The sequence below is a fragment of the Mauremys reevesii genome, linkage group 8 (assembly GCF_016161935.1).
Source record: "Mauremys reevesii isolate NIE-2019 linkage group 8, ASM1616193v1, whole genome shotgun sequence".
Lineage (NCBI taxonomy): Eukaryota > Metazoa > Chordata > Testudines > Geoemydidae > Mauremys > Mauremys reevesii.
The window spans coordinates 61106899-61178987 of record NC_052630.1 but is presented as its reverse complement, the minus strand read 5'-3'; the positions used below and the strand labels follow the sequence as shown (position 1 = coordinate 61178987).

The window sequence follows — 72089 nt, the reverse complement described above, 5'->3', positions numbered from 1 at the left end:
CTGCAGGGGCAGCTGGGTTTGCAAGGCTAGTGCCTACATACAATAAACTGCCACCCTGAATCTGCAGCCCAGTGTCATGATTTTTGTTAGTAGTTTGGCGCAATCTAGTGGTGACACTTAGAAGTGGAGAAAAATCTCCTTTCTATTCTTAAATGAGTCAGGGATTCTTACCACTGAGGTAAATAAACAAAGTGTTCTAGACAGATTTCTTTTCAGTAGTGGGAAATATGGGTACCTACCAACAGGGTTGGGAAAAACAAGGTATTCAAGTGTTATTCAAGGTTTTCAACTGACAGCCCTGGGTTGTCAGGGTACTCATTGAGCCAAGCTAACTTCTTTGGGAGTGGCAACAAGATAGTTTGAAGTAACAGCAATGGGACAATTGTCCAAAATCCAGGTAGTTCAGTGGGCTCCTAATTGTGTTAGATTCTACATGTTTTTGTGTTAAAATTATGTTAACCACTACATGTAATCCAATACAAGTTTGTTACTGCTTTTAAACATGAGTACCTAATATCTACCCACATACAGAGTAAATATTTTACTACTCGAAAAATCCTCTACAAGGGCCTGATGCAAAGCCTTCTGAAGTCAATGGGAGACTTTTCACTGACTTCAACAGAGTCTGGGCACCATCACAGGCACTGTAGTTTGTAGTACTTAACTGAGCTGACGTGAATAGAACTTCACATGCATCTTTTCCCTCCTGGGATTGGGTCAAGAATATCTGAAGGGTTTAGCTGTCTGTGGAGGTGTGTCTTATTTTCCCCCTCCAAACTAATTCCCCCATTTCTGAGTTAAAGGAAATGGGACAAATCCTCATCTGGTGTCAATGGATGCAGCTCCACTGATTTCAATTATACTACAGCCATTTATACCAACTGAAGATCTGTACTTCTGTATTGAAGTATGGGAGTAAGATCATTTGCTATCTATGTCCTTATTTACCAGTCCTAGGTACAACTTAATAAAATAACATTATGGAAAGCTCTCAATTAGCTGCACTTTTGGAGCTAGCTTTTTTTTTTTTGTCTTTGTCTATGGACTAACTTAATAAGTCAGAAAAGTAGAGTTTACTGTGAGAAACTGTGTTCCTCTCTGAGATGAGAGGATGAGTTCCCTCATAAATGATATGCACATTCTTCAGCTGCATAGTCAAAGAGTTCATATGGAATAGTCTTGTGCCTTTAAAAATAAGAGAAACTATGCATCATTATTTGTAATTCCACTCTTTCTATTTGATGTAGGAAACAGGAATGATAGGCATGAAAATAATTAGAGACTAAAGGCTGCAATGACATTCTGCATTCGTCGGAGCACTGCACACTTGAGAGTTTATAAAGAGCTAGACCAGAGGGGAAAACATTGTTAAGTTTAACATATTTTATTATAAGCTTATCTGAAAAAACAAAACAGACGTCCTAAGGTACTGGTGAATTCCTAAGCAGATAGTTGGAATGCATTAAGGAAGCTGATAAACATTACAAACAGAACTTTTAAGATCATATTATTGTAAACTGAGTGCTATAGCCTGAAGTAATAAAATAGGAAAGTTAGCTTCGAATCTTGTTTGCACCTAAGTGTCATTTTTCTTTTATAAACTAGGAATACAGACGTTTCCATACCAATATGTGAGCTTCAGTAAGCAATGGGAAGGGCAAAAATGGGTGTTTCTGTATTTAGGATGTAATAATAATACCTAGTGCTTATGTAGAACTTTTCATCAATAGATCTCTGAATAATTTACAAAGGAGGCATTTCACAGAGAAGTGCTAGAAATGATGTTGGGCATAAATGTAATCAAATACAAGTTCGTTACTGCTTTCAAATATGAGTATCTACTATCTACCCATATACAGGGGAAATATTTTATTATGTGAAAAATCCTCTACGAGGGCCTGATGCAAAGCCCGCTAAAGTCAATGGGAGACTAGTCCAGGGCCACCCAGGAAACCAGTAACAGAGTTGGGAATAGAGTCCAGAGCTTTTGAGTCCCAGTCCTTGTCCACTATAAGAGCTAAGTGTTGTTCTATCAGTTTTATGTGAAAAGTAATAAACTAGATCCTCCTGTCTGGTATCACTGTATACGTGTGCTATATAGTCGTGGAGCCTTGAAATGTGACCTATTGTTTATTTATTTATTTTTTTGCCTTCTAAAGTAAATTATACTAAACAACACTGAGCTACTGTAAAAATAAAAATAACAATAACAATAAAAAAAATCTTTCCCTGATGCACATTCCCTTCCTTCAGGACTGTTGGAATTTTGAAACACCACGAAGCAGTTTCGTAGCTGGTATATACTAGTGTAGCTCCATTGATTTTTATGGAGCCACATTTATTTCACTAGCTGAGGATCTGGCTTAAAAACTGTTTCCTTTTCTGACCCAGGATAGGGGGCAAAGTTATATTAGTGATGGGTGAACATCAAAAGTTCTGGAGGCTCAGTTTGGTTCAGACAACTATCAGAAGCTGACGTACTGACTGAAACCTCATTTGAATGATCCATATCTACTAACACAGCAAAACTGGGCTTAAAAACTTGTGAGAATAGGGTTTTCTGCAACATGTCTGAGTAATTCTTGTTTCCAGTTGAGCTAGAGAAACCACAAAAACGGCTTTTCTCATAGTGGGTTAGCATTTCCCCTATTAGTGCTGAATGAAAATAAATACCCACACATCCAGGTCATGGTTAGCTTCTGCTGAATATAGGGAAGGATGCAGCTTATTTCCTGTGTGTTTGTGGCTATGTGCATCTGCACAGTGCATTGAATCTGCTCACACTATCAGCTTCTCCATATTCCATCCTCTACAGTGAGCAACAGACACTTCCATGTGGCCTGAGACTGCAAAATTTCCTAGCATAGGCTCTCCGGTTCTCTTGTCTTCTGGCACAGCAGACTTGTGAGTTAAACTGCTTTTGGTCTTTATGCACCTCCTCAAGGGACCTTACCAATGAGTACAGAGGAAATAGTGTCATCCGGAAATAGCTTTGTATATTACCCCACAAAATTAGAGACATGATCTTTTGATAATGAGAGAAATAATCACCATGATCTCATAGCAGATATTGTGGATTTATTTCTCTCTCTCTAGATATAGGAGCTGAAATACCTCACTACTTTGCTGAGATTGAGAACTGAAAAGTATTGTATTTTCAGGATGGCTCTAGCACCAGAACATTTACTGTTTATAAAACGACAAGTAACCAAACAGCTATCATTATATAACAGGGAACGCAGCAGCAGGTCCAGGCCTTTAACAAAAGCCTCTGCTAAAGTGGGAATTGTGGATTTAGCACAAAGATTAACATATACATCAGAAATTAATTAGAATGCAGACTATGACTTCACAATAAAAACAGGTAATAGTAATGTGCACAAATAGATACAGATACCATAAAAATAAGTACTCTGTATAGAGGTAAAGAGCAACAGTTCATGACTTTATGAGTAAGAAAAATAATAACTCAAAGACACACATTGCTAGAGGGTTTTTTTCTTCTATTTGAACTGTTAGAAAATGTGTGGCTGTATGGGATGCAATTTTTACATATTTTTAAAGAAGTAGCATAAATTGAGGGTAAGCCACATTATTAGTGTGTAGACATGAGTGGAGAAAAGCATAGGTAAAAGGGACATGGAAACTAGACAAAGGAAAAATGAACAATAAAACTGCAAAACTACTATGCTGAATGGTTCTTTCTGGACAAAAGATAGACCTCTGCTCCTGCAGCCTTATATGCTAATGGAATTTCTACTTGACATCAATAGCATATTTGAATGTGGATTAAGATTGCAAAATCAAAACAATTTGAGAGGATTGGGCCTCACACCTCCCTACTAAAGGACAAATTCTGCTCTCAGATGCATATTTTGAGGCTCCTATTGACTTCAGTAAGATCTGTGTGGGATACAGTACACATAGCTGAGAGCAAATATAGGGTTTAAGTGGTGAATAGGCCTTGTTGCTGGCCTTTTGCACAGGGGTGAATTCCACCCAAGTACAGGGTTAGGATCTAAGTGGTTTCTTTTAAAAGAAGACTCATTCATGAGTCAAAATAGAGGGAAGGGGGGAAATGCTGATCTGGAGGGTCACTTTAAACATACAGCTGTGTGTGAAAATCAGCAATTTCAGTTAGCAGGAGGCACTGTTGACTATTTTTGGTTTCAATTCACATGAGCTCACACCCAGCAAATTTATTTCAACAGCCCAAAATTCCAAATGAAATGATGAAAAGTGGCTTTGGCTGGCATGGGTATGAAACGATGCAAAGTCAGCAAATCTGACCTGTTTTCTACCTGGAAGAGGAAATCCCTCCTAGCACCCAAAATTCTGCTCAGATTTACTTGAAACTCTAAGGGCCAGAATTTCAAAAGCATTCATCTCCCATTTAGGCACCCAGAATTAAGCAGAAAAGAATAGGAGATGCTGGTTTGAATAATCTGTAAACTTTTTAGTGAACCAGTTTCTGAAAGGTTCTGCAGTTTAGAATAAACTTAACCTAATTCAGGGATCTATTACAAAACGTTTTTTCCAGATCCCTTTAATAGGATTTTTATTAAGAAAACAAATGTGAGGCAGAAAGGGGAGGTGTGTGTTTGAGAGATGATGGGATGGGATAACAGAATAACATCACAAATCTAATTTAGGATGGGGAAAATTTATAAAAGCATCTATGTGGCTTAGCCTAAGCCCCATTTTCAAAACTGAGCTAAGCACTTAGGAGTTTAAGGATATGTTAACACTACAGCTGCTGTAGTGGCATAGTGTAGACGCTTCATACATTCATATGTCTATGGGTAACACACGTCTCTCGGAGATGGTAACTCGGCTGACAGAAGAATGCTTTCATCAACCTAGCTGCATCTACACGAAGGGTTAGGCTGACCTAACTACAGTGCTCAGGGCACAACATTTTTCACAACCCTGAGTGACTTAGCTAAGTTGATCTAGGTTTTAAGTGTAGACCAGGCCTACGTTTCATTTAAAGTCAATGACTAAAGATGCAGAATAGACACTTTGGTAAGTCAACTACCTATATCTTTAGGTGCCTAAATACCTTTGTAAATCTGGTTCTTTTTGAAAATGAGATTTTTGGGTTCATAGTGTAAACATAGCTTTTGTAAGCATAGTCACCAGTGTAGATGCAGGCAAAACATCTCCCAATACCTACGCCGACAGAAGCACTCTTCTGTTGGCATAGCTGTGTCTACAGTGGGGGTTTGGGCAGCATACCTATGTCAGTCCAGGGTGTGGTTTTTGCTGATATAGGTTTAAATTGTAGACCAAATTTTAGGTTCCTATATTGTATAGATGCTTTTGAAAATTATACTCAAACTGCTTTTTCCCCTCTCCATAGACCAAGGAAGAAAAGAGCAGGGAGCCCACTTCAATTTTCTAATTTTAAATTATTTGTTTGTGTTAAATAGAACATTTATTTTTTGTGCTGGACTCTGGGTCACAAAATAAGCAAGCGAAGGAGCAAAGCTAAAGGGGAGTTATGCTAAGGCTGAAAGAGAAAAGTTAGATTTATTTTTCATAGCTTAGAATTTGAGAATTCCTTACAAATAATAAAGATAGAGTTAAACAAACCTTTTGCCCTAGGCATGTTTCAGTAGGGTTCTATTAAAATAATTAATTTCAGTTGTTGAGTTTTAGGGTGACTAAAAGTCTGATCATGATTATCATTGTAATAATTAGGGCTGTCATGTGATTAAAAAATTAATAGCGCAATTAAAAAAAATTATTCATTACTAATTGCACTGTTAAACAACAATAGAATACCATTTATTTAAATATTTTTGAATGTTTTCTACATTTTCAAATATATTGATTTCAATTATAACACAGAATACAAAATGTACAGTGTTCACTTTATATTTTTTTTTAATTACAAATATTTGCACTGTAAAAAACTAAAGAAATAGTATTTTTCAATTCACCTAATAGAAGTACTGTAGTGCAATCTCTTTATCATGAAAGTTGAACTTACAAATATAGAATTATGTACAAGAAATAACTGCATTCAAAAACAATCGCTCAGACAAACAAGTTTGTTTACATTTGCAGAAGATAATGCTGCCTGCTTCTTGTTCACATCACCTGAAAGTGAGAACAGCTGTTGGCATGGCATTGCTGTAGCTGACCTTGCAAGATATTTGCATGCCAGATGTGCTAAAGATTCATATGTCTCTTCATGCTTCAACCACCAGTCCAGACATGCGTCAATGCTGATGATGGGTTCTGCTTGATAACAATCTAAAGCAGTGCAGATCGACCCGTCTTCATTTTCATCATCTTAGTCAAATGCCATCAGCAGAAGGTTGATTTTCTTTTTTGGTGCTTCATGTTCTGTAGTTTCCGCATCAGAGTGTTGCTCTTTTAAGATTTCTGAAAGCACGCTCCACACCTCATCCTTCTTAGATTTTGGAAGGCACTTTAGATTCTTAAACTTTGGGTTGAGTGCTGTAGCTATCTTTAGGTACATTGGTACCTTATTTGTGTTTTGTCAAATCTGTAGCGAAAGTTTTCTTAAAATGAACGTTTGCTGAGTCATCACCTGAGACTACTATAACATGAAATATATGGCAGAATGTGAGAAAAATGGAGCCGGAGACATACAATTCTCCCCCAAGTTGTTGAGTCACAAATTTAGTTATCGCATTTTTTTTTAACGTGCGTCATCAGCATGGAAGCATGTCCTCTGGAATGGTGGCTGAAGCATGAAGGGGTACACAGATGTTTAGCATATCTGTCACATAGATACCTTGCAATGCCAGCTACAAAGTCCCATGCGAATGCCTGTTCTCACTTTCTGGTGACATTGTAAATAAGAAGTGGGCAGCATTATCTCCCGTAAATGTAAACAAACTTGGTTGTCTTAGTGATTGTCTGAATGAGAAGTAAGACTGAGTGGACTGAGTTGACAAAGCCCTGGCTGGGATGATTTAGTTGGGGTTGGTCCTGCTTTGAGCAGGGAGTTGGACTAGATGACCTCCTGAGGTCCCTTCCAACCCTGATATTTTATGATTCTTTGACTTGTCAGCTCTAAAGTGTTGCATTGTTTTGTTTTTGAGTGTAGTTATGTAACAAAAAAAAATCTATGTTTGTAAATTGGACTTTCACGATAAAGAGATTGCACTACACTTGTATGAAGAGAATTAAAAAATACTGTTTCTTTTATCATTTTTACAGTGTAAATATTTGTAATAAAAATAACATAAAGTAAGCAGTATACACTTTGTATTCTGTGTTGTAATTGAAATCAATGTATTTGAAAATGTAGAAAAACATCCAAAAATATTTAATAAATTCCAATTGGTCTTCTATTGTTTAACAGTGCAATTAAAACTGTGATTAATCACAATTGATTTTTTTAATCACAATTAATTTTTTTCATTAATCACAAGTTAACTGCAATTAATCGACAGCCCTAGTAAAAATATATTTTGTTTTGGAGAAGTGGGAAGTAATGCTTCAATCTGAGTTAGAACAATATTTAACAATTTGTGATTAATGTTAATTGGCTTCAATTCCATATGGCTGGGAAAAGCTCAATCATGGTACTTTTACTATGCAAGAATTATGATTTGATATTTCAAAAACTGGTGATATGAAGGTGCAGAGGGAGGAGGGGAATATAGCACTTTACCAATAGTACTCTTGGAACAAAGCCTGCAGACTCTGGTCTATACTCCCTCTCTCTCAGTTTTCACACTCTTTCCATCCTAGAAACCTGGTCATATCTTTTAAAATAAGCCATATTCTTTTGGTAAATAAAGTAGGTAAGAGAATCTGAGATGGCTTGCTCTTACACTGGGTGAGGGGAGATTCTTAAAGGCACAAAGGGTAGTACAGACACTCAAATCTTATTGAAAGTCAATGGAAGTTGGCTGCCTAATTTCTATTTATACTATTGAAAATTTCTTCCTGAAGATCTAGTGTTTCCACTTATTCAACCTACTGATTAAGTTCTCAACTGGGGAAGTTGGGCTAAAATAAATTTCTCTATAACCATTCCAATAACATTTTGCTTAATACATTAGTTTTCTTATTTAAATTATATAAAGGAAAAATGCTTCCACCGAATATCTTCTCTGCGCCTTCTGAATATTTGTTTGAATTGGTTTGCTGTTGTGTGCTTTGCAACTCCAACTATGTAGGATATGTTTTTGGGAGCTTGCTAACGAACTAAACCCCATAGCCTAGCTTAGTTTAGCTTTGAAATCAATTTACTTTTTTGGACATGAAGTTATTCTATAAAAGCAGCAAAGAATCCTGTGGCACCTTATAGACTAACAGACGTTTTGCAGCATGAGCTTTCGTGGGTGAATGACCACTTCGTCGGATGCAAGATGCTCTTGCATCCGACGAAGTGGGCATTCACCCACGAAAGCTCATGCTGCAAAACGTCTGTTAGTCTATAAGGTGCCACAGGATTCTTTGCTGCTTTTACAGAACCAGACTAACACGGCTACCTCTCTGAAGTTATTCTAGATCAGCTCCATGGCATCTTTCTCAAGATGACTAATGATGTCAGAGGCATAGGCTACTTTGTAGATGGTATCATGCTTAAGACCCCTTATATGAAACACTATTCCCCTTCCACTAGAAGAATCACCCTTGATATAGGAATGGAACCTTGTATTTACAGGTAGCAAAGTAGCAAAAGCAGACAATTTCCATAAAGTCTTACAAGGAAACTTTTCTCTTCTAGGTGAAACAGAAGGGAAGTTATCTATCCTCAGCTTATGGTTATGTACATAGGTATGGTTATGCTTGTGAAGTTGGACAGAGAAGGCTCTGTTGCTCAGCAACTTTCTTCCACCTCTTAGAAACATATCAGCAAAATGGGAAAGAGGAGAATAGCAGCTTTAATATTTACTTGCCATTTTTGAGACGTTCATGATTGATGTCCTCAGCTTTCAAGAGAACAAATTCATTTTACTAGACAAAGGGTTAAAATTTGAACTGATACACTTAAGAGTCCCCAGGCAGGGACATGACATTTCCAGACATCTAGTCTTACTGAGGATCATGAAACCACCACGTACCCTCAGACTTTTTGATAATTCATAGGTAGAATGGTTATTATCTAAGTTTACATCACTTCCAGCTGATTAAAAAGTGGACGTTTAAGTCATATACCTAACTGTATTTCTGGCATCTTAGATTTTCGGTAAGAGTATTTGCATTCCATCAGTGTGTGACTTCTTACACATAGACAATTTGGATCAGTTCATGTCACTAACTCCAGGTTTAATGTGGCAATAGTCAGAATCTGAGCGAATATTAGAATTATATTTAAACCTCCTGGGAAGCAACCTGGATAGCTTGGATAAGCATAAATACATCTTGTGGTACAAAACTCAGTCAATCATGCATAGGTTGCTTGATATACATTTCCATTTTTATTTTATTAGCAAATAGTAGTACAGATATAGGCATGGACATCTCTAAAGCTTACTTTGTCCTGGGATGATGATGGAACCCAATTTAGAATGGAAAGTAAACTTCTAACTTGACTAGTAAATATCACACTTCTATGTCAATCATTAGACAATTCTCTCAGTTATCTGCATCTTAATTTCCACCTGATCCGTCAAAGACAAAATGGGCTTCCCCAGAACAGGTGATTTCATCCTATATTAGATAACTGACTTTTAATCAATAAGAGATAATATGCATCTAGGTCACTAGCTAAGTAATTTTCTTTTCCTATTCAAGATTCACACAAGAAATTCCTTAAATTCGACATTGGAACTGATGAGCATCAGTTCAATATAGATCTCTTTGCCTATGCTTGAGTCTTCATGAAATGTGTGTCTATTGTGGAAGTATTGCTTGCACTGGTATTTCAAAGAATAAATGGCTACCATCTGGATTACTGTGGGCAGGATAGTAGAAGAAATGGCAAATTCTCTCTCATGGCTCACCTTCCAGTGACCCTCTCAGTTTCGTTCTGTGCTGCAGGCAGGGTGGTGGAATCCAGTACGTGCTGCAAGAGAGAGGATTCTAAATAAATAACCCAACCCTGAAGAGGCGGTTTGTCTCCTGCCCAGAATTGCCGCTGTGCCTGCCCCACCCCCACTTTGCAAGATGGGTCAGGTGGTGCTGACATTGCTGCAGACCCTGGGCATCTGTCCCAGTCCTCCTAGCCAGAGGGTGCAGAAGGAGAGATTTGTGCCCTATGCACTCCAGCTGCCACTACTACTGGATTGGCCACCTCACTCTGACCCAGGAGCTGGTTCCCCAGCAGTTCTCCACCAATGGGCAATCTGACAGGCTGTGAATGTCTCCAAGAATGGCAGGAAAATGAAGAGAGTCCTTCAGCTGTGAGAGGTGGTTACATCAAGGGGCAGTGGCTTGGCATGGGGAAGCCATAAATGGTAGCGACTAAATCCACCAAAGGCATAGCAAAGAGCAGGCAGTGAGACCATTTTGGGTGTGTGCCCTCCTGCAACACAGGTCTCATCATCTTCCCCCTCCCTCCTTCCTTCCCTCACACTGGGCAATTCAGTCTTGTTTCTCTTAGCCCAAGGGGAAGTCAGGAATTCTGCATGGAGGGGAGAAGAAGGGAATCTCCCCTCAGGAATAAAGTCCCTCTTGGGCTAGGGAGCTCTTGGATTTGGCGTGAAACCCACCTTTACCTTGTAGGCTACTGTCTTGTGAGCTATAGGCAGCAGGTCAGAGGCGTTCTATCCATTCTCAAAGGGGCAAAGATAAAGAGATAACTGTTAGCAGAAGAGAATCCCAGGACTCCTCATCTGACTCTGGTTCCCAATCCCCCTCTCCCCATAGGAGTAACATTTTTAAAAGGGTTCAAGAAATTACCTTGCAAATGTAGGGAAAAGACTGCCCTATGCTTTCCCCAGAAGTTCATCTGACTTGTCACCAGAGGGTGCCAGAGCTAAAGGCTCTGCTCACAAGGTTTTCATATGTGGAACTAAAAAGCATAATAAAAGGAATAGAATTGTGGGATAAGAATACTGAATTTTAAAGACTGTAATTGGTTCAGTTATTATCTTTAAAATTCAGTAAAGTACATACTAAACAAGGAGTGTACCAATACCTGATGAGCCAAGAATCTTCTCGCAGGGATGGCCAGGGAAGAGCACCCTGCAATAAAAGCAAGCAATCCATGACTCATTACAGTTTGCAGGCCTTTGACATATGAGGAGCACATTAGAACAGCAGTGGAAATTCACTAATGCAACACATACAGAAAGAACATAGGCAGTTTAGGCTGTGAGAAAGCTAACAAAATTCTCAGTCACTCATGTCTACCTAGGCACAACGGGGTACAGCTTTAACTGTTTCACTAATGAACCCCTTTGTACCTTTCTTTCAGATGCAAGTCATAACTGCCAAGTTGCTAGTTTATATTAGACTCTCTCAAATAGTTATGTGCTGTCAATATGTCTGAAAATGTGCATAAAATGATACGGGGCGGAAGAAATGATTTATATATATATATATATATATATATATATATATATATATATATATTTTAAAGTGCAGAAGAAGAACAAATTTTGCACATAACTATGCTGATTTAGAGGCAGTAAGGCAGTGAGGGAATCTTAACTGCAGGCTAGCTTCAGAAATAAGGATAACACTCTTTTTTCAAGTATCAAGGGCAGGGCCGGCTCCAGACCCCAGCGCGCCAAGTGCGCGCTTGGGGCGGCGTCCCAGCGGGGGGGGCGGCAGGCGGCTCTGGTGGACCTCCCGCAGTCATGCCTGCGGAAGATCCGCTGGGACCGCGGCTCCGGTGGACCTCCCGCAGACGTGCCTGTGGAGGGTCCGCTGGTCCCGCGGCTCCGGTGGAGCATCCGCAGGCATGCCTGCGGGAGGTCCACCGGAGCCGCGGGGCCAGCAGACCCTCCACAGGCATGTCTGCGGGAGGCCCACCGCAGCTGCGGGACCGGAGACCACCAGAGCTCCCCCCGCGGCGTGCCGCCCTGCTTGGGGTGGCCGAAATCCTAGAGCCGGCCCTGATCAAGGGGTAGCTGTGTTAGTCTGTATCCACGAAAACAAGAAGAAGTGGCACCTTAAAGACTAACAAATTTATTTGGGCATAAGCTTTTGTGGGTTAAAAAACCCACTTCTTCAGATGTATTTGGGCATACGCTTTCGTGATACATCTGAAGAAGTGGGTTTTTTACCCACAAAAGCTTATGCCCAAATAAATCTGTTAGTCTTTAAGGTGCCACTGGACTCCTTGCTCTTTTTTCAAGTGGTCACTAGTTAATGTTAAATTACAGCTGAACACCTATGATAATAAATGTGACATCGAAATGATTATATGGTGATACTATTATTCAGAATCCTAAGTGAATTTGTGTTGATGTGACTGTTTCTACAGTACTCAAATACTGTCTATAAATCCATATATGTAATGGAGGTGTGTGAAAAGTTTCATACGTACAACAAATCCCGTTTATTAAGAAGAAGAGAACAATTCATTTCCCCAGAACATTCTAGTCATAAGCCAAAGCAAGTTTCAGTAACAAAACAGCTTTGATTTCACTACCTCAGAGGGTAATGCTCTGTGGAATTGCTGGAATGCTGGACCAGAGCTGATGTCAAAGCATGGCCATTTTGTGGAATGCACTTATAACTAGCCTGCTGTAAGGCTAATCACAGACCTTTTTCAAGTACATCCCTCAGCTTCCTCTGCAACAGAGCACGAATGACTTCATGACCTCTATGCTGGAATGGTGCTGGTCACAGAACACACAGGGTATGTCTACACAGTCTGTGGCAGCGAGCCTCCCTGCCAGGGTTGATAGACTCAGCCTCACTGGATTCATGCTACCACACTAAAAATTGCAGTTCAGGCTGGAGCTCAGGTTCTGAAGCTAGGAAGGAGGGTGGATATCAGGGTCCAAGCCCTAGCTTGAGTCGCAACTTCAAAGAGCTATTTACACAGCTATTTTAGAACACTAGTGTGAGTCCATCAACCCAATTTGAAAGATGTAGGCTATGCAGATATACCCTCTGTCTATGATGTGCCGGCTTCACCTATACCTAACTTGCTGCAGGGGCAAAGCTGCTGTAAGGTGCCTTCCTCACTCACCTCACCTCATAGTCCTCTGAAGTGCTGGCCTCATCCACCTCTATCCTGCTGCAGGACCAGTATAAGGGCCTAATGCTGTCTGGGGTGACTGCTTCATCCACCTCTCTTTCCTACACCAGGGTAGATGTTAGGGCAAAGATCTTCTGTGATGTGCCTGCCTTGCATATCTCTACCCCAACATTGCCTACCCCAGTTATTCAAATTCATATGAGACTTTGAACAACACTGAAAAAAGAAAAGAATGAATTGCATTATTTTTCACTTGCCTTCTGATATTTAGCCTTTAGTAGGAAGCCACCAACCCCCAATTTATGTGTGATTAACAGTATTGCCAACCACAGATGTCCAAAAATCATGACTCAGACCTCAGAAAAACATGAGATTGGCTTTAAAATTATGAGATTAAAAATAACGAGTTTTGGGGGTTGACATTATTTCTCTTCTGGTTTCTGAGCCTTTAAGGTCCACTTGTTTCACGAGTTCAAGCTTTGTTTTGCAAATATGAAGGCTAGAAACTTTATTTTTTAAATGAAAGCAAATATCCATATGCAATCTACTGATTCTGCAGCTGGGGCTTTAGGAAAAGCAGCGAATAGTGTGAGACTGTGGATAAAAGGGTGAGGGGTGACATCACTGGAGTATTTCAGTTTCAAAAAAATCAGTGGTAAATGCGTCCATAAAAAATGTGGCCTCTCTGCAGCCTGCTGGAAGAGAATTTGTTTGACTGCTCCTAATCACTGAACTAAGAGTTGCCATTCTGTCCATCCTCTCTGTTTTCTTACCTCATTCTCTTTTTAGCTAACTCACAGTGCAATTAAGTTTCCTGACTCTCACGCCCCCTTCATCTCAGTTTTCTGCTCCCCACTTGCAAGTCTATATTAATTTGTGCTCCTTGCAGTCTGTTTTTACTACATTTCTCTGTCCCTTCCCCCTCTTTTGGGGGAATGCTAATGCATACCTTCAGTCTCTCTTACACCCCTCATCCCCCCATTCATGCAGACTCCCTCCTGCATTCCATGGTCTCCTGGTACCTCCCCTCAGTCTCCTACCTGCACCCAAGCAAGATTCTCTTCTTCTCTCAAAGTTTCCAGTCCCATTTCCAAACCACAGAGCCATTTTCCCTGAGAACAGTTGGAAACAATGGGAGATGGTGGCCATCTTTAATAGGAGAAACATTTGTCCCACATTAAAGGGTGGAAGGAAATGGCAGTCCGCTTAGCTGAGGACAGCCTTCCTTCACTCTTTAATGGGAGACGGTGACCATTTTGAATGACGGCAAAATTTCACAAAATTGCTGCAAAAGAGCCTGAGCAACAACAACACAATCCCCACCTCATGCAAGATCCTCAATAAAATGATGATGAGAAAATTTTTATTTTTGTGTAGGTGGGTGTGAGAGGATAGGCTCAGTCACCCAGAGGATTGGGGAACATTTTCCCATTCCCCTATCCAACATTTTTCTCTCGCCTTACTGTGAATGGAATGCTTAGAAGCATTTGCACACACAGTCCCCTTAACTCTTTTTTAATTGTCATCACACATTGGGGATTGAGGGGGAATGTAGTCTTGCAGCATTCCAAGGGCTAGCTATGTTAGCTGCAACATGAACGCAATGCACATTATTTTAACTTGGGGATTAACAGTCTTTCAGCCTGCGCTAGGCAGAATTTGAAGAGAGCATAGTGAGCCTCATGGTGGAGGAGAGACAGGGTTGGTTATAATGAACACAAAGGAGAGATTTTGCTGAGGTTACTAGACACAGACATGGTTTTCTGGCTTCCAGACTAATTAAATACGATTTGTGTTGCTGGGGTTCGGCACACAGGCATAACAATAGCCACCGGAGTCTGTGGATGCTGACCCTTGCAACGTGATACGGGTATTAACCTTTTGTAACATAATCTGTGTCAGGTGATTGGGGCCAGGTAATAAAGTTCAGTTGCTCTTGAGCGTGGTTGTGTGTGTCACATTTATTATAGTTTTTGCTTTCAAAAAGGGCACAGTTTGGTATATTATCCTTCTCTGATTCTGCAGCTAGTCTAACATTTTCTCTTATGTGCCAGTTTTATAGAAAACAGTAGGATCTGGAACTAAATAACTGGAGTATGAATGGGGAAAACATGCCACCCTAAAAAGACTTTTTCATTTAAATTAATCAACATGGCTAATTTCTATCTTTGGATATGTGTGTGGAAAGGGCAACTTTTTGAAGCTTTAATTTCTATTTATGATGTTTCTTTTTACATTAGTATGTTTTTGTCTGCATACTCCTGAATACATATACATAAAATTTGCAGGAGGAGGAAGAGGTCAAAGCAATCAATAAAGAGAATTATTAATAACATGATACATATTATTTTATTACAGCTATAGTCTCAGATAAAAGAAGAGGGGGAGGGATAGCTCAGTGGTTTGAGCGTTGGCTTGCTAACCCCAGAGTTGTGAGTTCAATCTTTAAGGAGGCCATTTAGGGGTCTGGGGCAAAAAACTGTCTGGGGATTGGTCCTGCTTTGAGCAGGGGGTTGGACTAGATGACCTCCTGAGCTCCCTTCCAACCCTGATATTCTATAAGTCCTCTTATAAGCAATCCAAGCAAAGAATGTAAATATCTAGCACAACTTCAGTCATTCCTTTAAAATAAACAAACATGATCTAGAAATGTTCATAAAGCCTGAACATTAGATATGATGATGTGAAGGAAGCAACCATTGTAGATTTTAGAGAGGATTGTGTGTGTGTAAAGCAGAGGAACCTGATGTACATGGGGAATTAATGTAATATTTTCCAAATGTGGATATTCATCTTAGAGAATAAAATAGCAAAATGGATATCAAAGTCTTAGGGCTAGATCTTCAAAAGTGCCCACATCTGGGGCCAGATTTTCATAGTCCACCACATATTTAGGCACCTTAATGAAGTACCCAGATTTACAACAGTAATCCGAATCCAACAATCCCAACTGGGTTGGATGCTGAGCTCTTTGGAAAATCTGTCCTTTACTCTGTTCTACTATTTAGTCCATTAGTGGACCCAGGAGAGATTTTCAAAAAATGCTGTGTATTGGCCTAACTTTGCTCCCATCTATGTCAATAGGAATTTTTCCATTGATTTCAATGGAAGCAGCATTAGGCCAATGCTGAGCACTTTTTAAAATTCCAGCAATATGATCTGTAACAACGGTGTTACCCTTTGCATGAATCTCCTTATTTATTTTATGTTAGAATCTATTTCCTAATAGTTTGTGTGTGTGTGTGTGGGGGGGGGGGGGGGGAACGACCCCAAACATATTGATGGCTATTTTTTCTGCTATAATGAATCAGTTTTTTTTAATTGAAGTCCTATCTTGAAGTGTTACCACATATAAGAAGTAATTGCAACCAGAAAGCATCCATTTGTTTTTCAAATACTCAGTCATTCCAGAAATTAGGCTAAAATTTAGTTTAAATTAGCAAAGCTAATGGAGTACTCCAGATTTGGGTACAGAATGAACAGAGCTGTACTTAAACTCTAGTGTAAGAGCTAATTGAAAAGCAACACAAATAGCAGAAAATGCTGAGTTTGAGCCAAGAGTTTATGCTGACACCTCCATCAGAACACAGTACAGGTGATATTTATTCACTCTGAAGGGTAAAATATATATGGGAATATAAAAGGTCCCAGGATTAATGAGTTTGCCTAGTCCAAAAATGTTGTGCTTATCCTTTAAAATGAAGAGATAAATATATCATGCCACAAGAACCTCTATATGTTGTTTAATAACAACATACATACAGTAATTCATTTTTTTCCATTAAAGGACTCAGCTATGTTAAGAAATTCAGTAAATACAAGGTGTTTCATAGTTGCCATTTTATCTCATTCTAACAGGCAAAATGATTGTAGTTAGATCAAAGTCCGGTCCATGTGTTTTAAAAATTAAATTCAAACAAATTTTAAACTGTACAGATAGTATAGTTGCTGATAATATTTCAAGGCAAGTGATAATGTCGCACAGATTTTCAATGAACTTGCAGGAAGAAAAGTTCTTTTGCAGTGATGAGTGCAATATAAAAGCCTACATACACAGGGAGAGCATAGAATTTTGAAAAATCTTAGCCCTAAAAGCATTAAAATCCTTGTATCAATCAGTGTCATGGCTTCTGTCATCCTCCAGTTTAAGAAGTATCATTTTATAAAATCAAGCAATTCAGAGATTTCCTGATGTCAGTCTAGTCATTCTGCATTTGACTATACATCTTCTGTATGGAATATAATGATTTAAATAGAAAATTAGCTCAACTATTCATAGTAGCTTGCCTTAGTATCTTACATAAGGAATAAGCTTTCTTATGACTACATTTTTTCGTGTCGTACATTCACATTTCTTCAAGATGGATTATTAGAGAACCGGTTGAAAAATGTTTTTGTAGAAAATGTTGACTTTTCCTAGGGGGAGAAAAGACCCTTAGTTTTCTGCTAAAATGTTTTTGATGAAAACTCAAAATGTTCTGGGGAAAGCAATCACCTTTTGTGGGAGAAAATTGTTTAGTTGAAGTCAAATATTCTTTTGAAAAATATTTTTGATGGACTTTTTAAAAATTATTTAATTATTAGTGATTAATTTATCACCTCCCCTATCTTAACGTGTTTAACTAAAATGAATGATACATTGTGTGAAATTCTGGTCCCATTAAAGTCAATGGTAGTTTTGTCATAGGCTTCGATACAGCCAGAATTTCACCCAGAGGATACAATTCTGCCTCTAGTATGCACCCAGATCTTTCACTGAAAGAATGAGAGTTAAAGTGTGCAGAAATGCAGGATTGGGCTCCTTGTGGTTAAGAAATTATATGTGAAACAGGGGCTTTTGGAACTTTCATAGCATGGCCCATGCCTTAACAGAGTGCCCCATAACCAACCTCCCATCCCATTCAAGATTGTATGACACTCTATACACACTACAGCAATTGCTTACATGGAAAAACAAGCCTTGTAAACAGTGCTTGAAGTGGTCTGAAAAAAATGGGAGGTCTGTCATAATCACAGTCCAAGTAAATGTTTATGCACTTGAATGCACTTGTGTAATATATATAAATTTTTAGCTTAAGAAGCTGTTTATATTTATGCTGGTTTTTTTTAAAAATGAGGCAACAGGCCTCAGGCAAATATTAAAATACATCCTGTGAGTTTGGGAGATAGGGCTATGGGGAGTGCAGTGAGATTCTGTGAGGTTTGGAGGATCTCTGTGGGGGTATAGGGCTGGGGATACAGGGCTAGGGGTACATTGAGATTAAGTGGGATTGGGGTCCAATGAAATTTAATTAGGATTGGGGCTTCTCAAATTTGCATGGATCTCTCTGGGGTTGGAGGTTGGGGTACAGTGAGATTCAGTGGGGTGTGAGGGGGGTCTCTGGGGATGGGGGGTGTAGTGACATATGGTGCAGTTGGGGTGGGGGTCTCTGGGACAGCGGCTTGGGGCTGCAATGAGTTTCAGTGGGCTGTTGGGTCTTTAGGGGGTGCTTGGGAATACAGGGACATTCAGTGAGGTTGCAGGTCTTTCTGGGCACTGTGGTTCAGTGAGATTCACTGGGGTTTGGAATCTCTAGAGTTAAGGGTCTGGGTGTAGGGTGAGATTCATTGCAGTTTGGGGGATCGCTGGGATTTAGAGGATTAATCTGGAGATACAGGGCTGGGGGTTCAGGGAGATTCAGTTAGGTTGGGGATCTCTGGGATTGGAGGCTGGGAAGTGAAGTGAGATTTGGTGGGGCTTGGGGCCTCTCTGGGGATGCGGGTAAAGTGACAGTCATTGGGGATGGGGAACTTTGTGGCTGGGTGAAGTGACAGTCAGTGAGCTTGAGAGTCTCTCTGGGAATGGGGGTGCGGTGACAGTGGGAATCCAGGGTTCTCTCTGAATCCGTGGGGCCTTTGCTGGGGGTGCTGCCTCTTCCCTCCTGCCCCAACTGTTCCCCACCTCTGCTGCTGCTGCTCCCCACTCTATCCCATTCCTCCCTGCTGGCCTGGCAGCGAGCCTGTCCCGACACTGTGCTGGGCAGCTGGCGGAGGAGGGTCAATAACCTCTGCAGCTTACCCCATCCCCTTCCACAGCTTCTAGGCTCCGTTGCACATTCCCCCCCACAACCCGAAGCTGCAGAGGTAGCTCCACTCCCTTCCTTCAGGGACACAGGCCACCTCTGGGTGCAACAGACAGGCAGAAAGGCCAGTGAATAGGGAATGGCTGCCAGTGGGCAGATACTCTGCTCTCCACAGCTATCCCCCTCAAGCTTCATAAATATCTGGGGGGAGGGCAGGGAGTAACACTCCCCCCTGCACACATTAAGCACTACTATTAATGAGGAATAAGGAAGACCCAGCACTTTGTGGCTAGCAAGTGCTCTTTGAGCTAAAGTTTGAGAACCACTGTTCCAGAGTTGATATTACAAAAATAGTTATAACAACGGTAAAACTTAAAACAAGCAGAAAAGAAGCAATGTCAGAGACCCATTTAAAAAGTCATATTTGCAGCTAACTGAACTTTTACTTGTGTCTTGTTTGTTTTAACAGACTTCATGTATTTTTAAGTATTGAATTGTTGATCTTGACTGACTATTACATTCAGGTGATATCTACTAGTTCATAAAATGTGGAGCAAACAAAGTTATTTTGAGTATGTTAGTTTTTCTCTTGAATTCCAATTGTGTCCATATCTCTCATTCTGGACAGTTACTATGGAGATGACCTATGAAAACTGTCTGCATATATATGGAATGATAGTTTGGGTGCTATGAAGGTTTAATTAATATTTGTTTGGGATGCTCGCATTCAGGGGCGGCTCTAGGATTTCCGCCGCCCCAAGCAGGGCAGCACGCCGCGCGGGGAGCTCTGGCGGTCGCTGGTCCCGCGGCTCCGGTGGACCTCCAGCAGACGTGCCTGCGGAGGGTCTGCTGGTCCCGCGGCTCCAGTGGACCTCCCGCAGGCATGCCTGCGGATGCTCCACCGGAGCCGCGGGACCATCAGACCCTCCGCAGGCATGTCTGCGGGAGGTCCACCGGAGCCGCGGGACCAGCGGACCGTCCACAGGCATGCCCGCGGGAGGTCCGCCGGAGCCGCCTGCTGCCCTCCCCGCGGGACGCCGCCCCAAGCGTGCGCTTGGCGCGCTGGGGTCTGGAGCCGGCCCTGCTTGCATTACTCTTGACTGGTGAAACCATACACGAGTTAGGCAGGTCATCTGAAATTAGCCTCACAACTTTTATGGTGTGCCTACACCATCATATAATCTTAATATAGCATATCTTTTACAGAATTTTTTTTCTAGAAAACTGAGTTTTATTATTAGTATTTTTCATAACCCTCTGTTGGAAAAGGTAGGCCAGTTTGGTAGCAAGATTGCAGTTTTTGGCTTTGGAAAGGAATATGGTAATATATTATCACCCTCTAAAAATTTTACCCATGATGTTCCATGAATAAATCTGTGATTTTAATGTCCAGTATTTCAAAGCCTTCTAGGATTAAAAGCAAATCCTGTGTTCCCATGAGGCGGTTGAAAATTTCTCCACTCCAGTGACATAAAGTTCCCATTTCTACCCCTCTCTGAATGGTTATAGGATAATAGAATTTAAGTTTGGCAATGCACCATGGTTAAATGTTGCCTGTATTACAGTTCAAAAGAAGTATAATTTTAGGTGGAAATTCCATATTTGGGAGAAAATATTTTCAGGTCTTTCTTTCCAACTATTGGGGCTAGACACTTGAAAATCTAACTTTTTTTTTTTTATGTAGTCTATTGCTTCTGGACGATCAGGTTTTAATAAAAACACCAAATCTCATGAGATTCATGATCAAATTACTGGAATTGGCAATGATGTGCATAACACTTGGTCCAATTGTTTGAAATCATTTAATAGACAGTAGCTGTTGTAGCTTCTTTATGATCCTGTGTTTCTAGAAGGAGATGAAGATATTGGTGTCGCTAAAAGCAATAATCAGTGCTTTAGCAAAAATTGTTTCCCTGAGGATTTTTTTCATTTTATAACAAATGTAGCTTCCTTGTTTTTAGCACTGTCATGCAAAATGTGGAAATTATTCACAGAACTAAATATAACTTTCATGCAAACCTAAATGCAAACAGGCCTGGAATGGGAGGAAAAATTCAGCATTATTCATTTTAAATGCAAATGACTAAACTTGAGCAATGTAAAGAAGGGTTTTTTTTCCAGGTCAGAGAAATAGTGTCCTGTTGACTAGGAGTCATAGGAAGTAATTAATTTTAAAAATTCAGGCAGGCAAATTTTATATATAATAGTAATTTTATTTAATTGTTCTGACAGACATTAGACTATACTGATGCACCTACAGCCTGATCTAGGGCTGTTTAAGTTAATGTCAGCTTTTCAATGACTTCAGCAGGCATTGGATGAGGTCTCCTAGTGTACACAAAACACACTTACAATTTGGAAGTTCCTGTAGAAGTGTGTTAGACAGAGCATATCGACAGACATGGAGTATAATTGAGTCATAATGAACTATGTGTGTTTTCCTTATTGGGATTTATCCGACTTGTTCACAGCTGATTATTTGGTTTATTTGGTTCCTTTGACACCCATATCGGTATTGTTCACATTAATCTGAGTTATTCTTAAATCTTTTACAGACCTTTTCATTGGTTAGTTTCACTCAAAATGTTTTCTCTAACCAAATCAGCAAATCATTAGCTTATGTAAGGATCATACTGAAATGAACAGGGAAATACTAATTGAAAATCCACATTAATTAAAATGGCAACAAACATATTCAGCAGAGAATATAAGCCTCTGTATGTCTGGATGGACAAGGAAGAAAATTCATTACATGATGCGGCTTGTTAAGCAAGTTTAAACCCGTAGGTATCCAGAAATTCCAGTAGTTGTCTGCTTGGGATTAATGAAGGAAAACATTCATTTGATAGTTCAGTCCCATCAATCTTGCCGTTAGTCTTATTTGGACAGTAAGAGCTCCTTTGAGAGAGAGAGTTTGAGAAGCTGAAGTGGCTGCAGGTATCTGATTCCTGAGAGAATGTTCCCTGAATCAGTCACAATATTGAACTGAAGGTTTCAGGAAGTGCCACTAGTGGAAAATATCTAGGACTGGGTAAAGCAAAGAAGCAGGGTGCGTATTATTCAGTGTTCTGGAGTTTTTTGCTCTGATGCTGGCACATTTTGAAACAAGATTTTACGAGACTCTCCCAAAGCTCTCTCTCTGTGTGTATGCAGATATAATTTTTAGCATCATGATGAGCATGGAGGAAAATATCCTTATTTCTGCAATAGAAAATGGACTTGGATTGGGGTGCAGTAGCTGTTGCTGTGTTTCCAAAATGTGGACGATACTTTGGACTAGATATTGTACAAACGTGTAGGTAGATTTGATCCTTTCCCCAAAGAGTTTTCAAACCTTCATTGTCCTTGACAATGAGGATGTTTAATCTGAATAGTGGAACAGGGATACCATAGCTGAGTAATCTTCTACAACCTGCCTATAAGACCTTCATGGTAGTATTTGGGGGCCTCACAAATATGAGTGAATCTCTGTTAACAGAACCTCTGTGAAGTAAGGAGGTAATCACCCCATTTTATAATTAAGGAAATAAGGCATGATTAAACAACCATCCAAGATCACACGAAGTCTATGGCAAAGCCATGGATTAAACCCAAATATCCTGAATTGCAATCCAGTGCCTGTCCCTTCCTCTACAGACTTTTTGTATGCCAATTTATTTATCATATCTTAGTGAGCGAGGAACTTATTTGTGTTTTTTATGATTTTTGTTGATGAGCTGATGTAAAAGTGTAAAACTGCAGTTTTATATTTTAAAGAATATCTGGGAATATATATGCATTTCTTTCAGTTTTAGTTTATTCTTTCATTATGTGTCCCACTATATCCAGGACAGAAATGTAGCAATATATTTGACTTTGGCCAAATTATGCAGTCCTTAATTAAATAAAACTCCCTTTGATTTTGCCTCTTATCTGAAAACTGTCTGTATAAGTAGCGATGTACTGATTATTATAAAAATTATTTGCTTTGCAAATTGCACATAAAACAACATAAAAATGTTTTAAGAACATTTTGAAGTCAATGGGTGTTCTGTCTGAATAGGATGGTAGAACTATACTCCTAAAGTTTTATCTGTTGACAGCAAAATAATGTCTGTAAATTAATGCAAATTTCATGCTTAGCTATTTTCAAACACTTTCCTCATAAATTAGGATTAAGGTCTGATAATATTCTGCCAGGCGTTCCCTTGCCTCTGGGATTCCTATCTTTAATGATGCATAAGTTATATACATATGAGAATTTTCAGAACTTGGAAGTGTTTTATATGTGTTAGACACTTGTGTTTAATTGCATATTATATAGCCAGATATTGCTTTGAGTGTTTGTTTTTACAATTAATTAATTGTGAGACCCAGTTATTATTGGTTACACATGAATTTGTAATGATTCATTTATTTAAACGTGCAGGTTTCCACCCCATATGATGGACTTGAAAAAGATTAATTTGTAAAATTGTTGCAAGGCCTGTTCAACACCAAATTCATAACACAGGCCGTCAATGGAATATATTTTTAATTAAGGAATTATAGACAAATTAGTATTATTATATTACATGTGAGTTTAGTAATCACCATTCAAATTGTAATCATTCTATATTTCAGGTAAAACATTATGAATGTATTTGAATGCAGTTAGAGCCGTTACTGATTCTTTCTTGTGTAAATTTAATAGTTTAAAATGAAGGTCTAAGAATGATCTAGTCCTTTGATGATACTTATACTGTTGATCATGGTATGTGTGTTGGTTGTGGACTTCCATTGAAAAAGTTCTCACTATATTGTAGCAATTATAATTCAATCTCAAGCCTATTATGTGCTAATTTTGTTTGTGCCACATTTTAACCCCCAGTCTTGTACATCTTTCTCTTGTCTTCTGTTTCTGTCTTGAAGCCCCTGACACCATACAGCAAAATCTCTCAATTTCCCACTCTTCCTGATAAGAATGGGGAGTTGATCCTGCAATCCTATACTTAGATAAAACTCCTACTCAAGCCAGTGGAAGTTCTACCTTCTGAGTAATGAGTTTCAGGATCAGAGCCAGAACAGAAAAATCATGTAACTACCCAATGGATAAGCCCCACTAGAGCAAATAGCAGCTCTGCTTGCTTCAGTGCAGTTATGCTGATTGCTGACTCCTAATGGCTGCTATCAGGGCAAATCCCTGGTGTAGAGAATGCCTTGGAGACTGCTCAGCATCAGTGTTGAGCTACAGGGGGAAGCTGCAGTTTCCTTTTGGAGTATCATTGCAGAAGGAGCACTAGCTATGGGACTTCAAAGAGAAACCACCACTTCCTCCTTGAACCCCAAAATCAGTGGCCGGGTTGCTTTTCAGTTAAACTTCACTGTGAAAGAAGGGGGGATAAGGCAAAAGAGGAAAACAGATGGGGGCAATAGGGTAGAGGGAAGAACAGCAGGGAAGTCAGTTTTAAATTGTATCTTCTACCCCAACCCAGGTTATTGTTTGGGTAGCTCAATGTGGCTTTCAGGCTACTTCAGTGTCTCTTCCTATTGTTAAAACTAAATGGGATCCCTAATTTAGTTTTATAAATAGAAAATGGCTCTTTGGGCCACAGACTTGCTGATGGTGCACCAGAGGACATGATGGGCGGTGGGAGAAAGAAGTAGGGGTTCAAATAGTTAGTGTAACCTCAAATAAAATAAACAATCATTAAAAATCATATTACATTAAATATGTTCAAAACAAATGGTATTTAAAATTTTACCCTTGTCTTGTCAATGGTGAACTGTTTTTCATAGTGGAAGAACACTTTGCATATCTCTTCAACACTCCCGAAATTAGAACTTATTTTCAGAAAAAAATGAGTTAGCCAGACAATAATAGTAATAAATTGCATCAGTATGTCTGTAGTCACCTTAGGATTGCACAAACACCCTATGCATATCCCTGTGTGGCTTAATGTGTTTTCAAATATTGTGGATAAAAACATTGTGGGACAAATCCAGCTGGTCTTAACAACACAAGTAGCCCTGTTGATGACAGTTGGATTACTTGTCTGAAGATGGCCAACAGGATTTGTCTCTGTGTCTCAAATATTTCAAACCACAAAGAGGAAAATATGGATTAGTTGATTACCAGGCAAACCTGAGCAAACATGTACCCAAATTCTGGCTAACTTCTTCCTTTTGAAGCTGTTTGTTGTTACCCAAACAATCCCTGCTCCACAAACTTTTAAAGTTAATGGGGCTATTCAGATGCCTAAGGTTAAGCAGATGCTTAGATGCCTTGTTAAATAATGACCTAAAGGTGCATAGCAGGAGGATCAGGCATTTTTGACAATTTCCTAAATCTGTCTGTGCTTTGCTTCCTACCCAGATCTGAAGAACTCTGTGTAACTTGAAAACTTGTACTTTCCATCAACAAAAGTTGGTCCAATACAAGATGTTGTCTCACCTACCTTGTCTCCATGCTCCTATGAACATGTATTGTCCACATTCTCCATTACACCCAGGCTGTGCTAGGATGTAGTGGGCAGTGGTTGCTGTTAGGAACTAGCTCTGACTCTCTGTTCCCTGGTTGTTTGGCCCCAATGGATGTTAGGTTCCTTGTTGTTCTGCTCCAACATCCACTACCCCTAATCAGGCCATAATGGGTTTTATGTCAGTATGGGAACAGGTGTAATGGTGCTTTCCCTTCTATGGCCTTGCCTCTACTGTCCATTACCTCCAAACCTGCCCTCACATACTTCCTCCTACTCCTTTCACCATGAGAATGAAATTATACACTGGCAACTCCAGCCCATATATGTTCATATAGTAACAAATCCATATTTAAATTGTTAAATTTTAAAACCTCATTTTCATGATGAAATAGAATGTATACTTTTCCCCGTCTGCATTCTCCACATTATCACAAGAATTAGTGAAAATTGGCAGGGTGACTTTTGAGTGCATTATTATAGGTGCACAATACACATGAAATGGTTGGAAAGGAAAAGAGAAATTAATAATTAATAGAAACTGCACACACAATTATTTCCTTTTTTTCTCAAACAATTAATAAAGTAGTGAGATATTTCAGTTAAAAATGTAAATGAAATAGAGAACATTAGACAAGCATATAATTAAACTTTCATTTGTTCTTAATACAAAGTTGTTAGAGAGCAGCTATTTATTAAATATTATCCATAGCTCATTATCATTGACAATATATATTATCCACCATTTATAAACTTATTTTCTAAATGTACAAAAACAATAAAAAGATGAGAGAAAAGAATTCATAAAGGATTTGGTGACATTAATTCAACAATGTCAAAACATTCTTATTTGTAAAGTATATAAATGATTGAAATTGCCTCTTTTTTTAAATGTGAAAAGTACAAGCACATTTAATTAAACAATCATTACTGGAAGAAAAAATGGGAATAGTAAGAGGACTGTTCCTGGTAGGCAGATGCAGATGATTTTAATCTAGATACAGTGCAGGACATTAAATATACAGGTGCTAAACAACAGACTTGCTAAACTATAAGTGAGCATGTTTGCTGTGAATGCATTCAATCTCATTTTTACCTCTTGGGAAAAAAAAACCAGGAAATAAAATCCATTACAGTACATACTCCTGCACAAAATTAATGCAACCTTCTCTATGTTTTGTTTAAGCACTTTTTCACCATCTGCTCTGCTTGGAAACATTCAGGTATGTTTGCTCATATATTATTCAAGTATTGATGTGTAGTTTTTCAAATCTGTACTATAAACAGCTATAATGTGTGACAGAAATCCCAGCTGGATTGATGATGCCGAAGTAATAATCATTACAGGATGGTTAATTGTTTTTCATACCAAACAAAATGCAGAGAATATTCTGGTTCAAACATAATTTGTAGTGCACATATTTCATGTACTTTCAAGGTTGACCATTAAGTTATTTGGTATATGTTATGACATATCACAGACCTTCTGTGCACTTAATGTTTATCTTTGGGGCTGAGGTAATGATTTATTGTGGAATCACTAGCTTCTGCTGTCTGCATTTCTATGGGTTCTTGCAGTGTGATGGTGGTAGACAAATTCTCCTAATGGAGGTGGGAAGCTCTGTAATTCAAAAGCTGTGGTGCTTTTTGACTGTTTCATTTTTGCGGGAAGGGAACATAAAAGCTGAAATAACTACCCAATATTCCACTGATAGTCCCTGTTTTAATAATATTCTCATTGGTATAACAGTGTCAGATGTGTATTCTTACTCTAAAACTCAGGACTCTAACACAGTTCTGACCATTGTTTAATTGGGATAATAGAGTTAATGCTAATTTAGGAATACATCATAGAAGGTGTCCTTGTAGCAGAACTGATGACCTCTGTACCAAAGAGGCAGGGATTGAGGCCACAAAAAGGGTGCACACCATTCGGGGTGGGGGGGGAGGGGAGATAGGGGTTGTGTAGAGGGTCATGAAGGCTAGTCGAGTGTAGTAGCTACTGCAGCTTTTCTGCTACTTAAGCACCTGCCAGCTTCCAGCCTTACTATTTGGATTGAGCTCAGGGTTCATCCTTTATAGCATTGCTCATAATTGTAATGTCACTGCCTTCCTTTCCTCTAGTCGTGCGTGACCTCATTTTAGCATTGAGGATCATGTGGGTGAATGTGTGGATGCATTCAGTAAGAGGAAGCTGATAGGAGAATTGTTGCCAGTAATGATAATATCAGAATATGTTATCATAAGACAAACAACCATGTATCCTGTTCTGGAAATAATTTGGATAACATATCACAAGGATTCACATTGTTTTACATATACACTCTAGTGACATGCTGTATTTTGAAACACATACAATTATTTTTGTTTAAACATGTTGCATGACTATTTTTGGCACAAAGCAGATTTAACAGGACTGAGGATCTGGATCACAAATTATAGATAAGGCCCTCAGAAAATTGCTGATTTTTATTTTTAAATTCATGGCAGCCTTATAGGTAAATGTTTGTATTTCACAGGGTATGCATGACTGCTGAGTCCCCCTCCCTCCAAACTGCTTCAGTTTTCCCAACAGTAGGAAGGCCACAGCTGCTCTTGGGCAGTTAGGAGTCTGGTCCCACCCTGGAGTGGTTGGGGAGGTGGTGGCCAGTCTTGTCCCAGGAAGGAAGGAAGGAGGATGGCCTAGGGTGTGAGATACCAATGTCCAAACACCACCTGGATGAGCAGCAAGAGGCAACTCAGTGTGCAGATGAACCATGTGGCTCTGACCGGTCTGTCCCAGGACAGGAATTTCGGCCCGACTCACTCCATGCTTAGCTCCAGCCCAAGCCACCATTGCTGCTTCCCGTCCAGCTGATGGGAAGAGAGGATGGTGCTGAGAACTTGGTGATTCAGAAGCCCAGTTTGCCCTGCCTCACAGCAGGCCTAGCAGCTATCAAGGAGCTGAGCCCAGTATCCATCCCCTAGTAGGGCAAGCCCCCCCTCACACACCTGCTCCTGTTTCAGACAGCAGCAGGTCTGGCTATTTTGCTGGCTACAGCAGTGGGGGTGGATCCTGGTCTCAGCTCCTTGCCATACAGCTCTCTGGTGTCTGCCCCTGGGCCTGTGGGGTGGGCTGGGGTTCCTAGTCACTGCATTGTCAGCACCACCCCCTTCTTCCTGCCAGCTGGACAGAAAGCAGCAGTGGGGGCCTGGACTGGAGCTGAGCATGGAGCACACCAGGATAGGATTGGCCCATGCACACCCTACTCCTGGGATAAGTCTGGCCTGTCCCATGCCCATCTTCCTTCTGGAACTACTCTGCTAGCCACCCCATGAGCCCCTGTGGCCTCATCAGGGAGGTGGAAGCAAGGATGCTTGCTTACGCCTTGAAAAAGTTGCAGTGTTGAGCTAATTTTACAATTTCTGTGCAGTACATGAAATCGTGATTTACACAGGCTCTTAATTATATATAATATGTTGGCTGTATTTATACAGTTCCATCTGTACCTCCTTCCCCAGCCAATTTCTATCCAGGTTGCTTCCAGTGTTGTGCAAGTAGTCCTCTTCAGATCTGGGTGCTACCTCATATAGAATGTTGGTGAATTGAGAGGGTTTAATGAACTCACATATTTTACTAGATTTTTAAACTTTTTGGAGTAAAATAATAAATTAGAGCTGGCCAGGAAACATTTTTCAGTCCTGCAAAAAAACCTGAGATTTCAAAATATTTTCCTGTCTCCAAGTTGAGATGAAAAGTCAAAATATCGAAAATTTTCCTGATCCAAATATCCCCCCAATTTTTGGTTTGGGTCAATCACAACTGACCAAAAATATTTGTCTTGGTTAGGTTTGGTTTGATTTCAGCCATTTTTCTATTTGTGTCCTACTAAGCTATTTTTAGTGTAAAATTCAAAATGAAAAGTCATTTTTCATTTTGACAATTTTATACCTTTTCCAAAAAAAAAAAAGTTGAGAAACTTTCCCATGAAACGTTTGTTTTGATGAATCAGCATTTTTGATGCAATACATTTCATCAAAAAATTCCCAAACAACTCTTAGTAATATTGTTATACATTTTAGTATAGTGCATTTTGTATTTCAGAAGGAAATGGGAATTCTTAGATGTAGTGTGTATAACCACTTTAACAATATATTATTCTATACTTAGTTGCAATGGAAGGTATAGAGTAGATTCATAATCCTTGTGTCTTTGATATTTACCTTATTCACAAAAATGGGAGCCATCTTTTCTGGTTTCCATTCTGTTGCTTATTTACCAGTTCCTTATAAACTTCTGACCTTAGAAACCTAGGGAAAGAGTCCTTGGCCATGAGACTATAGATCAGTCTCTGAGCATCATCAAAACATTTCAGGGTTGGTTCCGAGATATTCTGAGAGATGTGGTCTCTGGTAGTGAAGTCAATATTAATCTGGGGAAAGTAAGGTGTAATAAAATTAGTTTAAATTTTACTGGAGAGTTGAAGTTTGTATTCGTGCATGATGCAAATATTATTTGAATTTTTTCTCAGAATATGCTGTCTGATGCAAACTAGCATGTAGTTAATGCCTTTATTTTCTAGCATATTGAATAATAGTTTATTTTGGTTCCCTGGTCTTAAGGAGATAGTATCACAGAAAGAAGATAAAAAATGCTTTTGATTATCTAAGTATAGATCAAGGCAGGAAATTCTAACTTTTATAATACAAAAAGGAAAGCATTTGCATTTCCTTTCAGAGACCTACCCTTTGCAAAATATGTTCTATAACACATACAACTCAATCAACCGAGATACCTTAATTCTCCAGCCATTCTAGGGCTATTTGAATGTTAACTATTAACTAAAGGGAATTCTGTTCTCCCGATGAATTGCAGATGTGTAACTTATTAATCATAAGGGAAGTAATAAGTGTCTTTTGAGGTGAAAATAGACTTCTTGTTCTTTAATTGGCTAATTATTAGCAATAATAATAAAGCTGTGGTCCATGAGTATAGGATGATCACACAGGACTGGCTCTGGGAAGGGTGTAATGTGGTGTTCAGCAGCATTTACTACTGTGCACCTGGACCAATATCCAAACGGTCGGCTCAGAGTTGTATGGCGTTTGAGGGGGTGCTCATTCTGTGTGGGCTCGTAGTCCAAGTCACTGTCTAGTCCATAGTTATTGCACCATTACCCCACAGAAATGTAAAATTAGGCCGATAAAATAGATTGGCTTTATTATCTGCTGAATGCTTGATAGGCCAGGAACCAAACTGTAGTTGAACTACACACAATAGCTGAAAAATCTATGTGCTTCTGAATGTGGACTGTTTTTCTGTTTATGAAAGCATGTATTTTATCACAATTTTGTGCATTCCTTGTATTTATCAGTGTGAAGATTATTGATACTTTTATCATCAGGCAGATATTTTTCTTCAAATATTTATGAAACTATTATTTCTAATTTCCATTACAGGAATAGAACTTTTCTTTTAAAAACAGTTTATTGTTGGTGACTTACACTCCTCCAGTACTCAGAATGAGTCACTATGACCTGACAGCCACTGGAGAGAATAGACAAGCAATACTACTTGACCAGAACCCCCATCCCCAAATAATCATCTCTCCTGTTACAGAGGTGGGACACAGGGCTGGGAGTCAGGAGAGTGTCAGGGCCTCTGTCCAGTAGGGGAAGTGCATTGCCTCTGTGTTCTGGGACTCCTGTATCATCTAGCCAGGGCTGTGCTGAAAGGCCCAGCTACTCAGAGGGGCTATCATGGGGGCCAAAACTCATAGGGTGCAGTGGGCAGGGAGTTGTAGTTTGCAGGGCTGCTACTAACAGGTCAGATTCTGTACCAGATATGGACTGGCTACAGCACTTCCTTCTTAGAGAGATACACCAGAGATATGTTCACTGTAAAATTCTTTATTGCACTGTCAGTAATGGCTGTTGTGAGCTTAAGTCTTAATGTATGTTACACACAGTGCCACCTAGTACAACACAATCGAACATTCTATTAGATCTCCCCTTTAAGTTTTATATTTCTACCATTTTACAAAATCACGCTATCTTTAGAGTTCAGTAGATCAGTCTGTTAAGTATCTGTGAATCATACTGGTTTTCTAATTACACAGCTCAAACATATATTAACTTGGTCACCTGTCTGTCCATTAGTTTCAATTACTGGATATGGTTGGTTTGGAAACTTTGAGTTGTCATCTTCTTGTTCTGTGTCTGCCATCTGTAGAATTTGCTTGCTCTGTTGATTATTTTTTAATGAGGAACAAACTGTAGATGCTGTCAGTTTCTGTTGAACTCTCCACTGTCTGTCTCAGTCATATATGATCTGGGTGATTAATTCTTTTTCTTTGTGACAGCTGGAATTGTCTATCCTTTATTTTCTCCATCCAGTTTGACACAAACACGGTTCTAGATCTGGTGGTTCTCTGAGAGACATCTGTTATGAAATTGTTTGGAAGCTCTTTTTTGCATTTTTATCTGATTTGACTTCTCTCTTTCTGTCCAGCTACTCTGGAGATAGACTCTTTTCCAAAGTTGGAAAAGTAGTTTTGAGTTGTCTTCCCATCAGGAGTTGTGCTGGACTATATCCAGTAGCTGCTATCGGTGTTGATCTATAGCTCAGAAGAGCAAGGAATGGATCTTCCTGCTGCAGGATTTTCTTGGCTGTCTGTACAGATGTTTCAGCCTCTCCATTCACTTGTTAGTTGCTAGTAATACAATCAAAATCATATTTCATTGAGAATGATTTAAATTCTGCTGTATGAATTGCTGTCCATTGTCCATCACTAGATGTTCTGGAATACTGAAATGAGCAAAAGTGCACTTCATTTCTCAATAACACTGTGATATGTTATGTCTTTTAAATACATTATTTTTATATACTTGGAAAAATAGTCCGCTACAGGTAATGATGTCCTCTGAAAGCACACAAATCTGTAGCTAGTCTCTTCCCAGATCTGTCTGGGGTAGAGGAGGTTTTATTAAAGCTTCTTTGTGTTATTTTGGTCTATTAGTTCTACAACTTTCATATGCAGATGCTTTATTCTTTATGTCTTTGCTGATGCCCGGTCACCACACTGACTGGCTGACCTGTTCATGGCATTTAGTTAATCTTTGATGTTGTTCATGGATGAGGTTTAGGATTTCACCTTTCATTTTGTTTGGAATTACAGTGCAATCACCTTTAATCATTAGTCCATCTGGCTTGCTTAATTGTCCATTTACTCAAACTAGCCTCCTGTCACTTCATTCATGCCCTTTAGGGCCAGCTGGCCCAAGTAGCTAATGTAACTTCTTGAAGCTGCATGTCTTCCAAGGTGTTTTTTTGTAGCTGGTGTAGTCTCGTTTCTGATACTGGTCTGTAGGTATCCATAGCATCCATGTATGCCCTTACATCGTCTTCAAGATCACGGGTGTGATGCTGGTCTCTGGAACAATGTGTCTGCTACTACCTTATTTTTGCCAGGAACACATGTAGCAGCCTGGGTTAAATCACATTAACATTATTGATAGATGCTGGCATCACAGCAGTGTTTGATCCCAGTCTTTTCCATTGATGAGAGTTACAAGTGGCTTATAGTCTGTTATCAGTATACAAGAATCCAGTCCACACAGATATTTGTAAAAATTCTCACATATCCTGTGCTTGCCAGGCACTCTTTTTCAACCTGTGCATATAGTTTTTCTGCTTCTATGAGTGTGTGAGAGCAAAATGCAACTGGCTTCCACTCAGATCCGTGTTGTTGCAACGATACACCATCTACCCCATAGCTGCTTGCATTTGGACTGACCATTGTGGGTTTAGTCACATCACAGTACTTGCGGCAAAGAGTCCTGTGGCACCTTATAGACTAACAGACGTATTGGAGCATGAGCTTTCGTGGGTGAATACCCATTTCGTCGGATGCATGTCTGATACTTGATCACAGTACTTGAGTACTGGAGCTGTTGAGATAATTTCTTTTACCTTTCTAAAGGCAATTTCTTGATTTGACCCCCATAGCAAAGACGTGTTGGATTTTAACAGTTCATTCAGTGGTTTTGTCACTATAGAAAGGTCTTGTAGGTATCGACCAAAGTAATTTACCATCCTCAGTTGTTGGTGCATTCAGTTCTCAAATAGCTTTTACTTTCTCAGAGCTAGTACTGATTCCATCTTGGTTCATCGTCTGTCCTAAAAACTCAATTTGAGATATTTGGAAAATGATTTTTTCTTTGTTTATCTTCAGTCCAGACTGACTGATTAGGCTTAGAACTTTACTGAGGGTTTTGTTGTGTTCCTCCATCAAAGGACCCATATATTAAAATATCATCCATGAAAACTACAATTTCATTTATGTTTCTTAACAGTTCTGCCACCTTTCTTTGGAAAATTTCAGGTGCACTGGTAATCCCAAGAGCTAATCTTCAAAAGCAAAATCTCCCAAAGGGTATGATGAATATTGCCAGTTTAGAACTCTTTGGCTAAAGGAAGTAGCCAGCATCTGTTTGAGGCATCCAGTTTAGAGAATATTGTGGCTCCTTTGCTTTGGGGAGAAAGTCATCCATTGTGGGATAGTTTTTCTCTCACAGCTGTTTCATTTAAATCTTTAAGATCCATACAGATTTGTATTTTTCCATTTTTCTTTATAACCAGGATAACTGGAGCACATCATGGTGTTGGTTCAGATTTTCTCAATAATGCCTATATTCTCCATTCTCTTTAATTTAGTTTTCACTTTATGAAACAATGGGATAGGAATCCTGAAAGGTGTATATATGTAATATTATTCAGCCTTGTCTTTTAAGATTATTTGTACTGGATCTCATTTCAAAAGCCCAATATCTCCAAATATTTTGAGTTCTCACATCTTTCTCACTAGGCCCATCATGACTGCCATGATATTTCTGAGAAGATTGTTGGTCTTTGATCCTTTGATCACGTAAATTCTGAATGCAAAACTTTTGTCCTTGTAAATTGTTTCTCTGGTGAACTGGCACATGCAGTTCAGATTACCTCCACTGCTAGTCAAGGAGATATCAAGTAATTTTAGCTCTGGTAGAGATTATAGGTGATTGTAAGTCCCTTTTGAGAGGATTGTCACATCTGATACTTAGTCATTTTAAAGTTAATAGTCTTCCCAGGAATATTCAGTTTCACTCTCCAGGCAGGCTATGTGTCACCACATGTGATAGATCCCAGAAAAAATGTCTCTTGATTGTCTGGAATATTAGTCAACTCCCCGACTGCCTTGGTATGGCAAACAGTTACAAAATGTCCATATTTTGTGCATTTATTACATATTTCATATTTAGCGTGACACGTGTCTTAAGCTATGAATTTTTCCAAATCCTCTGCATTTAGTCTGAAATTCTTTGTAGCCTGGGATTCCCTCATAGCCTCAGGGCTTCTATATTAACAACTCTGTTTACAGCTTCTAAGCTCGTTTCAGGTTTTTAAAGTTGCTCCTGCCTCTTCTTCTGTTGTTTGGCTAGTTCAGACTGCTTTGCTAGTGGGGTAGCAGCTTGTAGATTTAAATTTGTATTTATTTGTAGTTTCTGTGAAATGCTTTTATATCTAGGCTCAATGATTAGACTGTCTCTGATATTTTCATGTTTTGCAGTTCCAAAATCAAAGTTTTCAGCCAATGCATGCAGAACTCTTATAAAAGAGTCAACATTTTCTCCTCATTCTTGAATTCTCTGGTGAAAAATGCTCTTTCATAAGCCACATTTCTCTGAGGTATAAAGTATGAAATCAAACACATACAGAACCTTTTCATAATACTCTTTGTGACAATCTTCAGTAAAGGCAAAAGATTTAAAGATATGCGTTGCCTGCTTCCCCATAGCATAAATTAATGAAGATACCTGAATATCTTCAGTTTCCTGGTGGAGTTTTGTAGCAGTTCAAAATCTTGCAAAATACTGCTTCCAGTCTGTCCATTCTGAAGGTCTTGAAAACCGAAGTTCTCAGGGGCACTAAAGAGTGAATTGTTGATTAAATTGATCGTACAATATTTGTTGCTTCATTCTTTCTGTTTGCAACCTTTGTTGCTATTTTTCTTCTATTTATACGCTCCTCTGCCACCAGTTCGACTGTCTTTACTTCTGACACAGTGTCATGTGCTTCTTGTACTGAGTAGGCTGCAGGGCTGCTACTAGAATGTCAGACTCCTGTAACAGATATGGACTGGCTAACGAGTTTCCTTCTTAGAGAGACACACCAGAGATGTGTCCACTATAAGATGCTCTATTGAACTGCTAGGAAGGATGGCAGTTGTGAGCTTAATGAAGGTATGTTACACATGGCACCTCCTAGTGAACAGTATAATACAGTTGAGCATTCTGTTATACCTGGCACTCAAGGGTGGCAGCAAGCAGGGGCTGCTCAGTGGGGGTAGGTGCCCTGTAATCATGGGAAGCAGCAGACAGGTGGTAGGGGAGTGTCAGGAGGGAGACAGTGTGATAGGTACTCAGGAGAGGCAGTGGGCAGGGACTGTGGGGTGCCTGAAGGAGGAAGGGGTACCCTGTATTCATAGGGGGCATAAGGTGTTGGGCTGCCTGGGGATAGTGGGTGAGAGGAGAGGGGTGCCTCAAAGGGGAGGAGGGTACCTGGTACTCACAAGGGGCAGCAAACAGATGAGAGAGGGTGCTGAAAGGGTGCCCAGCACTCACGGGGGGCATCAGAGAAGAGGTGCCTGTTACTCACCACAATGCAGCAGTTAAGGAAGCCTTCTGTTCCTTGTGGACCTATTGCTGCAAAGGTCAGGTCAGGTGGTCTTTGCTGCCAGGACCCAGCTCCCTGCTCATTTTGCTTACTCACTGCAGAGCAGCTGCTGCTGACCAGAATATCTGCCCTCTGCAGCGGCACACTGTGCCATCTGGCAGGGACTCTGCATGCAGGGACCAAGCCACCATCTCTCCTTCCAGAGTGAGAAGTTGGGTCCAGAGACTTCTGGCATGTCCAAAATTTGGGTGAAAATTAGTAAAAGTCAAATAATTGTTTTTAATCCCAGGAATTTTTCAGGGAAAATTGGTAAAAAATGAAAATGAAGGGCCTTATATATACTGTAGTCCTAAAGGACATTTAAATGTTTTGTTTTGCTTAAAAAAATAAAGTCTGAGTGTTACTTTACCTCATGCAGAAGAAATGACATGCCATAAAATAATGTTTTTAAAAAGGAGGATTCATGAGCAGACAAGTACTAAACTAGAGTCCCTGCCATTTAGTTACTTCTACTTGGTACTACCAGCATTTAATTATAATAATATCCTTTTTGCTATCATCTGCAGTTTCAGATAGATAATTTCACTAATGTTTTTCATGCTTCAAATCCAGAGGCATTGAGTACCTGCAACTCCCATTGATTTCAGCAAGACAAATATTATATGATTTGGCCCATAATTTCTGTAATTTTGTTTGTAGTAATAATAATAATAATTAATGTAAAAGAACTTTGATCAGTCATAAGACATCAGGACATTCAAAACACTGTTACTATCAAAAGCAGAGGGATCAGTGCAAAGGCCACTGAGGGAGCACACATCATAAGGTAATTAATTCACATATTTCTTCATTCACACAACATTTGCTTTCATGATCAAGTTGAACATTGTGAAGGAGTATTTCAAAGGGAATGTTTCAATATTCATCACATCAGAAATATCTGTGTTAAAGGAAATGAACAAATAGTAGCCAGTAGCACACTTTAATTTACTTTGTGGAGGGAATATAGTTTATCATACCATAAAGAAGCGTATAGTCAATGAAAAGCCAAGAAAATGTACAGCCACTATTGCCAACCCCAACCATTCAAAAATAATGAAATTGACTTAATAATCATGAGATGCATAAACTAATAAATTTGTGAGGGTTTTTATGTGCCTTATGGGTTTTTGAAGCTTTAGGGGGATGCCACCTGCCCCAAAGTGTGTGAAAGCTTTTAAGGGTCAAAATTCAGCCTCAGATACACATGCAAAAATGTGTCCTTCCCCTGATTACTCAGAGGGGGCTCCTCTTATCCTCCTCCACTCCTAAGGTGAGGGAGCTGCCATCTAATCTCTCTCGTACCACATCACTATCACTCCACCTTCTTCAGCCTCCCTTTACCCTCCATTGGAATTGCAGAGGAAGTCTGCTTCTCCCCTACCCCATCTGCCAGTGTCCTGCTCCTCCCACATTCTGCACATGAACCTTTTATAGGGTCTCCGATGCTCCTCACAGTCTGTTTCCTAACTGTCTTGTCGAAAGCCCGGTCTAGAGTGGGAGCCATTTTGCCTGTGGGAGGTGGCAGCCACGTTTATTAAAGTCAGCCTCCCTTCCACAAGCAGACAGACTGCAGTGAAATTGCCATCATACTCTTTTCAACCCCCTTGAGAGTAATGGGAAATGACAGTCATTCTGAGTAAGGGAAAAATCGCGAGTTAACATGATGAAAGGCTACCCTCATGAGACAGGTAAAAAAAGCCCAAAATTGCTAGAGCCATGATAAAATTGAGAGTTGGCAATAATGAATACCTCTCCATGCATCAGAATGAGAATGCATGCATTAAGAGGTAGCACTGAACCCAAACCCTGTGTAATGTTTACTTGAAGTGTATATTCAGACACTAGATGTCTCTGTGTGCTTTTAAGAGTTCTAAAAAAGGATGTATTCCCTAGTAAATGAGAAAAGCAAAGCTGGAACTCAAGCTGTTTGGAAGCCTGTTTGATTTTCTGTAGCTGTAGTTATATGTCTTTCATAAATGCTTCCTGTTGTAGACACACTGTGATCTTGAATATCATCACATTCTGGGTCTGAGCTTTGCAACTTGAGGACTACCCTGGAAACTATCTGAAGAAAGTAAAAATGACTGTTTTACCTCCCTTGGAGCATCAGCCTGGATAAATTCTGAATAAATCTTTTGGGCTTTTGAGGCAATTTTAGCAGAAGATTTAGTTTTCTTGAAGTCCTCACAGGCCATCCAGAAGTCAATGTTCTCCTCACTGAACTCGGATTTCAGGAATGTTCTAAAGGCAGCCAGGCCATCTGAAGAAATAGAAAAATAAATTAGAAGACATATATAATCCATGTAGTCAAGTATCAGAGGGGTAGCCGTGTTAGTCTGGATCTGTAAAAGCAACAAAGAATCCTGTGGCACCTTATAGACTAACAGACGTTCTGCAGCATGAGCTTTCGTGGGTGAATACCCACTTCTTCAGATGCAAGACATCTTGCATCTGAAGAAGTGGGTATTCACCCACGAAAGCTCATGCTGCAGAACGTCTGTTAGTCTATAAGGTGCCACAGGATTCTTTGTTGCTTTTACATAATCCATGTAGCAGTTCAGAGGGTAAATCATGTTAGGGTCCAATATCTCAATCCTTCTGTTCTTATTCAGTTTACAAACCCTTAGGACAAATTCAGCCTTTTGTTAGATTCAAACAAAACCTCTTTCATTTCAGTGAAATTGTATGAGTATAATAGAGGGCTGATTTTTGAACTTTGAACTTAATGGGAGTCTTGTCTGAGAAAGGACCACAAGATTTAGCTATATCAGCATAACCAAATGTTAACATTTGGGGATTGATCACTCGGACAAACTCCCATTGAAGAAAGATTGTTGGTTTCTGTTTCCCCCATGCTTCCCTTCAAATATTCAAAGTCATCAATAAGAGTTTTTTCCAACTCAGAACTGCAGAATTTGACATGTGAAAAGTAATTTTAATGGGAAGATATTTACTCGTATTAGAAAGGCTGACTAATTCATGAAAAATTGTAACTTTCCACTACTTACAGTATTACTGTAGTTCATATGAAAATTATACACCATCAGAAAAGGTTTTGGGATTTAAGTACTATGTTGGGACCTGGGAGATGCCTGTTCAGTTCCTGGCCCTGCCACAGAATTCCAGTGTGGCCTTGTGAACTCACTTAATCTCTCTTTGCCTCAATTCCCCAATAGTAGACTGGGGATATCCAGGAAATCCAGTTAATCTTGTCTATTTAGATAATAAGAACTTCAGGGTTGGTAGTTTCTCTTTCTGTGTGTTTCTACAGTGCCAGCTGCCGTGGAGTTTTAATCTTGGTTGGGGCCTCTAGGTACTAGTAGGTAATACAGATAAGAAGTAATAATCCTGTTCTCCACATCTTGTCATTTTAAAACAATTTTCTCCCATTCAGGAAATCCATTTCAGATTGATCTTGAGACAGTCTGTGGAAATTTAAAACTTATTTTGGGAGAGTGAAACTATAATTTTATTTAAAGCCCATGTAAATGAAAAGGGAATATTTAAGAATGCAATTTAAATTCAAGTTTTAAGACTTTATGCCTTTCAATTGAAAACTCCATCTGGCAACTGTACTTTAAACGCAGAGAAATTCATTATGTTCTTGAAAGCTGTACAGGATTTGTATTGAAATTGGCATTGAGATGGGAATGATGATGGGAATTTTGTCTACCAGTAGTTTCCTTGTTACAGAACTCTAGATTGATCCTGCTCCCACTGCGGTCAATGTGACTTTTACAATTAACTTAAATGAGAGCAAAATAAAACCCTCTGCTAGGTCACAACCAGTGGAAGGGCCACTGGTCACAACCAGTGGAAGTACAAAAAGGGCAAGAGCTGTCTTTTACTCTGTGTAGATAGCACATAGCACTTCTCATTATCTGGACTAAATTAGGTGTATTTAGAGAGGATGGCCAGAAACAATGACTGATAAGTTAGGAATGGTGTATGATCTGAATTGCAGAGGCCAATTGGAACGCTGTCGCTTGACACAGCATGTACCACTTGAGACAGGCATTCAGTTAAATCCTGAGGAACTAATGCAAAAAACAAACAAACAAACAAAAAAACCCTGTTCCACCTGCCATACAAAGAAGCCACCAAACAAAGGAGCCCCATGAAAAACCATACAACCCAGGAACAACATAGGTCAACCTATGGGTGAAATGTAGCAGGAGTGACAGTGCAACCCCTATAGTTAACTGTTTCCAGCCTATCCTCTTTCTTTCAGTCACTGATAACTTCCCTACATTTTCACCTTTTTGACTGAATGTTTTGTTTTTGTTCTATCTCTGCATGAAGATGAACTGGAGGAGGGGGGGGGGTATGGTTAGAAGGGAGATTTGAGTAAAATCAGTTCAACTGCAATTGAGGTTGGGCAAGGAGAGTGGAAAACATCCTTTCTCGTTTAAAAAACAACAACTTGCAAGCAATTTTTGAATGGCTCAACAGTCACAATGGCTTGGGGTTTAAAGTTAATGTGGAAATAGCCCTGTCAGAGTAAAAGTGCCTTTGCATGTTCCAAAGATAATTGGTTTGGTTGGAGTTACCAGTGCATATCAATGCACTGAGCATGCACAGATTTCTTCCACTTAGCTTGTAAAGTGAGCAGTTAAGAGAAGATTCTCTGTGCATGCATGGCTACTTTAGGAGCACAGTTTAGAAATAACAGTAACAGGAAACATTAGTTGGTCTATTTAGGCAACCTAAATTATCTTGGAAAGCTCCAATCCTGTTATACTTATATGGTTAACTTTGAGCATGTGAGTAGTCTTACTCAAGTGTATAAATTGAAGCTCGTATGTTCACAAGATCAGGGCCTAAGTTGTCTTTGTGATATAACTGCCTTGTTCTTTCAGTGGCACCTGAGGAAGGCTGGTTGAAAAGAAAATGAATAGAATATAGCTGCTTACTGCACATTAAGCATTGTATTTCAAAAAAAGACCTTAGGAAAAACAGAATATATCACATTAACAGTTTAACAGCTTAAATCTCAGTTCTACAAAAGTCCTTAAATTTACATAATTTTGGCTATGTAAAGGATCCTGTGACCTATAAACTGTTCTGTGCCATCTAGCAAGGGGGTTACAAGACTATCCTGATCCTGGTATGTACATTCTGCTTTACAAAAGACTATCGTGTAAAGTCTTAAATGAAAGCCAGGGTCACACTGGTGGTTAATATTGTGAAATTTATGTACAGGTACTATGTAAGGAGTTATATATGTATAATGAAAATGTGTTTTAAAGTCTGTGTCAAGACAGAGTTGACAAACAGGCTTTCTGTCACACAAAAGATGTTTATTGCCCTGTCTCTGTGCCAGCATGTTAAGCAGTGTAAGCTAACACAATGGCTACATATCTACATATAAAGTCAACAGGGGGATGTGAAATCAACAGAGCAGCTGGTTTGTACACTCTTCCCTTGGGGACAGAAGACCTGGTATTTCGGTGAGCGTTCAATGGATAAGGGACTGTACTCTACAGAGGAATGCTTCAAAGGGACTTGGGGACTGGGGTGCACCTATTGTTGTCCTGCAAGGCAGAGTGATGGCTGGCATAGCCCAGAGAAGATTTTGGATAGCTAGTAGGCTGGTGGTGTCAGGGAGTCAACACCCAGTTAAGCACAAGCAAGTCTCCCTCTCTTTGGAGGCAGGAGAGTAACAAGGTGACTCTCAGAACTGGGTACCCGTAGAACTGTCACACTGTGTGAATGAGAATCAGGCCCTATGATGAAAACATGCTGTTCTCTACAATATTTTCATTGTCAAAAAGGCCTTAACAAACCACAATACCACCCAGAGAGCAAAACCAAGAATTCCACAGGAATAGCTAAGTTTGTAGAGAGCAAAAAATGATGTGGTATTACCTCATATTATGTGAGAAATAATATGTGATCATCTAATTATACCTATGGTGAAGATGTGAGTTAATGTGTGAGTGGTGGGGAAGGCTGCTTTATCTGATGCCTTAATGCTAGTCACTTTTTGGCCACATGCACCGCTGACTACACACCTTAGTGGAACTTTCCCCTTGACCTGTCTCTTTATGACCAGCCTCACCTGCTTTCCCAACTCTTCTTTTAACTTCTGGGCATCTGAATGGAGATGTATTTATTTTGCATAATTGCAAAGTTCCAAGTTGGCAGAAATTAGGCTACTTTAAAACTTACACAGGGAGTCTGAGTTTGTGTATGTGTGTGTGTGTGTGTGTAGGGGAGGTGAATGAGGGTAGCATAGCTCCCCCTTCTGCTAAAATCAGAGGAAAAACTCCTCTCTTCTCCTCTCCTCTCCAGCGTACAGTGCTGGAGTGCTACACCACGGCTCCCCACCCAATCTGAATCTACTTTAACCACTGCACTTACACCATATTTCTGACCAACTTAACGCCTGACCCTGTAAATTCTTACTCATGTGAGTAGCCTTTATTTGCCTGTAGACAATGTATGTGAATAACTGTTTCCTGGATCAGACCCCTGCAGTTAATATGGAACATGAATCACCAATTACATCTCCAGAAGAATTTAGTCCCAAATCTTCAAGTGCCATTGTTTAAAATATTTTGTGCACACATGAATGGACAGGAACAGACTACTTATCTATTGAATTATTCTAATCCTGTAAATTTATACTCAGGTGTGAGACTGTAATTTCAGAAAACTCCCACTTCCTTGGATAGGCAAATGAGTCCAAGTGGAGGACACTCTAGAAAGAGTTGGCCAAATTCTACCATCCACTGGTATTGTACCCGCATGGCCCCACAGTATGCCAACATTTTTATGGCTCACTTAGAACAATGCTTCCTCAGCTCTCGTCCTCTAACGCCTCTACTCTACTTGTGCTACATTGATGACATCTTCATCTGGACCCATGGAAAAAAAGCCCTTGAGGAATTCCATCAGGATTTCAACAATTTCCATCCCACCATCAACCTCAGCCTGGACCAGTCCACACAAGAGATCCACTTCCTGGACACTACAGTGCTAATAAGCGATGGTCACATAAACACCACCCTATACCAGAAATCTACTGACCGCTATACTTACCTATATGCCTCAAGCTTTCATCCAGACCACATCACACGATCCATTGTCTACGGCCAAGCTCTAAGATACAACCGCATTTGCTCCAATCCTTCAGACAGAGACAAACACCTACAGGATCTCTATCAAGCATTCTTAAAACTACAGTACCCAACTGCTGAAGTGAAGAAACAGATTGACAGAGCCAGAAGAATACCCAGAAGTCACCTACTACAGGACAGGCCCAACAAAGAAAGTAACAGAACGCCACTAGCTGTCACCTTCAGCCCCCAATTAAAACCTTTCCAGAGCATCATCAAGGATCTACAACCTATCCTGAAGGATGATCCCTCCCTCTCACAGATCTTGGGAGACAGGCCAGTCCTCACTTACACACAGTCCCCCAACCTGAAGCAAATACTCACCAGCAACCACACACCACACAACAAAAACACTAACCCAGAAATCTATCCTTGCAACAAAGCCCATTGCCAACTTTGTCCACATATCTGTTCAGGGTACACCATCATAGGACCTAATCACATCAGCCACACCATCAGGGGCTTGTTCACCTGCATATCTACCAATGTGGCCATCATGTGCCAACAATGCCCCTCTGCCATGTACATTGGCCAAACTGTACAGTCTCTATGCAAAAGAATAAATGGACACAAATCAGATGTCAAGAATTATAACATTAAAAAACCAGTCGGAGAATATTTCAGTCTCCCTGGACACTCAATTACAGACCTGAAAGTGGCAATTCTTCAACAAAAAACCTTCAAAAACAGACTCTAACGAGAAACTGCAGAACTGGAATTAATTTGCGAACTGGACACCATTAAATTAGGCTTGAATAAAGACTGGGAGTGGGTGGGTCATTACACAAACTAAAAACTATTTCCCCATGCTGTTTTTTCCCCTGCTGTTACTCAGACCTTCTTGTCAATTGTTTGAAATGGGCCATCCTGATTATCAGTACAAAAGTTTTGGTTTTTTTTCTTGCTGATAATAGCCCACCTTAATTGATTAGTTTTGTTAGAGTTGGTATGGCAACCCCCATTTTTTCATGTTCTCTGGGTATATATATATCTTCCTACTGTATTTTCCACTGCATGCATCTGATGAAGTAGGTTTTAGCCCATAAAAGCTTATGCCCAAATAAATTTGTTAGTCTCTAAGGCGCCACAAGTACTCCTTGGTATCTTTGGGCTTGAATCTGCTCCCACTGAAGTTGGTGCCAAAGTTCTCAGTGACCTCAGGTAAACAGAGTCAGTAGATATGTTTTTACAGTTATAGGTACTTCTTACCTTTATTTGCTAGTAGTGTATCCACCGACTCAAACCATGCCATTGTTTCCTTAGGGGCTGACCTGTGGAAACAACATCTACCCTTGAAAATAGCATTGTGATCTTTTGCCTATGCAGTCTATGTTAGTTTTTCTGTTGCTTGGACCATGTCATCATCACCTCATTAACAAAGCAAGATGAGTAACTTCCAGCACTGCACCATATATCAAATAGTAAAAGGTTAAAAGGAAGTCTGACTTTTTTTAGCGTACAGATAACCATAGAGCACTGCAAAATAGAATGCAATTTGACACTGGCAACTTGATAATTAATCTAGGAGACAGTAGTAATAATGTTTGCAATTGTCTGAACTATAATAAAGGTGTGGGAGAGATATTAGTCACTGTTCTGTAGTGGAGTGCTGGATTTCTTTTCAACTTTGAATGGATTAACCATTAATTTATATGACACTTTTTGCTTGCAATGACTAAATTATCTAAAAGGTTATCACACTAGCAGTGGTGTGATAAATGGGCTATTTCTCAGTTTCCTACCAGTATAAAAATCTGGATCCATTCATAGTTTTGCTTCTTAACAAGGTTTTGATTAAGTATTTGTTAAAGCTGTAATAATCTGTCTTTTTTGTTTCCCACTGGCATTGGAGGCTCCCCCTCCCAAGAAAGCACAATAATACAGTTACTCAAGAAATTTTCAGTTCTGAGCTGATGTATCTAAATCTAGGAAACTGTCAGGGCAGAATAAGATTTTTTCCAAACTAGTTCATAATTTTAAGTGCTCCTTCCTTTTCTCCTTCCTTCCTTCCGGACTTGGTGCATGTGCAATATGGTCTAAAACAGACTTGCTGAACAACTGAACTGTTATCCATTGTCTCTCCAATGAATAAAACCCCGTATTATGTAAGTCTTCCACCCTAGGGGGTATCCAATGCAGAGCAGTCAAGTGGTTGTTTGTTTATATGTTCTGTTTATTAGGCTGGCTCCATTTTTTAAAAATGTCCAGTTTCTGAAGATTTTACTGGGCAGCAATATTTATAGCACAATCTGTCTAGTTTAGATAATTTTAAGTCACCTATCACTTATATTTTAGCATTTCATCAAGATGTGCTTTACATATTGATATACAGAGTGGAATGACTGTGCCATTCAAATGTACGGCCATGTCTACACTAAGGCCATGTCTACACTAGGAAAACAAGGTTTATTGTTAACTAAAATGTTATAATCCTAGCATAGACAAGGCAAGTTGTAGATTTAACACTTTAGTTGTACTTAGGGTTTTCTTCAATCGGCGAACATGTTCAAACTACAATTTGCCTTGTCTAAAATAGCATTTTAACATGTTTTAAATACACTATTTTCCCCCTAGTGAAGGCCATGCTATGTGTAGTGAAGATGAGGATATGTGTAAATTAGGCCTGATCTACACTGAAAAGTTATATTGACATAGCTACATCTCTGAGGGGTGTGAAAATACACATGCCTGAGAGACATAGCTCTGCTGTCCCGATCCCCTGGGTAGACAGCACTAGGTAAACAGAAGAATTCTTCCATCAACCTAGTTATTGCCTCTTGGGGAAGTGGATTAACTACAGCAGTGGGAGAACCCTGTAGTGAGTGTCTACAGTGAACCCCTACAGCCATGCCTCTGTAGCATTTTAAGTGTAGACATCAGAGTATTTTTCTATTAATTAATTGATTGTGAATGGCAAATGTTTGTGGCTTGCCCAAGGGATCAGCCTAGATAAACGATGACAAACAAACAGTCGGGGAGTGTCAGTATGAGCCTTTCCAAGTGTGAAGTGTTCTGAGTTAATAAGTTCAAGGTAAAAATCTTGGTGAACTCATGGAGTAGATGACCCCTAGGACGAAGAGAAACCACCAGCACACAGAATCACATTGGCATGAGGGGGAGTTTAGTTACATGCACCAGAGAAAACTCTTACTAAAACTTCCATGACATTTGTAAAGGCTCCATTTTTAGCAATTGTGAGAGAGGATCTAGGCGTCATTCTCTAATTCATAGTTCGTAACCAAAATTAGTGGGAGAGGTGTGTTGTACTGAGCAAAATGCCAATCTGCCTATTTGAAAGGACAATGCAGAAACTGGCTGGGGCAGACATGTGCAGTCTGGTGTGCGAAGTATAGTATGTAAGCTAGTTTCTTAAGCCTTTCAAAAGAAATTATTTGGCATTGTTAAAAGGTTTTGGTATCCTCAGTGGCTCCTAGAGAAATCAGAGCGTCCAAACTCTCTTGTTTGTGTAGATTACTGGTTTGTAAAACAAGGTAGCTGCTCTGGATCAAGGAGGGCTTGTTGGACATACAAGTTGACTGAGATGCAGGGTTTAATAAGATGGCTGAGTGAGGTGGGGTGTCACTCACCTCCCTCTGGACACAACAGCAGGATCTCACTGACAAGGAGGTGTCAGAGCAAGAACTTGCTCTTTAGTCATATAAAACATTTCTTTTACCTCTGTAGCTAAGCTGAGATGGCCATATTTGGTTTAGCTTATCAGAAGGGTAAATCAAGGTATGTTAAGCAAACAGCTTGTTTTAATTCCATTTTCTCTCCTTTTTTGTAAAAATTATTTACAAATTTGGTTAATATTATTGTTGTATGGGTAACTTCACTCTCATGTCCACAGGAGAAAAGAGAACCTCCTCACCTCTAAGGAAAGGTGCTGAAGGGTGATGAGTTTCTTGAACCTATACCCTTCTCAGGCTCAGTCTGGACAGAGGTGTTGCCCAGATTTGTGTGGGCAAACTCTAGGAGTATATCTTCAGTGCACAGTTAACCTGTGTGATTTCAAAAGTTGCTAACTCTCTGAAAAACCCCATTTCATTCACTACATGTCCCATTTGCCCATCTCCTTGGGCTGAGCAACCAGTCAGAGCTGCTATGGGAAGTCCGCCTTTCTTTCCCCCCTCCCCAAAGCCATTCTTACAGAGAGGAGGGTGAAGCAGGGAGCTAAAGAACCCAGTAGCTCCAGGTAGCTCTGCTGTCTAATCCCCACTCCCTCCTGGGACCAACAGGGATGACACAGCACCCCTGCACCTCCCCCAACCCTGGGAAGCTCATACCTCCCAACCCTTCAAGTGGCTAAAGTGGGGATGGGTCCTGCCCCCTGGACAGTGGGAGGCCTGGGGAAAGAATTGCAGAGTGAGTCCACCCCACACTCATCCTGTGTTGATGCCTGGAATGGATGGAAGGGACCTGTGTGTGTGTGTGTGTGTGTGTGTGTGTGTGTGTGTTAGAGAGAGAGAGAGAAACCCTGGGAGGAGTGGGGGTGAATCGATGTGTAGAGGGGACAGGGTGACAGGACTGGCTTGGAGGTTGGGGGCAGAAGTTATTGCTGAGCAGGGGATGGGCAGATGTGGCAAGCCCATGCAGCAGGGGCCAAATTCACTGTACCTGATATATCTGGGATAACAGGCAACACTATCTGTCACACATACACAGGGTATGGACTGGGAGGAGGGGAGGTGTGTTAAAAACATTTTAAAAATCTAAACCACGATACAATCTTTAGAAAAAAAATCTCAAGATTTTTTGGCCATGTGACTCATGATTTTTGATCTCTTTAAGTTGGTAATACCATGATTAGCACCCACTTCTGAGCACCCAGGTTAGCCTAGGCTGGATGTGTAGCAAACTGTCCATGTTACTATATCCTTGCTGTTTCTGCACTTGCCCGTGTGTGTCAGGGGACATATCTCACGGTTCTTTGTGCTGTGATACTCTTATATTCTTTCCCAGTCAGTTATATCAGTTGTGGGAGACACAAAATATCCTTCCAGAGAACTGTGGAAAGGTCATTGTATGACTATCAGCACTTGAGTGATTTAACCTATGTCCTTACTGCAAAGTGGACAGTTTCCAGCCCGAGGTATAGCCAGGGCGCAGGTTCTAACCTATACCCAGGTAAGCTAGCCTGGGCTTAAGCACCTCCACACCCTGGTCAGAGGTTCATCTGTGTGGATGGTAAGGAAGTTTGGGCTAAACCCGGTAGAAGCCTGGGTTAACTATGCCGTGAAGACTTACCCTAGATGGGAAATCAAAAGACCATGGAGGAGATGTGAGTTGGAGATTGTTGGTAATAATGTCCTCATCCAAAAGACACTCTCAGAGTAAATTAGGTAAGGAAATCACTCATTTTATTCAGAGCAATGAAGGGTCTAAATTGACCCTGCTAGGTTCCAAATATGCAAGTCTAGTCATTTCCTACCTCATGCTTAGACCATGAAGCTATGGCCTCTAATGAGGACAGGAGCTCAGTCCAGCTAAAATTAGACTTGATGATTGTTGTCTCACTAAAGCACTGCCAGCCTCCTGTGTCTATCAGGTATGGAGGCTATTCGTAATTCTTAATGGGGAGGAATCTCTGTCCTCTGCAGCTGCATAACACCCAGTCAAGAATTCTATGCTGCTTCTTTCTGTGGAGTAGACATGCAAGGGCAGATTCTTTCAGGGTTGACTGGACATCTGTCAGAGAATTTTATAGTAACCTTTAATGTGAAGTTTATGATGCTCTTATCTGACTGACGAATCTGTTCCTGAAATCATCTAAGGAATGTTCTTTATGCCAGTCGTTGACCCTATCAGGGGCTTATGCTCCTATATATACTGACTTAAAAAGATGCGTTTCCAGAGATTAAACAACTGGTAATGGCTACAACTGGTCAAACCCTTCATTCTGAATAATATATTAAGGGGCTTTTTAAAATTTTTGGCTCAGTCATGATTACTATAAATATATTTGATATTCTTAAATATTCACTGAGAGCCAGGTTGTCACAGCTATTACTGAGCTGCACAGGGGAGTTTGCGAGTTATATTCCACATAGAGTTATGAAAGTATATTACAGACAATAATAGTATTCATTAATTGTATATTTATCAAAATGCAACATGGGAGCATTAATGTGTTATCAAGTGAGTGCCATTGTTTTCAGAGGAATTGCTATAAGGTTAGTGCATTAATACTATAACATTGCAAGCATTATTTTGAAGTAGCTGTCAATTTACTTGCATCATAACTGTGCAAAATTATAGACACAAAATTAATAAAATTGCATATATATAAATTGAATCTAAATATAATCAATATATATTAAAACACAAATCAAAACCATAGAATATATTATATGAAATTGTGACATTTGTTAGGCTCACAGATTGTCAGACAACTATCAGCTCTCTGCTTCCTTTGGCGGAGTTATGCCAGCAGAGAAACTGGACCAGTAAATGTAACAACTTTAATCAAATATATAACAAATATGTGGGAAGTTCAGTGAATATTTAACTGCTTTCAAATCTCCTGGGAAAGCAGAATGACAGACCAGGGCAAATCAGAAAGAATGGACCTAATCCTGCGTACTTTCCTCATGAGAGTGGTGCTGTTTGCTTCACTCAGAGTGATCTTACTGACTTCAGTCGGATTACTCTCATGAGTAGCGTGAGCAGAATTTGCCCCAAGGACCAAAATCAGCATATTAATTATAATCAACGAAGGAAATAAAAACTGTCCAGGCTAATCAGACTTCAACTGTCCGATTCCATACATCTTCTCAGATAAAAATAGCCATAAACAACAACTCACTTCACTGGCATTTTTTGTTCCACTGTCTGACTGTCACAGGTAATGCAGAATTTTTCTTTTTGACTAATCTTCAAGCTGAAGGTAATGTGACAGCAGGAACATTACAATTAGTATGCAAATAACCAAACAGCGGGTTGCAAATTGACATTCTGTTTTTACCACTTTCTTTCGAATTATTTCTGTTTCACAAACATGGCTTGTTTTTGATCATAGCCAGCCTAATTTAATCCCCCTCCAGCACAAGGAATAGCTATTTAATTAAACATGGTTTAGATGGAAACATCTCTCAAACTTTCTTTATACTCTGAGCAACATCTTCACGGAGACATCATCTTGTGGGCCACTTCCTGGTCTTGAACCCATGTTGTTACCAGCCTGCCGATCATGGTGAGAAAGGCGGCGAGCAGTGCCTGTTCCACTTGCTCCTCTTTCCTTTTCCTACTGCCTGCCTACCTAATTCTATCCCCAATAAACAAAACAAAAACAAACAAACCCTTCGCTGCATACAACTAACAACGCTGAATTCATTTACTTTTATGTTGTATCTACAACTCCTGTCCTCCTTCTATCTGTATCTTTCAATTGTAAGCCCTCCAAGACAGGATTGTTCCTTTTGTGTGTTTGTACAGCATCTTGAACAATTGGGCCCTGGGCCTTTGCATACTATAATAATATAAATATTTAGTCCTATTACTGCTACTTCTACTACTAGTAATGTGACCATGCAAGATCCCAGTGGCAGCTACCGCAATTCTTTCAGAATACATCTCTTTTTGATATAAACTCTTGATGTATTTTCAATGGTGCTCAATGTTGTAAGTGTATTTTCTTTCAGGGAAAACTAATTGTACTGTCTCCTTCTGATTTTTGTGTTCTCTCTCCTTTCCCTCTATTCCTTATCCCCAAGCTTCCCAGCACTTGCTTCATACAGCCTGATTCTCCTCCTTCTCCTCCTGTATGCTTCTCTGTCCTCTTTCGCATATCTCTCTCCCCCACTCCTCTGAACATGTTGGCCTGCAGACTGCTTTCCTTCTCTCCTCTCCTCTCCTCATGCTTTCCTGCTGTGTTGTCCCCTACACATTCTGCCCAGCTGAATGCTCAGTGATAGGTTTTCTTGGGTATATGAGCTGTATGAATTAATATTGTTTTGGGCAATGTTTAATCAAGTGAGACCTGCACTAAGGACTGTCTTAAATAAGTAACTCCCTGCATTAGGGACCACTTCAAAGTAATATTATTCAGTTTCCAGTACAATTTTGGTTGACCTTTATTCAAAGACAGATTCTGCTAGGCAACCAATATTTGCTGGTATCCTGGAAAATCAATTGAGACAAGTTTTATTATATTGGCTTCTAAAGGGTAACTGTAGGATGGCCTTAAATAACTTACCCAGCAGAGATTAGTTTAGTATTTTGAGAAGTTTGATTCAATGTTCCCCTTAGAATTACTTCAATATTTTGAAAATGTTATTAGTTCTTAATATCTGTTTATTAAAGAAAATTTAAGATCTCAAAATTTAAAAAATTACTTTAGCTAATTGAATTTGTATGAAGTACTTCAGCAATACTTAACAAGATCCTCAGCACAAAGATATTAGATATTTTCATTGATAAGAAAATGTAGGTTCTTGTCACTTTGATGGCAATGCTAGCTAAATGTGAATGTATCACACAGACCAACAAAATCTTATCTAAAAATAATTATAAAATCTAAAAATTCAACATTGTCTAGAAATTCTTTGCAATTTTATCAGTCCAAGATCATATAAGTAGTGGGTCGTTAGTGAGCTTAAAGAGTATTCTGAAGTATTTCATTTGTTTGAAAAAAGTAGCTTGGTTCCCACAGGCTATTGGAGTAATAGAAAAAAATCATTTCAATATGTCTTTGTGTTATTATACATATATAAAGAAAAAGAGAGTTAGTCTGTATTTAGGGAAAACAACAAAAATCGTAAGAAAAATATTCAAATGAGATGGATAAACAAGGATTTTCTTTTGCTTTCTAAATCCTATATGTGTAGTTCAAACATTAAGCTTACTTTAATAAATAATTTTTAAAAATGCTGTCCTAAAACCAAACAAACACATAAGTATTTTGGAATCTCGCCTTGAAGGTCTGTACTTGGGTGTGAACAATGCAGGGATAGCAATTCAGAAAGTTAGTATTAGTATATTCTAAAGCTTGAACAGGAGTTTCTCCATAGTTATTCCATAGTCACAAGCACAGTGTTGTTTTCTTCAAGGACTTCTGAGAGATGAGGGACCAAATTTTGATTACAGTTATCAGTATTGTCAATCCTAAGTATTTAAAAATCATGAGTTAGGTGTCAAAAGCATGATACTGGCTTAAAAATGACGAGATAGAAATGTGCATAGAGAATAAGGGGCTGTGTCCAAACAGCTCACTGTTTAATTTGAGTATGACAAGACAGGACACTGTATCCGGCAAAGAGATGGGGGGAACAGAGGAACAAACATTAGGTTATGCAGCTTCTTGGCTGGCAAACCCTGTAATTAATTTACACAGAGCCAGTTTTTGTCTGACTCCTGTGCAGGTGTACAAGGCATGGGGAGAACACTGTCATAGTATCTGACTTCCACTGAGCACAATGGCTACTTCCTGCATAGTACTTCCTGAGGCACAAGCTAACCCAGATGGGTGTGGAGCAGGCATGACAGAGGCCCTGACCCTTTCCTGCAGCTCCCATTGGCCAGGAACGGTGAACTGCGGCCATTGGGAGTTGCGGGGGGCCGGGCTTGTGGACGGTCAACATCAGCAAAATGTCTCATGGCCCGCAATCAGATTACCTTGATGGGACACATGTGGCCCGCGGGCCGCAGTTTGCCCACCACTGGCTGGGCTTACCACTGCCCTGCACTATAGCTTATTTCTGTATGGGAAAGGGAATAAGCTATAGTGGTATAAGCACATTTATATTGGTATAACTGCATCCTTACTAGGGGATGTACTAGTATAGCTATGTTGGGGGAAAAAATCTCACTCCTAGTCGACATAGTTGTACTGGTACTAAAACTGCGTATAACTGGCCCAATATACTTGATGTGACTATTTAAATTGTCATTGATATTTTGTTTCACAATCATCACACTTATGGCTTCCTCCCCCGTCCCTTCCCCAATTTTTTTTATTCCATTTACTGTTCATCTTGGTTTAGTTAGATAATAGCGCTTGTTTCTCAACATCCTGTGTCAATGCTACGCAAGTGCACTTTCCCTTTGAGAATACCTTCAAAGCAATTCCAGTGTTAGTTTTATGTTTTTTCATAGATTTGCTTTATTATATAATTTTTATGAATTTCTAGGACTTTAACAGTCTAAGGGCTGCATGGCCCCACAGTGCAGAATAATGTCATGCGAACTGCAGCATGCACACGCTAAAGGATTGCACTGTGACTGCCCTATGTAGGCCCTGCTAGTGGAAAATAAAAGGGTACCTAGTTCACATTACTGTAGTCCTGTTTCATCCAAGACTACGTTAATGTACGTTAGGTAACATTGACTTCTCGCTAGCATGGTCAAGATGGGGAAATCACAGTGCAGTGCTTTAGCTTGTGCTGCAGCTCATCTCCCTATAGTCTGCACTGCGGGGCCACGTAGGCAAGCTCTAAGTTGCTCTCCATTCTGTGGAGGCCAATTTGTCTCTCGTGGAAGCTGTTTAGCATTTTAAGTTAAACTGGCAGCACATCCACATTTCTGCACAGTGTGATAGGGTGGGATTTCTGTGCCAGCATAAATGTCCTGTTTCTTCCATACACAATATGCACATGACCAAATGTAGAGCTAGCTTTATATATGCATGACTTACAAAAGCCATCTATTGAACACATTACAGGGGAGAACAGTTCCAGTGAACTGCAAGTAAATGTTGTCGCTTCATTTAGCACTAGGCCATTAAACCTAATGTTTGCTCATTGTACATTTAGGTGCAGGCTGAGATATATGGCAGTGTTTGAAATGCTAGTACTCAAATCTAAGTTTGCAGAGGAAATAGAATGAGATTTCACTATGATGAGGCCTTCTTCAGAGTGAGGTACAAATGCACAGTCCTCCACATACACCAGCCCTCCAATTGTCTGATCTCTCTGAGGGATGCTTGTCAGGAATCTGCCAGGTTGTGTGTGTGGGGTGGGGGAGAGGGAAGGGAGGTTCTGTGTGATGATTTTCCTTACTGATCTTGGAGCTGTCTGGGCCCTGGGACAGACTCCAACATAAATTAGAACAGCCTAAGGGCTGCTATAAAATTCATTGGCTATTGATATGGCAATAGCATCAGTGGCTCACCGGGATTTCATGACCATGTCTCCTTTTCCTTATTCATGAATCCTGTGCTGGTGGCCAGGATTGGGAAGTGGTGTAGGAGCTACGTCAGCTCTGTGCCACCTAAGTCTTCCCTTATGCACTGGCCAGCTAAGCTAGACAGTCTTATCATACAAGTGAATCAAGATCTAGCCCTCTAGTAAGAGTTCTGTCTCCTTTTGTTTGTGCATTCAAATGTGATAATTCTCTGCATGGAGAGCACATAATAAGATAATTCTACTGACACTAATGAAAGGTCTAAATAGTGATGAGATGAGCACTCCTCTTTAACACCATTCAGATTGTCAAAAGAACTGGAGAATAATCCCTCTGTACAGTCTTCTCCAGTGCTGCTGTTATGCAGCTGTTGGATAATGGTGGCTATTTTATCCAGGCATCCAAATTTTCTCAGGACCCAAGTCCTTCCAAATACAAGGCTAGCTAACTATCTCCAAAGCTTTCATCAGGTCAAACAGACAATAGAAAGGTCTATATCAGGGGTCGGCAACCTTTCAGAAGTGGTGTGCCGAGTCTTCGTTTATTCACTTTAATTTAAGATTTTGCGTGCCAGTAATGTATTTTAATGTTTTTAGAAGGTCTCTTTCTATAAGTCTATAATATATAACTAAACTATTGTTGTACGTAAAGTAAATAAGGTTTTTAAAATGTATAAAAAGCTTCATTTAAAATGAAATTAAAATGCAGAGTCCCTCGGACTGGTGGCCAGGACCCAGGCAGCGTGAGTGCCACTGAAAATCAGCTTGCATGCTGCGTTTGGCACGCATGCCATAGGTTGCCTACCCCGGTCTATATTTTGTTCAATGTACTTTTTATGTCATTGTTGAGCAGAAAAGTTCATACCAGAAGCATAGCATTGTGATTAAAAAAATCACTTCAACCCAGGTTCTGTCCTCATTTACATCCATGAGACTCAACTGAAGTGGAGAAACTGATTTTGGCCCAGTGATTTCTGCTCACAGTGTAGCACTGTTTCTTAATGATCTCTTTGCTCAGTAACTACAGTAAATGCTAATAGAACATGATAGAGACCTTTACAAGAACTCTTACTGATCTTACACAAAACTTGGGGACCCCCTGTAAATGTTAAGTTACTGGAAAATAAATCAAAAGGCAAAGTGCATTATTACCCCCAACATTTTTAAAATAACATTTAATAAAATAAACAATCACTTCATCTGCAAAAATGTGTAAGTCCTTAATGATTGTTGTTTAAATCATTTTTGAAAAATGAAATAAAGGATCCATAATTAAGCAGACAGCTGCAACATTACATAGTAAAAGTAATGAAAATTGTTAATCTTTGAAAAAAATTAAAACAAATACAATAAATACATTGAAGGTATTCTCAAAAGGAAATTGACACAGGATGTTGAGAAACTAGAGCTATCCAACTAAACAAAGATGAACAGTAAATGTAGGATTAACAGTGCTTGGGAGAAAAGGATCAGAGAGAAGAACTCTTCCCAATAGTTTCTAAGGGTATGTCTTCTCTACCGGCCGTATCGGCGGGTAGCAATCGATTTCTCGGGGATCAATATATCGCGTCTCATCTAGATGCGATATATCTATCCCCGAATGCGCTCCTGTCAACTCCGGAACTCCACCAACGCGAACGGTGGTAGCGAAGTCGACATGGGGAGCCGCGGACGTCGATCCCGCGCTGTGAGGACGGTAAGTAATTCGATCTAAGGTACTTCGACTTCAGCTACGCTATTCACGTAGCTGAAGTTGCGTATCTTAGATCGATCCCCCCTCCTAGTGTAGACCAGCCCTAAGACAGGAAGTGTTGCCCGTGAATTACTACAGTTTGGAGTGTTTCATTATCTATTAGAATGACATTTTTGTTAGCGATAAATTGATTTAATCTAAGTGATAATTGGTTTAATGTGAACTGTTTTATAGGAGAAAAATGACACTGTCACTTGAGATCTCCTCCCTCTTCTCATCCCTTGCTCTCATGTGAAGGACAGGGACCCAAGTCTGGACCTTTATCAGGTGTATCACAAAGTGTAGAGTTTGATACGGACTGTAATCTCTTTAGGGAGGGACTGTATTTTCCTTTTTGTTTGTTCAGACCCAACCACACTCGGGGTGCTCAATAAATTATTATTATATTTACAGCATGCACAGATGGTGCCTTGGAAATTATTAAGAACAAAATATAAAATGAGCACATTTCCCCAGCTTCCCATAACGTTTCACTATTGTAAAAGGGGTTTTCATTTTAAGCCCATCATATCTCAGTCATTCTTCTGCAGAGCATCACTTCCTTTGTCACAAAGGTATGTCAGCACAAGGGACATTTTCAGCACATTTTCACAATAACGATGATGTTAATGGAGTGATCCCAGTCATGTAATTATTATATTGGTGACAGGTATTTTCAAAGTTCAGGGTTTCATTCATATAGTCTTAATAGGTAAGTTCATCCCTGGCAACATGGCTAACATAACGCCTGGGTACCACCTAAATTCTCAACTAGTGTATAAATGGGTAATGAAATGGTGTACAGCCTTGTACTGGACTGCTGCATGGGATAATTTTATTCATATAGTGGATAACTAAATGATGATGATCTCTGTTACATCTAACCATTACTATTTTCCTTTGCGTTTATTTTTCTCTGTCTTTATACTAAGTATGCTGTGTTTCTTTCCTAAAGATACAATTGCTAAAAATTTCATTAACAGAGCACCAGAATGGGAAAAAGCAACTGTACAGTACTTATTCACATTATAGAATACTTTGAGTGGGACTAATCACACAGCTTGGGTTGCCATGCAGGACCTTGGAGTTTGAACCTTTATCAGATGTGTGTCTGAACTCTATTGAGTTCAGTGGGACTAATTGTGTGAATAAGTAAGTAAGCTTAGTGTGACTGTCGGGGTTTCAGAATCATGTCACAATTAATGTTTTATTTATTATCCGATTCCTGTTTTACATTGTAAATAAATTTTCATTACAGTAGCTTCAGCCCTACTCTGTAGGAAAAGGACAGAATTAATTTGTGTAAAGGCAGAAATGTAGCTTTGGAATTGTAACAGAAGAAATCTGAAAGGAAACCTAGCAAGCATCCTCTTCACAGGATCGTCAAAAAGAGCACACAGTAGATTATGGACAGGAACAGAAGGCTTTTTGAAAGAAAAGGACACTTTGTAAAATTGCTTGTATTGATTTAAAGCTTCCTTTTTATGTTACCTGGCAGAAGTAGTAGCATCACAACAACAATGTTGTGAAGTGGCAGATATAAAACAAAGTACGGCTAAATAAAAAAATAATGTGTGAAACAAAATCTATAAGAACCTTTCTCTGAGAAGAGAGTTTGATTTTAAGTCTAAATAGTCCATTCCCTGACATTACTTGCATATTTCTGACCTACAATGCTCTATGAAAAATACATATTTCTTTTTCTAGAAGGGGCAAAACAAATCAGAACAAAAGATCTGATATCTCATTTTGTAGTGCTTATGCTGTTTAATCTCTCCCCCCCTTATCAATGGCACCCCATATGGCAGTAATTAACCAACGACTACAATGTCCAGTCACAGAGGACCAAAAGCTTTGCTTCCTTTTTTATTTAAAGTACAAGGAATATGCTGACAGTGCTAATAGCTTTAGCTATTCCCAATTGGAGGGCTTAAAATTTGCATTTACTTTTAATCCTGGGGGACTCTTGTTCCAGGTTGAGGCTGTGGTGAGAGAGGGAGAAAAAATATGGTAGTAAGCCTTAACAGCATTTATGGATACAGTTTCTGGCTAGGTACCTATAAATAGTCACAAATCTAATTTTCTGACACAGTGAGAATGACTTTTTCTTAATTTGTCAATTACTGCTGGAATAGCTCACTGTTTTTAACATTATAAAGAAGACTGGAAGTCATCAAGTCAGAGTACTCCATTGAATCAGGCAGTAACAAATCTTTCAATCGATTTTGTCATTTGTTGACCACTTTAGGTTTTCTAATCTTCTGATTTGTGATCCCTGGGCAGCCTTTCCTGGTTGCAAACAGGAAACTCTGCAAAGCTGTACATGTATTTATTTTTGACCAATTAGCTTTCCAACAATCAATATATTTTTCATGAAAATATGTTAAATGGTTAGCTTGTCATAGTTTAGATATTAAGCTATTAAATTCAGAGAGGGCAGAGTGTGCTTTTGAAGTGCTAAATGTGTGTGAACAATCTCAGGTGCATACGTGTTTGCAATATATATACACCATGGGGGATATTTTCAAAAGCACAAAAAGGAGTTAGGCATCTATCTTCCACTGATGTCTAATGAGGGCTGTGCACCTACATGTGTTTTGTGCCTTTGAAAATTTCCCTCCATATCTTTGAAATAAAGGAAAAGATATTGAATACAACTACAGAAGTTTTCTTGGTCTTTAAATGCAAGAGAAAAAAGGAAGAAGCTAGAATATTATACAAGATGAGATGTGAAATGAAGTCATACAGGATGACAGAACTGCTCAAGCATTAAATAATTACTTTCTCAATGCATTTACATGTAGCATGGCATGTCACCTGAAGAATGCCTTCTCACGAGCAGTGAACTGAAAAAGTTTGATCCAGAGCCATCTGTTAATGAATAGTGATATTCAGTGGCCCAAATGCAATGGCAGGTATACTTAATCTAGGTAGTCTTCAAATAGATTATTATTTTATTTTTTTGAAAAAGAAAATGGTGTCATGACTTCACTAATCAGGGAATTTATATCAATAAAAATAATCCTGGTGGCATAGTAAAAATGGCTGATGGGTAAGTCAGATGAGGTGAAATTCAAAAGTAAAAGAAGCAGTGAGAGGCAAAAAGGCATCCTTTAAAAAGTGGAAGATAAATCCTAATGTGGAAAATAGAAAAGAGCATAAACTCTGGCAAATGAGGTGTAAAAATATAATTAGAAAGACCAAAAAAAATTTGAAGAACAGCTAGCCAAAGTCTCCAAAAGTAATAGCAAAAATTTTTTTAAGTACGTCAGAAGCAGAAAGCCTGCTAAACAACTAGTGGGGACACTGGACAATTGAGATGCTAAAGGAGCACTCAAAGACGATAAGGCCATTGCGGAGAAATAAAATGAATTCTTTGCATTGGTCTTCACTGTTGATGGATGTGAGGGAGATTCCCAAACATGAGCCCTTCTTTTTGGGTTACAGATCTGAGGAACTGTCCCAGATTGAGGTATCATTAGAGGAGGAGGTTTTGGAACAAATTGATAAACTAAACAGTAATAAGTCTCGAGGACATGATGATATTCACCCGAGAGTTCTGAAGGAACTCAAATGTGAAATTGCAGGACGACTAACTGTCATCTGTAACCTATCATTTAAATAGGCTTCTGTACCGAATGACTGGAGGATAGCTAATGTGACACCAATTTTTAAAAAGGGCTCCAGAGGTGACCCTGGCAACTGCAGGGCAGTAAGCCTTATTTCAGTACCGGGCAAATTGGTTGAAACTATTGTAAAGAACAAAATTGTCAGACACATAGACGAACATAATTTGTTGGGAAATAGACAACATGGTTTTTGTAAAGGGAAATCCTGCCTCACCAATCTATTAGAATTCTTTGAGGGGGTCAACAAGTCTGCGGACAAAGGAGATCCAGTGGATATAGTGTATTTAGATTTTCAGAAAGTCTTTGACAAGGCCCCTCACCAAAGGTTCTTAAGCAAAATAAGCAGTCATGGGATAAGAGGGAAGGTTCTGTCATGGATTGGTAACTGGTTAAAAGATAGAAAACAAAGGGTAGGAATAAATGGTCAATTTTCAGAATGGAGAGAGGTAAATAGTGGTGTCTCCCAGGGATCTGTACTGTGCCCAGTCTTATTTAACATATTCATAAATGATCTGGATAAAGGGTAAACAGTGATGTGGCATGTACCTATTGGGTTCCAGGAAGTGGGTGGGCGGAAGCCCGCACACTGCTAAAGGATCCCTTCCCCCAGCCTAAGGGGAGGATCTACAGGACCTGAAACCCAACTGATTTTGGGGGACAACTAATGAAATAACAGGATCGGGAGTGAGGTCATAGGGCTAAACGAAGGGAACCTGATGGGGACACTGAGCAGAGAGCCCCGGACAGCGCCCACTGCTCCTCAAAGGCGTCAAGGGAGCCAGTGGATGCCGCCCAGAAGAACTCTGCCCAGATACGTGAACAGACATATGATCGGAAACAGGCCCCACAGTCACAGGAGTCTCCATCGGCCAACCTCCTCTCCCTGGTTTTATAGATGGCTGTTTTAGAAGAGGAAGTTGACCAGGAGGGCCCGTGACTTTGTGGGGCCATGAATAGAGAGTGCGTAGAGAAGGAGGTGAGGGGAAAAGTGCAGCCATAAACATAACAGAATATTTGTGATGAGCCGGTATAGGGGTGAGGTAGCTTGTGGCAGGGCTTGAAACAGCCCAGGAGAGGGCTCTGGCTGGGGCAAGAAGCCTTGGCTGATTGGGGAAAGTAGGCTCAGCTGTGGGTGAGGGAGGAATAGCTCAGTGGTTTGAGCATTGGCCTGTTAAACCCAGGGTTGTGAGTTCAATCCTTGAGGAGACCACTTAGGGATCTGGGGCAAAAATTGGTCCTGCTAGTGAAGGCAGGGGGCTGGACTCAATGACCTTGCAAGGTCCCTTCCAGCTCTAGGAGATTGGTATATCTCCAATTATTTTCTTTTTCTTTTCTTTTAATCAGGCCCAGCTGACCCCTATAAAAGGCTGTGAGCCAGAGGCTCACACAGTCTCCCTCTGCCTGTAGAGGGCAAAGGGCCTGGCTGCAAGGTGCCAAACAGGGAACCTAAATTGGAGCAGGGCTGGGGAAAGGCCAAAGGAGCCAGGGAGCTCCGGCCTAGGAAAGCCCCAGGCTGCAGGCCTGGTAAGGCCTATTAGGCACTGGGTTGCAGGGGGTAGCCCATGGGTAGGCAGAGGCAGCAGCTCCGAACCCCCTTTGCCTATGACGAGTGGCTTACACTGCAGTCTGCCCCAGTGAGCAGGGGCTAGCAGTAGCCTAACACTGAGGTGAAGTAGGGAAAGTGGGCGGGGTTCCCCTGGGACGGGGAGACCCTGAGGCTGTGAGAGGCTACTGCCAGAGAGGCAGCACCCCAGATAAAAGGGGCACTGAGTCCTGGGAGGGACGTGGGCCAGCGGCAGGGTGGATCACTGGCCTGTAGAGGGCGCTCTGGATGCTGGAAGAGCTAATTCCCAAGGACAACCAGCAGGAGGTGCCCCAGGGGTGAGTCTGTATCGCTACATGGCAAAATTTGCAGAAGATACAAAACTACTTGAGATAGTTAAGTCCTGTGAAGACTTAACTGCAGACTGTGAAGAGCTACAAAATGATTTCACAAAACTGGGTGACTGGGCAACAAAATGGTAGATGGAATTTAATGTTGATAAATGCAAAGTAATGCACATTGGAAAACATAATCCTAACTATACATTAGCTGTTACCATTCAAGAAAGAGATCCTGGAGTCATTGTGGCTTGTTCTCTGAAATCATCCACTCAATGTGCAGCGGCAGTCAAAAAAGCGAACAGAATGTTGGGAATCATTAAGAAAAGGATAGATAATAAGACAGAAAATATCATATTGCCTTTATATAAATCCACGGTATGCCCACACCATGAATACTGCATGCTGATGTGGTTGCCCCATCTCAAAAAAGATATATTGGAATTGGAAGAGGTTCAGAAAAGGGCAACAAAAATGATTAGGGGTATAGAACGGCTTCCATATGAGGAGAGATTAATAAGACTGGGACTTTTCAGCTTGGAAAAGAGGTCTGACCCAATATGGCCGTTCTTATGTTCATCCCAGTTCAAAAGACCTGCACATGTCCTGTGTACCATATAAATCCCACATAAGCCCTATTTTGAGGTCTTAAATGGTACATAGGACCAATGTGGGTGAATTTCACCTAGAGAACAGCTATTTATATCTGAGCAAGTTATATAATTCCTAATATAATAGTGTTTTCTGACCCCTTTTATACACTTCATTTTGAATAGCACAGCTAGATAACAGAAACATATATGACTAGATTGTTTTTTGGGACAAGAATTGTCATTTTCTGTGTTTGTATAGCACCTACCACAATGGGGTCCTGATCCGTGACGGGCGCTCCTTGGCACTATGATGCTACTGCTATTACTGATGATAGTAAATGGGCATATTTCACCATTTTTAAAAATTATGGTCATTTCCCTTAATTGTGTGCCACATCAATGTTATGTATGCATTGTTATGTTCTAACTGAATCTAGGCTGTCTCATGGTTAATTATCAGTCTAACTTTCACATATATTTTAAGAAGTAGGCCAATAATGTGAGTGGGCATTCACATTCCACCAAATTAGGTCATCTTAAGTAAAATTAATTGAACTAGAGTAGCTCCTGTAGCTTGTTCCCCAGAGACTTAAGGTCTGGTGAACAGGTTTCTCTGTGCTTGCATGAAAAAGCTTGCAGCACTGCTGTCTTTAATCAGGCTCTCAGGATTCAAAGTAAGCTTTAAATCTGCCAATACTTATTAATGTGTACTTGGAGTATGTGGTGTTGTCCATGTGTATCTAGTCAGGGGATGGGAGTGGGGAGCAGAAGATGGACTAACTTTGCAAATCAAGAACTAAAACATTAGGCCAGATCCACAGCTAGAATAAATTGATGTAGCTCTATTGTCTTCAATCAAACTAAGATGATTTGCATCAGCTGAGGAGGTGATCCATTGTATTTAGATGAAAGTTGGCCTGTTTTTACCAAAGATGCTGAGATCACACCATGCCTGGAAGAGTGATCTGTGCTTGGAAACTCTGTTCACATTGTGGATTTAAGTGCATAACTTTAGCTACCCAGTCTCCCCGTAAAGTCACAAGCTTCAACGACCCTTTTGAAATGTGAGAAACTAGCTCACTTAGGGCCTATTTTGCATTTGCCTTTCCATAAAGCATAAGGCATTGGTCATTGCTGTATGCAGGATGTCACACAAGTTGAACAATGGTTAGATCTGTTTCAGTAAGTCTTTTACTTTTATGTTATTTTCCCATTTCATTATTTTCTGTACCTTTATTGTCGATATATGACTAAAGGAAAGTGACAAATGTTCTAGTGGTTGTTATTAGAGCTTGCCAGCCTATTATTATTTATAAATAATATCTGTTAAAAATTCTGGATTTGTGTATTTAGACGCATTTGTGAACTGATCCTGATTTTCTTCAAATTTATAAACTTCATTGCTGAATAATTTGGATCAATAATGTTCAGACTGCAGATCACCCACCAGTTTAGGGGGAGGGATAGCTCAGTGGTTGGAGCATTGGCCTGCTAAACCCAGGGTTGTGAGCTTAATCCTTGAGGGAGCCACTTAGGGATCTAGGGTAAAATCCATACTTGGTCCTGCTAGTGAAGGTAGGGGGCTGGACTTAATGACCCTTCAGGGTCCCTTCCAGTTCTAGGAGATAGGTGTATCTCCATTATTTATTTTTTTCTTTTTAGTTGCGCACACTGAAACTGTTTGCTTAGTCTTATGTGGTTGGTTACTCTAAAATGCATGATATTATTTGTGCTCCCTGGTCAGATGTCTGAACAGGAACATAGCAAATAGTGACTAACAAATAACATCCTTCCAGTGAAACAATTGTTTTGTGCTGGAATTTGTGACACAGTGAGGACTAAAATATTTTCATGCATACATAGGCAGTTGTCCAAATGCATAAAAATAATAACTTTTATCCTGTGAGCTCTAACAAATCAAACTCCTTGGCTAATATTTTCCAAAATATGAATGATCTTGGATCATTTAGTTTTTGGGTACCCAGCTCCAGCATCTTAAAGGGCTCTGATTTCCAGAAGGTAGAGGTTGTACACTTCATGAAAATTAGGGCTGTTTTTGGTCTCTCAATTTGAACACCAAAAACAAAGGCACTAAAAATCAATAGTCACTCTTCATACCATTGATTAGTGGTTTTATTATTGAAAATATCTGTGTTTTACATTTTTGCTCTGTGTAGCAATAGTTATTACACAATTTCTGGGACTTGAAGAAATTTTGGATAATGAAGGGTTTTTAATTTAAAAAGTCATTATTATGTTGATGGCACAAGGTGAAAAAAAGGAATATAATCAAAAAGAAACTAAAACATTTTGCTTAGATGGGAAGCACTGATTTTTCAAGATTTTGTCTTACAGAACCTATGTGGAAATAGGCAAAAACTAGTGAAATTCCTATGTATTTGCATATTCCAAATTACAGCCCAGTTGTGGTCTTGCTTCATGCACCTCTCCATGCATTTGGATCTAATTTCAGCCATTGTGTCAAATCATTATGAGTTTATTATTCACCTATCTTAACACCATAAATTAATTAATTTTGGTGTTTTTGAGGATGTGCAATGTATTATACCTGGTTTCAATAGCTGGACAGTGAACAAAATCTCATATTTTGTTACAAAATCTAGACATATTATTATTTGATCTCAAAGAACAATATAACAGGTTGAACATTCGTTATGAATTATCATTTGAGAGTGGGAAACACATGGAAATTCAAATAAAGGGGAATGAAAACCTTTTGGCACTAATAGTGATCTTTTAGATTTAGGGCATTTGATATTTATTATGATCCAAAATGTGCCATTGAAGGGTGCAGCTATATAGCCTAAGTTCTGAGTGGCCAGAGTGGGGAGGCCTCTGAGTTAGGTCACACTGGATGGCTGCATTGGTAAAGGGCTGATTTTACCTGTGGTTCAATTGTAGCAAGAGGTATCCTTCCCCTTGCTACCCCCCAGACTTCTAGAAGTATTGCGCCTTTGAAAGGCACAGTACATTTGGCAATCATGAATGTGTTTCTTCCCAATCCCAGTGCAGGCACAATTGAGAGCTTAATTTTCAAACAGACTATGCCAGGCTTAATCTTGCAAATAGTTGTTTATGTGAATAGTTTTAGCTCATGAGAGTATTTCTGTTGACTTCAAAGAGGCTATTCGTGTTAGGAAGAATTTGCAGGAATTGCCCCTATCTTTTTTTTTTTTTTAAAGAAATGTGAACACACGCTTAATTGAAAGAATTAAAAGAAAATGGACACAAGCACTGTAACTGTCTTTTTTTTCTAAAGAGATCTTACAGCCATAATGGTAGAGAGTTGAGCATTACTTATAGTCTTTAAAAGTATGTAAATTCTCAAACTCAGTCTTAATAATTATTGGGATTGTAGCAAGATTTAAATGCACCACATCACCTACCCCAATTTAAAATACTGGCTTTATAATTCAAGATGCCTACAATGGATTTTTTCAGATATTTTGGAATTAAAAGCATTTAGAAATGTTAAATTTGTTTCTCATCACGTGAATTTCCATAGTTTTTAAACCTTTCAAGCATCACTAAGGCTATTCCACTGTGAATGAAATTAATTGCACAGCAAATTGTCATAGCCGCCACGGTGAGATGCTAATAACCATGAACACTTTGTATAGTGTACAACTAGTTATTTGACAACATTAAATACACTATAAAATGCAACAGTAATCTGATTATATATAATCAGATTACTGTTGCATTTTATAGTGTATTTAGTGCTGGTGAGTGGTGCCTGACTGACTGCTCTAGAGAGTAAAGTACTTTACTTATTCACCCCACAGATATAGCAGGGGCAGCACAGTGAAAGCCTCCCCCAACTTATCTGCCAGTGTGCTAAGTGTCTCAGCCCTGATTGTGGAGGGACATCTCTGGTGTGAAGAGGATAGTTCAGAATCCATAGCCCATTAGTCCTTGACCCTGCAACAGTACCATTTGTGGTGGCAGTTTAGGGCGGTAGGTGTGAATCCACCAGGAACTGGACTGAGCAGAGGTGCTGGAACAATTTTTATAGTGGAGGTGCTACTGATGAAAACCATATATTTGGTGTTTTACTCCTGAGGACATTCTGCACCAAAGAATTAAAAATTATGTGCCAAAAAATTAAAATTCTGCAATATTTTAAAATTCTGCAAAATTCTGAAAATTGCATTTGTCAAATAAATATGGAGGCTCCAGCATGGCATGGGGAGCACAGGGAACTGGCTGCACAGAGGCGGAAGATCACTGTGCAGCTCCCTATCCCCCCCAGGACGTGGACGCAGCGGTGAGGCTGCACCAAATCCTGACACAGCACAAGGACCGGACCTGTCCCAGAAACAGGCCCGCCTTCTGTGCCAGAATCACCAGATGTGGGCAGGGAGGCTCAACCAGGCAGGATCCAAGTGTGGAGGGGCTTAATGTGGGGAGGATCCAGGTGTGTGTTGAGAGGGTTCTGGATGTGGGGGGAATCTAGATGCCCAGGGGCTTATTGTGGGGTTCTGGGTGCAACGGTAATGGGACTCTGAAGGGGGCTCCAGGAGAAGGTCGTTGGGGCTCAGTAGTAGGGGTCTGAGTGTGGGAGGCTCAAAAGGGGATCCAGATGCTGGGGGAGTGGGGCTCATTGGGGCTGGGATCCAGATGTGGCTGGTTGGGAGTCAGTAGGCTGGGAATCTGGGTGTGGGTGACTCATCGCGGTGGTTCAGGTTCAGGGGGAGTGAGGCTTGTTGGAGGGGTTCTGGGTATGGGGTGGGTGAGGCCCAGTGGGAGGGTCTGAGTATATGGGGGTCTGGATGCACAGAGGTTGGACGGATGGGGGAGCAGCTCCCTGTATGTGATCCCCCAACCCTTGCAGCTGAGGAACAATGGGTGCAGGAAGCGCTGGGGGTGGGTAGTTTGCAGAGCGTCCTACAGCTGGGGGAGAAATCTGGGGTGGGTCTGTCACAGCCCTGGATGCCATGCAGGGGAAGAGGAAATCCCATCCTCCCCAGCCCAGCTGGGACTAGCAGCTGAGCCTGGCACAGGGTAGGAGCCACCAGCCAGGTCTTCCCTGGTCCCACCCTTGCCCCACAGTGATTTACCTCTCTGCTGGCTGCCCTGGGCACCCGAAACATACTGATGGGGAGGGTTGCATCCCTGCTTTTGTGGCTTCCCTTTGCTTCCCTGTCAAAGTGTTTTTTCTGTGAGGAAACAAAGAAATCTCAGGGGGGCATAGATTCTGTGCATGTGCAGTGGTGCAGAATTCCCCCAGGAGTAGTGTTTGTTATTACTACTTCAACCCAGGGGGTGCAGCAGCACTCCCAGTTCCAGCACCACTGGGACTGGGATTCTAGTCTCAATTCACATAGGCTGCCAAACAGCCATCAGAAGTTCCCATTATTTATAAAATGTAGTACAGTATCTGATTAAGCTTTAGAAATACACTCACGAGCAGAAATCGGATTGCATTTCAGGCTAAACAGAAATGTGAAATATATTCAGTTTCTTTTCTTTGTGATCCTGTGATTCCTCTATGGAGCATCAGTTAATATGTCACAAATATCATAGTAGATAATATGGCTACATTATTATAGTAGAACTCTTATGTGTACAGTAACAAAGTTAATTCTAATCAATTTCTCCTATGAAAAAGTAACCAGTAATATGAAATTTATTTACATTTAGAATTCAAAAACCTAGAAGAGTAACATTAACAATCCTTGTCATGTATTTGCTCCATTCAGAGTTTAATGAATACTTTTCAGAAAAGGACTTTACTGAAATTCTTTATGAAAAAGAACCCGACTGTTGTTGTTAGTAGAATAGTATGAAAATAATGCAAGAGAATAATGCCTGTTTATAATATACAGTATCTTCATAAAGTTAAATTTATGAAGCAATAGTTCATAAGAACATAATAATGGCCATTCAGTGTCTGACTAATTGTCCATCCATCCCGGTAGCCTGTCTTCCAACAGTGGCCAGTGCTAGATGATTCACAGGGAATGAACAGAACAAGGCGATTATTGAATGATCCATTCCCTATCATTCAGTTCCAGCTTCTGGCAGTCAGATTTTTAGGGATACTCGAACATTTGGTTGTGTCCCTGACTATCTTTGCTAATAGCTTTATCAATCATAATTTAACACCCTTTCCCCCCTCCGAAGCCTGTCAGATGAGAAAGAAGGTAAATAAATATGAATATATAATAGTAGAGATGTTGGATTAAAATCCCAGCTCTGAATACCCCTGTTCTGTGGAGTAGTTTGTGGGTGAGGCCCGTCTATAATATGCCAAGTCAATCATATTTTAAAACGTTCATCCATGAGAAGTAAGACTTAGAAGAATTTCTATAGCATTGTTAGGTGTGCTTGAGATTCTCTTTGCTTTGAGTCTCAGTCCTTGTAAAACCCAAGCTAAAATTTTAGGAAAGAAACAGTGATATTAGTGTATCAACTGATAATTCATTATTTTCTGAAAACACGGTGGCTTATGTTTTATGAAATATTTAGATTTTCTAAACTTGCTCCACTTAACTACTGTATAATATTCAACTACTTTAAAAAATCTTCATTTTAAGTCAAGTGCATTTATATTGCATGTCTAAAAATACTTCTGTACTCACCTAGATGAGATGTTGGAGAAGGATCTGCACTTCTCTACTCTTTGCTTTGATTCTTTACCTGGTTACAAGGCTGTTGTATACTTTGTATTTTTGGTTTGGGTCCAAATGTGCTCTTCTTGCCTAGGTCAACTTTGCCTTCTTATAAACATCTAGTTCAGGTTTAACATTTAACCAGAACTGAATCCATTCCATACCCAGGGTTGTTTAGATTTTTGTTTTTGTCTATGATTCACATTAAAGGAAATGTTCTGTTTGCCCAGACTGATCAAGTGAACCATGAGACCTTCACTGCCTTTGTTATGCCATTGAAAAGTAAAGCAGCACTAGATGCTCAGGACACAGCATCTTAGCAATGTGGAGCCACCTGCCATGTGGCATTCAAATACATTTTTGTCAAAACACTATGCAAATCTCCATGTTGCAGTTGCACTGCACAGATTGAGAAGAGCAAGGTCAACTTAGAAAACTATTTTTTCTTATAGGCATAATTTGCCTGTCTTCAGTATATCATGAAGTACTTTTGCATAGGAAAATGAGCTCTTATTTTGGACTCAAGTAATGCATGTCCTTCAGGTAAAATGTTTTGAAAGCCAAATGAAAAGAACTCTGGTTTCAAGTAAAATAAATAAAAAAAGCAGCATTCTCTCTCTGTGTAAATAAAATAAACAATTACATTTCTTTGAACACATTTAAAAAAAATTAGAAAAATTTCCCAGGAAAACATGTCATTAAGAATTCTCATTGTGTTTAACTATCAAAATGCTAGCACAGCTCATGCCTAGGATATATACACTGTTATTTATTTAGGATGTCATTTAACAATACATGCAATTTGCACAGGAACCTCAACACAATACAAATATTTAGGGCCATAATATGCATTTAGGGACAATGCTGAGCAAGATGAAAACTACACCAACCCAGGTATAGCTGTGGGAAGCATTGTGCCCTAGAAACCTTGCTGAGCCATAATTCCTTCCCTGCTTCCCTCTTACCCCAGGGGTAGTACCTTGCAGATGGTCTATACAGGCCAGGCTGTAGTAGCTAATACATGGGAGAGCAAAGCCAAGATTTCACCCATGCCCTGCCCCTCCCTGTCCATGTTCTCCAGAGCCAAGGAACAGTGAGTATATAACTCCTGACTTCTCTTGTGGGCCCAGAACCAAGTAGTCTATGCAGAGTGTGTGTGTGGTGAGGGAGGGTTCTTACTCATGTCCCTTTATGTACATCTTCAAAAATGAACCATAAAGGCTTTGTCTTTGGTGTGTTCCAATGTTGACCTGCTCACTCAAGTGAAAACTACAACCTGCCCTATCTTCCCTAAAATTTTGCCTCATGTTAGTTAACTTGAATTAAGAATACACCTTTTTTCAGAGTGAAGTCAAGACAGACCATCATGAGATGAATGATTTCTTTATTTTAGCTAAGGCATTTTGATAGTTTGGCGATATGAGAAGCAAAGAAGCTAAAAGAGAAGATAGAAGATAACTAGCTAAGGCAAGTGTAAATCAAGGTATGGACCAGACTATTAGCAATTGGGATGGATAGAAAGGAAGGAGATGTGGGGAGAGCCTGGGACTGGAGGCTGAGTGATACGAGGAAAATATGATTCTTGGGTTGTAAGCCGCAGGGAGAATAATGAAGGTACAAACCTTGATGGAGAGGTGAGGAGGAAAGAGGGCCTGGGAGATTTCAGATTTTTTTTTCATCAGCTTTTAGCAGACACATTGGTCCAAACTGATCTATAGCATAACTGTTTTACAGGCACAATCTTAGCCTGTCGAGGTTTCCTTTTCTCTTATATTTTTGTATACAATGGAAGTACATATTTAGTACTCAAATGAAAGAAAATGAAAACTCCAGAAATATAAGCTGTAGGCCAATGAGCTCCTCTACTGTGTAAAACCATGAAGAGGGAAATGAGTTAATGGAAGAGCTTTGTGATTCTAAGAAGTCTCAACCATGAAGTGCAAAGTGCCTCAGGCAGCATTAGTTTTGCATAGACTTTACCTGCTGAGAGAAGGAAACTGCCACTTAGCATGGATTTTCCTCATGACCTCTCTTGCCTCTCCCATAGAGATGGTTTTGTTGAGGGAGGGAAAGTGGTATGCAAAGACATGGGGGAGTAGGAACATCCCACATGGCCACTTGCTTCTCTACATGCTCCTACAGCACAGCTTCTGCAGACTTGCTATCCTTCTTATTTTGGGGGATTGTTCCTCCCGCCCCCACATCCATGCAATGGAGGGACATTCTGTGTCCCCATCACTTCCTTCTTGTGTGGAATCAGCTACCTGTATGTTATTGATCCACCCTTCTTCTATCCCACAGGGGCTCTGTGGTGATCTGAATATCAATGCAGGAGGAGGATTCAGTGAAGGGTCGGTGGGGAGATGGTCTGGTCCACCCTCCATCCCCCTGAAAAACTGAACACAGCACTGCTCACAGACTAGAGTTATTACAGCCTGGGGTTGTGTTACCTGTTATTTGGAGCCCCCTTCACAGCAAGGAATCCCCATTAAGTTGGCAAAAGGGAGTTGCTCTTTGTGGTACACAGTCTCTGCATACATGGCCCTGTCTTCCCATTCATCCTCAGGAATCTGAAGGATTTGTGAGCATTTTCCATGGCATAGTCTCCAGGGAGTGTCCTATATTCCACTCTTATCCAGTAGGAAGAATCTTTAAAAGCAGCCACACAGTTTTCTTCCACTGAGCTCCCCCTGTGGAATTTACCATGTGGATGTGAGGTGATCCAGCCATGAGTACTTGAAGAAAGGGCATATATGGGCAGTACACAGTAAAGATTTTGAGAAATTTCAAATGATCAAAGTCCTTCATTATTAATGGGAGATGGAGATCTCTGTCTTGTTCTTGGGTTATCACAGGATGAGATTCCATTAATCTTCAAGCATTCTGTGCTGTTGGTTAATAAAATAATTTAGCTGCCCATGTACAAAGATTTTAATCAGAACAAATAGTTTTCAGGCTTAATGTTGAGTCCAAAGCCTGAAAATTGTGTGTGTCTGTGTGCATAGAATCACAGAATATCAGGGTTGGAAGGGACCTCAGGAGGTCATCTAATCCAAA

At 40.0% G+C, this 72089-nt stretch overlaps 1 protein-coding gene across 1 annotated transcript; it reads right to left on the bottom strand.

Annotated features, from left to right (window-relative positions):
• Positions 1–29797: 29797 nt before the first annotated feature.
• RGS21 (regulator of G protein signaling 21) lies at positions 29798–50261 on the bottom strand. Its single transcript, XM_039486334.1, has 4 exons — positions 50251–50261; positions 44655–44731; positions 38418–38584; positions 29798–30001 (listed from the first exon to the last, which is right to left on the bottom strand). Exons 1-4 carry the CDS (start codon positions 50259–50261, stop codon positions 29798–29800), a joined length of 459 nt encoding a protein of 152 aa, XP_039342268.1.
• Positions 50262–72089: the final 21828 nt, after the last annotated feature.

Coding starts and splice junctions, on each gene's coding strand:
- RGS21 (XM_039486334.1), bottom strand. Junction 38,585..44,654: donor TACACTACTAGCAAATAAAG/GTAAGAAGTACC, acceptor CTATTTCTTCAG/ATGGCCTGGCTGCCTTTAGA. Junction 30,002..38,417: donor AGGCTGATGCTCCAAGGGAG/GTAAAACAGTCA, acceptor TACTTTCCCCAG/ATTAATATTGACTTCACTAC.